This window comes from Bidens hawaiensis, unplaced genomic scaffold (assembly GCF_021521415.1).
Source record: "Bidens hawaiensis isolate Kalapana, Puna unplaced genomic scaffold, B.hawaiensis_p1.1 tig00018244_1, whole genome shotgun sequence".
In the NCBI taxonomy this organism is placed as follows: domain Eukaryota; kingdom Viridiplantae; phylum Streptophyta; class Magnoliopsida; order Asterales; family Asteraceae; genus Bidens; species Bidens hawaiensis.
The window spans coordinates 276013-336960 of NW_027492761.1; the positions used below are offsets into that span (position 1 = coordinate 276013).

At 40.4% G+C, this 60948-nt stretch overlaps 1 protein-coding gene and 2 pseudogenes across 1 annotated transcript; all 3 read left to right on the forward strand.

The window, feature by feature from the left end:
- The first annotated feature begins 18731 nt into the window (after nucleotides 1–18731).
- LOC143555660 (uncharacterized) lies at nucleotides 18732–40415 on the forward strand (annotated as a pseudogene).
- A 645-nt stretch (nucleotides 40416–41060) lies between these two features.
- LOC143555678 (uncharacterized) lies at nucleotides 41061–48635 on the forward strand (annotated as a pseudogene).
- Nucleotides 48636–50972: 2337 nt separating this feature from the next.
- On the forward strand, nucleotides 50973–57473 carry LOC143555679 (uncharacterized). The gene is made up of 5 exons (XM_077045192.1): nucleotides 50973–51335; nucleotides 51847–52420; nucleotides 52527–52789; nucleotides 54920–55130; nucleotides 57073–57473. The coding sequence occupies exons 1-5, from the start codon at nucleotides 50973–50975 to the stop codon at nucleotides 57471–57473; spliced, it is 1812 nt and encodes a 603-aa protein (XP_076901307.1).
- The last annotated feature ends 3475 nt before the right edge of the window (nucleotides 57474–60948 follow it).

The window sequence follows — 60948 nt, forward strand, 5'->3', positions numbered from 1 at the left end:
AAGATGATACTCGATGAGGAAGAAAATCTATTGCAAAGACAGCTGATTGATAAATGTCAACCTTCCTCATCAAACACTATCGGTACCCCTGCTGCGTCTACTGAAGAAGAATTTATCAATCCTTTTCACTCTCAGCATGAAACAACCATTGATGAGATCTCTTCTAATTTGGAAGATAATTTGCATGTCGGTTCTGTTCCGACCACGAGAATTCATAAAGATAACCCTTTGGATAATGTGATTGGTGATGTGTCCTCAGGTGTACAAACGAGAAGTAGCTTGAATGAACATACCTGTGTTTATACAAGCATTAAGGAGACAGGAATAATCGATGAATGCCTGTATACCTGCTTTATAAGCCAGATCGAACCGAAGAATTATCAAATGGCTTTAAAGGACAGCTCGTGGGTCGAAGCCATGCAAGAAGAGTTGGCTCAATTCGAGAAGATGAAAGTTTGGACTTTGGTTGAAAAACCAAAGAATGTGCATGCGATAGGCACAAAATGGGTGTTCAAGTGCAAGAGAGATGATAAAGGGATCATTATAAGAAACAAGGCGAGGCTTGTCGTGAAAGGTTTTAATCAACAAGAGGGGATTGATTATAACGAAGTGTTCGCTCCTGTCGCCAGGTTGGAAGCCATAAGATTGTTTTTGGCGTTTGCTGCTTATGAAAAGATGAAGGTGTTTCAGCTAGATGTGAAGAGTGCGTTTTTAAATGGGAAAGTTGATGAGGTTGTGTATGTTGAGCAACCTCCGGGTTTTCCTGACCCAGACTATCCAGATCACGTGTACAGGTTGAGCAAGGCGTTGTATGGATTACATCAGGCACCTCGTGCCTGGTATGCAACTTTATCGGATTACTTGCTCGAGAATGGTTTTGAAAGAGGGAAAATTGATAGCACGTTGTTCTTCAAAAGAGATGGAAGCGACATCCTGCTGGTACAAGTCTACGTGGACGACATTATATTTGCTGCATCAAAAGTCTCCATGTGTCAGGAGTTTGAAGCCGTCATGAAGAAAAGGTTTAAAATGAGTGCTATGGGTGAACTAACTTTCTTTCTAGGATTGCAGGTTGATCAGAGGAAGGACGGGATGTTCATTCATCAGACGAAGTATGTTCATGATGTGCTCAAGCGCTTCAAGATGGAGGACAGTTCTCCATATGATACTCCAATCTGCGTCAATCACAAATTGGGTGCTGAAGTAGACGGTGATGCAGATGTGGACCCAACTCAATATCGGGCAATAATAGGTTCTTTAATGTACTTAACTGCATCTAGGCCTGATATAATGTTTGCTGTTTGTTTTTGTGCACGTTTTCAGGCAAATCCAAAAGAATCTCATTTGAAAGGTGCAAAGAGGATACAGCGGTATCTCAAGGGCAAGCCGAAGCTGGGGTTGTGGTACCCGAGAGGAGGAGACTTGGAGCTGGTCGCTTACACAGACTCTGATTATGGAGGGTGCAATCAGAGTCGGAAGTCAACAACTGGAGGATGTCAGTTTCTTGGTGGCAGACTGGTGTCGTGGCAATGCAAGAAGCAGACTTCAGTCGCAATTTCAACCTGTGAGGCAGAATACATGGCAGCATCCAACTGCTGCTCTCAGGTTCTTTGGATACAACAACAATTGCGCGACTATGGTCTGAATTTCTTACTTACTCCTATTTGCATTGATAACACAGCTGCTATCTCAGTAACTAACAATCCCGTGAAACATAGTAAAACTAAACACATTGACATACGTCATCATTTCATACGGGATTGTGCTGAGAAGAAATTGATAATTCTTGAAAAGGTGGATACGCTTGATAATTTCGATGATTTATACACTAAAGCGTTTGACAAATCCAGATTTCAAAACCTTATTGAACTGAATGGGATGATCAATCCCGAGTAACCATGCTTTTCTTGTGTTATTGAAAAAAAAAAAAAAAAAAACGTCACTAATCGCTTAAAATTATGTCGGTTACATTAGTTTGAAGGACTTGTCTTCGGATATGTTTTGGTCCTCATTTTCTACTTGTAGATTTTGAGGATAGCCATTAACCAGATTACTGATAGTGACCGGGGCGGTTTATGATGAGTTTTTCATTCTTTCGCTTAAAATTAGTCGATCATACTTAGTTAGAAGGACACATACTAGTATGTGGTCGGTCCAGCTGATCCATTGGATCTTCGGGATAGCCGTTTACCTGAAGACTTTGTTTTGGTCGGGGCGATAAATGTTAAATTTTTTTTTAAGGGAAATGAAATTATTTTTCAAGTCTGTTACTTCGTAAGAAGTTCGTTAGCTATGTTAAACGGAAAATTGATCCAACCTTGGAAAATGATAGATATACTAATTCTGTGTGCTTAACTAGTGATGTTATTAGGCTTAAAAGGCTTTAGGACAGTCATTGTATGTCATGGTAACTTTTTATGGTGCGTAAAAGTAGATGTGATACAAACTAAATTTACTTGATTTTACGTGGAAACTCCTTAAGAGTTTTGCGTGTCTTCATATATATCTTTTCGAATGATAGGCAGAAAAGTGATTACCCAGTCATACACGAGCCTGTGTTCTGATTCCCGTGAAGATAGCGTTTCAAGATACTGCAGTGATCCAGATTCGGGACTTGCAGTTAAATTTCTACTTTGAAGTCTACGTTTGTTTAAAAAATAATAATAATAATAATAATAATAATAATAATAATTTTTTAGAGTTATTGAAACATTTTATAGATGACGAAATATCAAGACTTCACAATCATTGAGTAAGAGAGAAGAACGGGAAGCAGATCAAGAATAGTTACAACTTAATCAGACACTATGGGTCGAAGTCAATTAGGGGTGACTTGGGGAAAGCCAAATACGCCTTGAGGATAGATAGGAGACATCAATATTTCTGAGTTGTTGCCTACTTAAATTTTGAGGCTTAATCGAAACTAACTCGTATCACAGAAACGATGAAAACCATCTTAAGTATATTACCTGCTTACAACCTGTCTCTATATGTCATAATACAGCTAAACACTGATCTATGTGACAGTCACGTAGTTAGTATGATTCCTGTTCGGATCTTTTCTAAAACGTAGCAGTCCCTATCGAGACTGAAATTTGATCCCTTACACTTTAAATTTTTTAAGTTTTTGTACTTAGATAGTTTTATGATTTTTTAACTGGTTACTTAGAATTGATCACGTCATTTATTTCTTCAAGGAAAGTTTTATAACTTAATTGATAACTGTTAACATTTTAAGGGTTAAATTTTGAAACTTTAGGCGATGTTGTTGAACAGGCGAAGTTGTGGATAACTTCGCCTAGGCGAAGTTATTCGTAACTTCGCCCGTATAACAGAGCCTCTATATAAAGGATTTTAAGGGTCACACTGTTCATAACTTTATCCACAGCGAACTTATTCATCTTTTCCGGCGATCTTATATTATCCACAACGAACTTATACTAAACCTTCGTGTTATTTATTCCCGATTTTCACACCGATCAAAGGTTCGAGATGTTGTATTATCATATATTACAAGTTCTTTCATGCTAATCAAGGGTCGTTTCGACCCGGTTATTAACCTCGAACCATCGGTTTTGAAACCGATTTTCATAACTTGTGTTTCTACGTGTTGTACACATTCTGATCGTCCAGATGTCCTTAAAACTTGTGTTTAAGAGTTCTTGATCGTCCAGAAGTTATCCGTAACTTCGCCTGAAACTTAAATTCGCCTGAGGCGATGTTGTGATGAGGCGAAGTTAGCTCAGAACGAAGAAGAGAAACGACCGTGACGATGATCCCAATGCATCGAAAGATGCAGGTGGTGAGCTGCCAAGAACTTCTCAAGCTCTTGGTACTTCCACAGCTGAGGGGGAGTCTACTGACGCGGCTGGTGGTTCTGGTGATAATGTGGTGTTAGTTGAGGATGATGTGATTGATGCGCTGAAGGAGCTTGATGATGATATGTTCAGCGACGATGTGTTATTTGATGAAGATGTGCTGCCGAGTGATATGATTGAGAAGATCGGTGAGCAGATTGTGATTGAAGATGGAATAGAAGAGGGGGAGATAGTAGAAGAAGGAGTTGAACACGAGATCCCTGATGTTGAGAAAGACGACATGGGTGTTGAGATGGATGAGACTGAGTGGGAGGAGCAGCCTAGGTGGAAGGAAGGCTGTGCTCATTGGTTTATTAAGACCAAGAAGCCTGCTGTTCCAGCCATGTTCAAGAAAAGTTATAACATCAAAGGCTATGCTAAGTCGAAGAAGGGAATTATCTGTTGGATTTATGATGAACAGATAAAGTTGTTTGTGGTGAAGCATTATGATGGTATTCAATACTTCAAGAGAATGTTGAGATCTCTCAATACGTTGCCGGAATGTGAGGTGAAGGATTTGGACAGGTTGGGCCTGATAAATAGAAGTGACAACAATATGGCAAGAATGATTGAGAAGATTGTGTGGAAAGAAGGCATAAAAGAAAAGAAGTTTGAACTATTAAAGCCACAGAAGGGAAAACTCGTGGAGGATACAGAAAGGGGATTGAGAGAAGATGGCAAGCCATGGATGGTGATGAAGTACAAACCGATCCGATGCATCAAGGAGGTTCCAATGAAGAATATGCCTCAAGATGTGTTGAAGAATCTAAAATGGTGGTACGTTGATTGCCAGACTGCTGAAGCCGTGATGGAAGACGAAGATGAACAAGAAGTGCTGAGGGTGTATGACCCGATGCATCTTGTTAACTTATCGAAAGCTGATTTGCAAGTGCTGAATGAAAAGAAGATATTCTATATTCCTGCTTGGAAGGATGAAGCAAGGAAATATCAGCGAGTAGTCACGGTGTGTGTTAGAGAAGGAGTGCACGCTTGAAGATACAGGATTACGAGACAAGAGCTAAAGATCAAGATATGAAGCTACTGCCAAGGGGGAGTCTGTTGGTGCATAGATGTCAGTAGTTCATATGTCTAATGTCTGTAATCGAGTCTGTAATATTGTTTATGTAATTGTTTGTTTAAAGCGAAGTTGTTGACAAGTTCGCTTAGGCGAACTTGTTAACCAAGCGAAGTTGTTGACAAGTTCGCCTAGGCGAACTTGTTGAACGAGCGAAGTTAAGGACAACTTCGCCTGAGGCGAAGTTGTCGTGTATTTATATTGTTTACTGTTTACTGTTTACGTGTTGGTCGAGAGATTAGTTGATCGAGTCGTGTAATTCAGTGAGTCTATTGACGTGAGTCTGTAAGCATCTCGGTTTAAGTTATTAATATAACGTGTGGTTGTTCGTATCGTGTTCGTGTGTTCGTGAGCTTATATTCTACGTCCGTAACGATCTACACAGGGATTCCGCACCTGTGTATATCGGGATATCTCGTGTGATCCGTCCGGGGAACCTACAGAATTCCTCTAATTTTATCGTCTTCTGAGGAATCCGCAGATGGTCCTTTCTTGGCGAGGAAGAAGAAGGCCGTCGGCGGGAAGGGCAAGGCGAAGGTTGCCTCCACTGCCGATCCGGTGCATCGGTCTGACTCAGAGACCGAAAGTGAAGAGGTGGCGGGGAACCCTGATGGTGAGACCACTGTTCCGGAGGTTCAGACGGCTGTCACCTCCGAGCAGCCCCGGACGACGACGGTGACCGGCGTGAAGAGGCCGGCTCCATCGGGTTCGTCCCCGCCCATTCGCACCTTCAGGCTCAAAAAGACCCGTAAGTGTTCATTACTTTTTCTTATCTTTCCGCTATTATGCTTATTTATCTTGTCTTCGTGCAGGCGTGGATGCTACGGCATTCCAAAGTGGAGCGGGAGGGAGCAGCTCTGGACCCATGAAGGTAGGTTTGGTCAACCTACCCGAGGCGATGACCCAGGCGGCTACGCCTGCTTGCGGTACTGGTTCAGTTGCTCACCCCGTTGAGCCAACTGTTCCAGCTGTAACCTTATCCCCGCCGGCTGTCAGTGCCATTTTCACCGAATCCATCATTGAGCCGGCGGTGATATCTCTTGCGGGTTCTTCCGCAGCCGCGGCCACGGTTGTGAGTTCACCTCCGTTGGTTTCCGCCGCAGAAGCCTCCACCACGTCTCCTCCGGCGCCTGCGACTACGGCCGGTCCTTCAGGTACGTTTGGGGCTGGGGCGTCTAGCCAATCCTTGCCTCCTTCCCGTCTCTTTGACCTTTTGGATGGATATCCCTTAGGTTCAGGTGATGGGTTTGGTGGCTATCGGCTTGTTGTCGACCCTACAGGTGCGTAGGGTTATTTTGGCCTATATCCCTTTCATCATTTCTCTCTTAACTGTTTTTTGTTTTATTGCAGTTCGTGATTCCAACGAGGTGTACGCTCCTTGGTGGAAGATCCGCCGGGGAACGACCCTCCGGACTGCTGAGGACTGCGTAGAATGGGCGCGTCACGCCGCCCCAAGCGGTGCGCTGGGGGAGGCCATAGCCAGCTACCAGGAAGGTAGGCTGTCCAACGAGCTCCGAATCCTTCTCGCCCGGATTCAGCCGCGCATCGAGCTACTTTGTCGTGAAAACGACAAGTTGAAGACGGCGCGTAGCCTTGAAGTGGCTCAGGCGCGGGCCATCCGGGAGGAGAATGCAAAGCTTGCCGCTGTTGCCGCGGAAAAGGAGAAGGCCTTCAAGGCCCTTGAGGTTGACGTTCAGGCTCGTCTGGAGGCCCGTTCCAAGGCTGCCCAAGCTGTTAACGAACAGCTTCGGCTGGCCAAGGAAACTGCCAGGAACGCAACCGAGAGGGCCACCAAGGCTGAAGCTGCTGCTGAGCCTCTACGCATCGAAAATGAGGAATTTAAAGCCAAATTAGAGAGGCTCCAGTAGGCTCATGATGCCTTGGCCATGGAAGATGCCAAGAAACTCCAAGAGATCTTGGACCAGAGGGGGGTGCTTGACCACACTGAGCGTAAGCTAAAGGGCGTCGAAGAGGCTGCAGCCAAAGATGTGTTGCTTGCCAACCTCACAAAGAACGAAGCCGAACGCGCCCGTAATGAAGCTCAAGCTGCCCTCCAGGAGGCTCTGGTTGCCAAGGAATGGCTTCTTCGAGAAGCGTTGTCGCAGGTATGCACAGCTTCCTAACTTCCAACTTTACGCTTTTCCTTACTCTTGAGTTTGACAAACTTCTGTTTTGTAGGTTGTGCATCGGGTGTTCACGAACACATCATATGACGATGCGATGATCGCAGCCCTCAACGCTTCTCATGAGGATGGGGAAAAGGCTGGCTTCCTGCTTGGTCTAGGGTTTGTTGAACAAGGCATCCCGCCTTCCAACTTCCCTCTTTACAATGTGGATACTGAAGCTGCGTATGACCAAGCAGTGAATCAGTATGCTGCCTTCCCGCATCCGGTGGTGGAGAAGGTGAACGAGATTGCTGCTGCTGATGATGGGCTAGCTATCCTTAAAGCTTTCCTTGAACCACCACACTCTACTGATGGTGCGAGTCCAAGTGGAAGTGGTCCTGAAGCTTGATCCTTAAGATCCCTTTCCACCATTAGAGTAGATTTTTATTTTTGTATAGCTTCTTTTGTATGCGGGTATGTACCCAACAATCTTTGTAATATTTGAATTTCGATGGAATAAAGATTATTTGCTAATGCCTTGCCTTGTTTATTTCACGCATATTTTGATTTAACTTAGCAATTTCTTTAGTACTTAGATAAGTTAACTTTTCAACGTGGCAGATAATAAGTTAAAGTTCTGCGTCCTCTTTCGTGATTGTGCGGATAAGACCGTCACTTGCACTTAGTAGGATGGCTAAACTTTACCTATATCTGACCTGCGTGGAAGTTTTCCTCATCTTTTCCTTTGAAATTTTCTAAGTGTTTTGAATAAGTTAACCTTTCGACGCGCGGTTGCCAATAGGTCAATGTTCAGTTTCCTTATCATGATTGTGCGGGTAGGACCGTCACTTTCATTTATTGGGATGACCAAACCTCACCTATGGCTGACCTGCGTGAAGGTTTTCCTTAGAAATTTTTACCGTTTTATGTGTTTATGCGGGTTTCGCCGCCTTCCACACGCAACGACTTACTTCTTCCCATATTTATGCGGTGAATACCGGCATATCAGCGTGGGAAGATCATAAGTATAAAGGTAAGGCTATCAACACAATGTGAAAGGAGAATCATTTCCATTAGAAGTGGCTCTAGGCCTTTTCTTACAAATTTGGAATTGATCTACATGTAACATTTGCGTAATTGAGCTCCGTTCCATGTTCTTGGGATAGGAGTGCCATCGAGCATTTCGAGCCGGTATGCGCCTTTTCCCAAAACTTCTTTGATAATGTATGGTCCTTCCCTGACCGGTGCCAGTTTTCCTGGGCGCTCTTGGTTTGAAGCCTCGTTGTTACGCAATATGTAGTCTCCTACGTTGAAGTTGCAGAGTTTTACCCGCGTGTTGTAATACTTTTGCATTTGTCGCTTGTAGTTTTCTTCACGCGCTGCGGCTAAGTCTCTGCGTTCCTCGGTTAGCATAAGTTCTAACCGTCTTTCCGCATCATTGTCATCTGGCTGAATCAAGACCCTTGGTGAGGGCAAACCAATTTCGACTGGGACCATGGCTTCAGTGCCATAAGTGAGGCTGAACGAGGTTTCTCCCATACTGGCCTTTTTCAGCGTTCTGTTTGCCCAAAGGACGTGTGGAAATTCGTCTACCCAACCAGATCTGTGTTCCAGGAGTCTTTTCTTTATGCCGTCGACGATGCTTTTATTCGCTCTTTCCACCTCACCGTTACCTTGCGGGTGTGCCACTGAGGTAAAGGTGTAGGTGATTTGAAGTTCTTCTAGCCACTTTTGTAGCTTCTTGTCAGCAAAGTTGGTGCCGTTATCACTCACCAAAGTCTGTGGAAGTCCAAAACGACAAATAATAAATTCCCAAATAAATTTTTTAATATGTTTTGCGGTTGTTTGGGCTAAGGGTTTTGCTTCTATCCACTTGGTGAAGTAGTCGATGGCTACCACTAGGAACTGAACGTTTCCTGCTGCTGTAGGAAATGGGCCTGTCACATCGATGGCCCACTTCTGAAATGGCCATGAAGAGGTGACTGGAACAAGTTCATTCTTCGGGCGATGCGTGTTGGGTGCGTAGAGCTGGCAAGACCTACACTTTCTGATGTATGCCAGCGCATCCATATGCATCCCCGGCCAAAGGTATCCCGCGTTGTTTAGCTTAGCTACAACAGCGCGTGGACCTGCGTGTACTCCACAGATGCCTTCGTTTACTTCCCTTAGGAGGTAGTCAGCATCTTGGTTGTCCACGCATCTTAAGAGTGGGCCAAGAAAGTTACGTCTGTAAAGGATGTCATCAATGAGTTGATAGTTTAATGCTTTACAACGTATTTTTCTTGCCTGTGTTTTTGACTCTGGTAGTATACCCGCTGCAAAGTAATTTATTATTGGTGTCATCCACGTTTCTGTACCTGTTTGGATGACACAAATTTCCTTGTGCGGGACTGATGGTGCTTCAAGGAGTTCAATGCGGATGTCCTTTCCCAAATGGGTGAAGGCTAATGATGCAAGCTTGCTTAACGCATCCGCAGATTTGTTTTAGCTACGCTTGACGTGTATGACTTTACAATCATTAAAATCGCGCATAAGGGTTTTTGCTTGTGCGAGGTACAGGGCCATTGTGTCGTTCACGGCCGTGTACGTTCCGTTTATCTGATTGGCTACTAACATGGAATCTACGTTGGCTTCCAAGTTTTTCACTCCCATTTTACGCGCAATTCTCAGCCCTACCAAGAATGCTTCGTACTCGGCTTCGTTATTCGTACTTGGAAAGTCCAGTCGAATGGCGTAAGTGTATTCTTGGCCTGCTGGGTTGGTTAATTTCAACCCTGCGCCTGAACCCTCGTTGCTGGCTGCTCCATCAGTGTAGAGTCGCCAGACATCATTGATGTCTTGTGCTGGGGAGGGTTGAGCCTCCTCTTGGCACTCTTTCTCCCGTGAAGCGGGGACTTCTGCAATAAAGTCGGCCATGACCTGGCCTTTCATAGCTGGTCTTGGCTTGTACTTTATCGCATATTCCCCCAACTCAATTGCCCATTTTGCTAGACGTCCCGATAATTCGGGTTTGCCTAGAACGTTTGCGAGTTTGAAGTTGGTGAGAATGGTGATTGGGTGACCCTGGAAATATCGTCTCAGTCTGCATGAAGCTTGTACAAGTGCTAAGACTAATTTTTCCAAGGTGGAGTACCGGGTTTCTACGTTTGTTAGGTTACGGCTAACATAGTAGATTGGCATCTGGATGCCTTTCCGCTCTGCTAGCAGGACTGCTCCGGTTGCTCTATCTGTGGCGGAAAGGTATAGGATTAATTCCTCCCCCGCTTCTGGTGCTGTGAGCGTTGGGAGTTCAATCAAGCGTGACCGAATCTCCTAAAAAGCTTCTTCCGCTTCAGGTGTCCAGCGGAAGTGCGTTTTCTTTAAACAGTTCCTCAATGTTGACACGAAAGGAAACGACTTATCCGCATGGTTTGCCAAAAAGCGGTTAAGTGCAACTAGTCGTCCATTCAGTGTCTGAGCTTGCTTGATGGTAGTAGGTGATTCCATTTTGATAATGGCTTCGACCTTTTCAGGGTTCGCTCTGAAGCCATCTTTAGTGACGATGACCCCTAAGAACTTCCCTTCTTCCATCCCAAAGGAACACTTGCTCGGGTTGAGCTTCATGTTTATCTTCCTGAGCGTGTTAAAAGTTTCTTCGATGTCTTTCAACATCACTTCTGCGTCAGGGCTTTTGATGACCAAGTCATCCATGTAGACTTCCAAGTTCCTCACAATTTGGGCAATGAACTCTTTGTCCATCAGTCGTTGATATGTGGACCCGGCATTCTTAAGTCCGAATGGCATCATTTGATAACAAAATGTGCCATCGGGCGTCCGAAAAGCGGTTTTGTCATGATCATCAACGGCCATGTGGATTTGATGATACCCCTTATACGCATCCAGGAAGCATTTAAGGCGAAACGGTACTAACGAATCTACCTTAAGATCAATTTCGGGTAACGGATAACAATCTTTGGGGCATGCTTTGTTTAAGACTTTGAAATCTATGCACATGCGCCATTGTTTGTTATTCTTCGGTACCATAACGGGATTTGCAACCCATGTTTGATATCTGCTAACGCGTACGATGCCCGCGTCAAGGAGTTCCTTGACTTGGGTTCTACACGCGTTAGCTTGTTCCGCCCCCATTACTCTGCGCTTTTGTATGACTGGCGTAAAAACCGGGTCACACTTCAGCTTATGCTCTGCTTTACTTCGGGGTACACCAGTCATGTCAGCTGGTGTCCATGCGAAGATGTCAGCGTTTTTCAGTAGTAAGCGTTTGAGTAAGGTGCGCGTGGGATCAATGACTGTTGGGCCAATGGTAACGGCCTGGTCAGAGTATTTGCCATTGAAGGCCCATTCTTCCGGTTCGGTGATGGTTGGTTTAGCCATCTTTGGTTTGGGTTTAGATGAGACAGATGCGATGCATACCTGGGGAATGCCGGTGATCATCGCTACACCCTCAGCTGTTGGCCATCCCATCATGCCGTGGACTGAAGATACCACGGCGTTGAATCTTGCCATCCCGTCTCTCCCAAAGAGAATGTCGTATGTGTGGTGTGGCTTCCTCATTACGACAAAGTCCACATCTTCTGTGCGGGAGTGTTTCCCGTCCGAGAGAGTGACGGGGAAAGATAGGATACCCAGGGGGGTGTTTGTGCTGCCGTCGAACCCTTCCATCGAGGCGCAGACCGTTTCCAGGCGTTCTTTGTCTTCGTCATCTAGCTTGTCGAAGAACTGCCTGTACATCACCGTTGACGAGGCGCCGTTGTCAGCAAGAGTGCGTGAAGTGATGTAGTGCCTCAGCTGGCTTTTGATGACGATAGGGCCTTCTTTGCTGGGTCCTCCTGGCACTCGCGGGAAGCGCACCTCAGCTTCCTTCCATGCGCATGGTTCTGTCGTTCGTCTTTTTCTTCTTGTGATGTTAGTATGAACCATGTGGATGCTGATGTCAACGGGCTTTCGTCCATTGCCTTTGTACCGTTTCTCATTCCTCCCTCCATTCTTGATTGATGCTACAAGGTGTGCAAGTCTTCCATCCTTGACGAATGTTTCAACTACATCTTTCAAGGATGTACACTCCTCTGTACTGTGACCCTTTGTCCCGTGGAAGTCACAGAATTTGCTCTGATCCGCATTAGGTCGTTGCCGGATCATTGGAGCTTTTGGCCATGGGAGTTTTTCGGTAGCAAATATCTCCGTGACGCTTTTGGTGAGTGGCGTCCACCGGTGTTTTCGGCTTGAAGGGTGCGTGTTATCCCTTCCGCCACCAAGAGGGCGAGAGCTGGATGAGGTGTCAAAGTTTACCCTTGACTGCCAAATACCTAGCTTCCTCTTTTTGTTCTGCCGGGCGATCCGAACATTGTTTTCTCTGGTCCTCTGCGAGTAGAGATGTGTACTCTGGGGAAGGTCCCTACCTAGTTGCTTCTCTGTCTCGGCAAAGCGCTTGGCCGCCGTCATGATGGCATCCCATGTTGATGGCATGCCGTCCTTACCCGTCAACGTGCGGATAAGCTCTGGGTATTCGGCGCCCTGGATGAAAGCGGCGCGAACAAGATCTTCACTTATGTCGCCCAGACTCAGCTTTTTGGAGTTGAAGCGAGTGATGAAGTCTAGTAAAGATTCATCCTCCTCTCTCACGCAGTTGAGGATCGTCCACTGTTCTTCGGTATATTTCCTCTGTTGACTGAAGTGTTGGCTGAACTTGTGCTGAAAGTCCGCCCAATCATAGATGTGGTGGACCGGTAAACGATCGAACCACGCCCTGGCCGCTCCAACCAGCGTCATCTGGAACATATAACACCACGTGGGTTCCGTCCAGCTGCTGACGGTTGCCCCCGCTATGAATCTGTTCAAGTGATCATCTGGGTCGGACATACCATCATAAGTGCCGATGTTGGACATCTGTTTGGCACTTCTCGGGGCGATTGCTTCCGCAATGTCCCTTGCAAACTTGGACTTTCCCGCCTTTGCGGCAGTTGGTCTAAAGGTTTTGGAGAAGTCACGTGGGTTTCCTCTCGCGTTCCTTGGTTTGAAGGTTTCTCCAAAATTCCTTCTTGGTTGGAAGTCCGTTTCCTTACGCTTCCCTTTCGCCCTGTGGCGAGGGTTTGCGTCGGTGTCGGATTCCTCCCGATCATCGTCCGAGTACTTCCGAATTCGTCAGCCTGTTGGAGTGAACGCAAACGTTCATCCAACTCAGCTTGGAACTCTTTCTGGCGTGCTTCGGCCCACGCCTTAACTTGATCGAGTGTTTGGCGAGGGAGCCTCGCCTGTTTATCCAACTGGGCATCAGTGAATCCCAGTGAAATATTGTTTACTGCACTTGCCCCGGCTTGGGTAACCGGGGTAGTGTTCGTAAAATTTGTATAACCGCCGGTGTTCCTCCCAGTGGCTGGGGTTGTGGTTACCGGGGTTTCCTGGTCACTTACTGGCCTTGGGACCGGAGTAACGTTAACCATTTCTTCAAAAATTTTGAAAAAACTGAGAATTAGTTCTAGCTTTTATGCACGGATGGCGCCAATGAAGAAACACTAATCGACCCCGGGCAGATTACGGATAATCTGGGGGTTAAATAGATGTTTCCCACGAGGGTTAGGTCCGGCAAAGAAGGATGTTCTTCAGATGACCTGCAAAACAAACATCGTGAGCTCGTCACTGAGAGGGGGGGTTCCTCCTTGTGACCACCCTCCGGCGTGAGAATCAGACTAGATTGCTCTGAATATAAGTGTATATTGAGAGAAATAGCTAGTGAAGGTAAAATACCATATGACCCTACCGTTCCGAGGTGTTGGAGTATTTATAGCCGAAGGTAGGTTTCCAAGCAGGTACAGCCAGCTGTATAATATTCCTGTTCTACCAACTATGGGCTACGCACGTGCCATGCTGGTTGGTGGGTAGGCAGCGGCTGATAGTGACAAGGCCGGCTGTGTACTGTTCCCTTTCCACCAACTGCAGGCTATGTGCGTGCCACGACAAGGGTTGGTGAGTAGGCAGCGGCTAATAGTGACAAACAGTACTAGAGCATGCTCCTCCTCGTACTGTTGTCGGTGAGCTGTCACCCTGTGATTGGTTCATGGGCTGCTTTGGTCAGATCTTGTCTATTTTGTCCATACCTTGGCAGGTATAGTACAAAAGATCTTCCAGAAGCATACGGACTGGCTCATTTGGGCGGGAGTATTCCCGCCTTGCTCATTCCTTCAGGTGACACTGAATTATTGAGTTAGTGCCTTGTGCGTGTAGCCTTGCTATTAGTGCGGGTAGCCTTCCCTGATTGCTTGTATCCGCAGCTGCGGGGACAGGCGGGGTACTTCACCATTGGGAGGCTTTCCCTGTGGGAACAGCTGGCGTACTGCGCGTAAGGTCTTCATCTCTGAGCATGGTGGGTCCTGCGGAACCAGTTGGTCCTTGCGCAGACGTCCCTCTTCAAGGTGAGTCTTGCGGGTCCAACTGGGCTCTGCTGGGACCTACCTCTTCACATACGTTATGAACTATGTTATGTTTAAACAATTAGTCTGATATTATGCTTGAGGATTTTGTATCTTATAAAACTTTCGCAGTTTGCGGTGTTTGATATCATACAATGGTTTTCTACTTTTCTTTTCTTATCTAGTCTAAGTAAGTAACATAACATATATGCTTTAGGATGTTCAGTATGTTACAAGTTATATTTGTTTTTCTATACATCAATATGTAAAAAGTATAAAATTTAAAAGAAGGTCAAGAATAAATGAGGTGACTTATTGAGGCACAAAAAATTTATTATGAAGCTCAACATTTCAACGAGCAAAAATAGGCGAGTCAAACTGAATTGAGCCTTATTAAAAGATTTAAAGAAAAGTCGAAAAGAAGAATACATTACTTATGCCACACTGTTGAGAATTTTCTTCTGAAACGAAGGGTATTTAAAAGTTGATGTCCTAGGACGTGACAATGCTACAGTAGAACTAGTAAAAGGTATTTTGTTGTGGTAAATGAGTTTTGTTCAACGTGATGCATTCAACATGACTATCATATATGAACACAACACTTATTGTGTGTTATTTCTTAAGTACCAACGCAACATGTTTGATAAGTGGATTACCTGAAATAACACATTTAACATGATCAAATCTAACATCAATAAACACAAATGACACATTTAACATGATTAATCACAAGTAGTTTAATAGCATGAGTGACATGAAATGTTCGACACCCTTATTGTATCATTGACGTGATTAACTAAACCTGGTTAAGAAATTATAACACACAATTAACGACAAAACTTCAAATAAAAACTTACAGCCCATATTACCAATTTGATCATTTGGGTTACCTAATGTCTCAGGATACTCTGTTTGAATATTTGGGCTTTTGGATGGTCTAATAAAAACACAATTAGATTATATAAGAAACCAAGAAGAGAGGACACTCCAATTTTTAAATTTAAAATTTGGGTTAGTAATTGGTTTGAGCCTGGAGGTGGGAACTTTGTCATATAATATATTTACTGATGTGTTAAATACTTGAATCACAATACTATCACTTTTATAGGCGGGCCCATACATGGGTGCCATCATAAATGGGTCAAACATGCATGTTGCTGTTGGGTTCGTAGGCCCTTTTTTTAGGTCCAATTTATTATTTGAAGTCCAAAGGGCAGATGGGTGTAGGGAGGCTAGACTGAAGTCTGGCCCGGTTTAGATTTCTTGTTAAATAATTACAAACCTTAGACTAGTCTCTATTTAAACAACACTATGTACTTGTAATCCTTGGTCACTCAATAAAGAAAATCTAGTTGTCACCTGTGGACGTATGGTTCCGCCGTCGGTTGGGTTTTTTGCGCCGCCACCGAGAAGAGAAAACTGATTGCCGACTAGGGTTTTGCTACCCAGCCATTGACGATCTGAGTTTAGGTTCTGTTTGAAAAGCAATTGATTTTCAACCACCTCTTTGCATCTTTTTGATAAAGAAATATATATTTAAGGAGAAATCGTATTTTGTAAAGAATGAGCCAAGAATAATTATCAAATCAAAAAAAAAATGTTTAAAGAAACGGAGACCTAGTGCCAACTGCGTTTGTCAGGTTTTATCGTTTCAGTTTAGAGTTTTAGTTTCTGATTTTCGGTTCGTTATTCCGATGCGTTTAAATAGGTTGATTGTTTAATAGAGTTCAGTAGAACGGCCGTTAAGTTCATGCGCATACCATTGCTGTGTCTGTCTCTGTTTTTTTTATCCAGGTTTTTTGTTTTAGTCATGGTCATGGTAGAAGACGGAAATGTTTCGATACAGAAGTTTGACGGACAGAAGTTTGGTTGGTGGAAGATGCAGATTGAAGCGCTACTTTGCAGAAAGATTTGGATGTAGTGCTTGAGGATGAAAAACCAAAAAAGTTGTCAAATGAAGATTGGAAGAAGTTAGACAAGAAAGCTAGGGCTTGTATTACTCTTTCGTTGTCAGAAGATATGGCGTTTAACATCATGAAAGAAACCACAACGCGTGGTATGATGGAGGCACTATCCAACATGTATGAGAAGCCTTCGGCAACGAATAAGGTCTACCTAATCAGAGAGCTAGTGACAAAAAGAATGAAAGGGGGTGGGTTAGTTACAACGCCTGTTAATAATCTTAATTCAATCATGTCCCGCTTAGTGTCAGTCAACATTAAGTTTGATGATGAATTTCAAGGCCTATTGTTATTATCCTCTTTGCCCGACAGTTGGTCTCAAACAGTGACTGCGGTTTATAGTTCGCTACAAAATTACCATTGATGGGATTCAGGACCTGATTCTGGGAGAAGATTCAAGACGCAGAAGTTCAGGTGAATCATCAGGTAATATGTTAGTCACAGAGGACAGAGGTAGAGGAAAACAGTGAGAGCAGGAAGAGGAGTCAGCCTAAGTCTCGTAAAGATATAGAATGCTAGAGTTGTAAATAGAAGGGACACTTCACGAATCAGTGTCCGAATGGTAAGAAAGAAGTGAATGCTAATGGAGACGACACATATGACGGGGTCATTAGTGATGAAGCTTTGGTTTGCAGTGTTGAAAGTAACATTGATGCTTTGGTGATGGATTATGGTGCATCGTTTCATGCCACTCATTGTAGTGAAACGATGAAGAATCTAAAGTTTGGGGATTCTGGAAAGGTTCGACTAGCAAACGATGATATCTAGAGGTTACGGGTATGGGAGATGTTGATTTGATAACTTCAGCCGGTATTTCTTAGACTTTGAAATACGTGAGGGTTATTCCAAGTTTGAAGAAACGTTTGATTTCAGTTGGGCAGTTGGATGGCTAGGGGCATGATGTTAAGTTCGGGAATGGGCAGTGGAAAGTAATCAAAGGGAATCCCGTCGTTGCTCGTGGCAATATGGTCGATGTATCACCGGAAGGAGTTGATCCAGTTTCGATGAAAGACAAAGTCCAGTTCACAAAATCTCATATGCAGAAGAAGGTTCGTTTTGCAAGTAACAAACCCAGAGCCAAAGTGAAGATTCAGGATGAACAAGCTAAGAAGGTTAAATCAATCGGAGGACATCGTGATAGTGAGAGCACATGTCATTTTCAGTTACAATTCCAGGTCGATAGTGGATTAAGAAAACTAGTATTCCAACGGTAAAAGTCTCTCCAGTGAATTACTTGTTAAATATGGAGAGTGTTTGTTCTCAGGTTATCTCGGGATCCGGTAGTTCGTTACAGTGGGAACCGGTAGGGATAGAGGATGGGTCAAGGGTAGTTTTAGCCGTGACTGATGTGCTGAAGCTTCAGGGAGCTTCAACGGGCCTTCAGGTTAATTGATGAGAAGACGGTGGCAACTAGAAGAAGTTTAATGTTCATATTACAGAAGTACGATCAGGAGTGCAGAAAAGAGTACTTAAGGCCTCCGAGTCGGAGATTGTTGGGTTCGTACGCCTTTTATTTAGGCCCAATTTATTAATTGAAGTCCAAAGGGCAGACAGGTGTAGGGTGGCCAGACCGAAGCCCGACCCGGTTTAGATTTCTTGTTCAATAATTTACAAACCCTAGACTAGCCTCTATTTAAACAACGCTATGTACTTGTAATCCTTTGTCACTCAATAAAGAATATCTAGTTGTCACTCGTGGACGTAGGTCAGTTTTGACCGAACCACGTTAAATCCTCGTGTCCGTTAACTGCTTTCGTGTGTGTGTTCGGTTTCGTGTGTGCGTCTAATCCTAACAGTTGCACTCATTTAAATACATCTTCAATAAAGAATATCTAGTTGTCACCCATGGACGTAGGTCAGTTTTGACCGAACCACGTAAAATCCTCGTGTCCGTTAACTGCTTTCGCGTGTGTGTTCAGTTTCGTGTGTGCGTCTAATCTTAACAGTTGCACTCATTTAAATACATCTTTAATCATGTCATCTACGTGTCAACTTATTTATGATCCACACACGCTAAACTCAAACACTAACTTATTCAGTTTTGTATCAAGTCATATCATATTAAGAAGTCGTGTCCTAAGTTTGCTACATCTATCAACTTACTTTTCAAGTTATCATTATACATTCTGTTAATATTGTAACAACATATGTCAAGGATAAGTGCCATCTATGAGCAGAGGTAGGCGCACACTTTGACAATTTACACTTGTAAATTAATGACAAGTCTTGTTTAACAAGAAAGAAACATTTCTTTAAATTCCAAATTTAAATAAAGTTTTATTCAAAGGACACTACAAGTCTCCTTTGCCAACAAACCTACCATTTACATGGCACCCAATTGCCTCTACTTCTCCATACTAGTTTGGTTGTTCCTTCTTCTCCAAACCTCAGCTAAGGTACCTGCTTTTGTCTCACTTTTAAGGCTTTATAACCGAAAGAAAACTACTGTTTTAACAATTGCAGCCATCATTCTAATAATTTGTGCAATGTTTGTAGTCATCTGACTGGACAAATCACGGTGGAGATCTACATAACCATAGATACGCATACGGTGAAACAAAGATCAGTCCTGAAACCGTGGCTAGCCTTAGGCTAAAATGGAAGTTTGTAGCGGGAAAAGATATAACCACGACTCCAGCAATATACAAAAACACCATCTATTTCCCTAGTTGGAATGGGAACATATATGCGCTTGACGCATCAAATGGGTCGGTCATATAGCAACACAATATAGGACAGTTAACCGGGCTTAACTCAACAGGACTTGTACCAGGAGTTAACTGGACCTTGTCAAGATCAACCCCTACTGTTGCTCGTGATCTTTTGATCGTTGGAATTTACGGGCCGGCTTATATTCTTGGGCATAACATTGCCAATGGTGAGCTCGTCTGGTCTACACAACTCGATACACATTACGCGGCTCTTATCACCATGTCGGGAACATATCATAAAAGGTATGTTTGTTCGTAGATGTTCGTCCATTTGAATCGGTTTGTTTTCTTAGAAAAAAATAACAGAAAATAACAGATAATAAAATTTTCTAGTTTAGTTTATTTTAGATTTTAGAATGTGCAAAGTTGACAAATTTTGCTTGTGATGGCCCAAAAGAAAGTAAACTGTTGACCATTGATTGCAATACGCAAATAATTGTACACGCTTTGAACTTAAAACTACAAAATGTCAAATATATACAAAGGCTGGTTTTGACATTAGTTTAGTAATCAAATCCAATATATTTATACACACCAGTATCAATACCCGCGCTACACGGCGGGTCGTCAGTGGTGGATCTAGAACATAATTTTAGGGGTAGCGTAAATCTTTTTTTACCGTACATTAACGAATATTTTTGTACACGTTTTGCGCGTATGGGTAGACGGTTTTGCGTTTCATGCGTATGGGGGCCCGGTAATGCGTTTCGCACTTCCCCAGCCTAGTTACGCGCTGCACGTACCGGCGCTAGATTACCTATTTCGCGTGTACCGGCACCCAGTTACCAATTTCGCGGGTCTGGTAATGCATTTCGAGCGTACCGGCGCCCGGTAACGCGTTTCGCTCATACAACCACCTTGTTATGCGTTTCACGCATACCTCGCCTAGCTTAGCATTACCCGCGTCCCCACACCCGGTTACTTGTTTAGCTCATACAGGTGCCTGGTTATGCGCTTTGTAGCGGCACACGGTAACCCGTTTCATGCCTACCTTCATCCGATTATTTAAGTTGGGCTTTTAAGTTTTAACTAAATGTTAGGCTTTTAATCATCTTGGGCTTTTAAAACTTTAAAAGGTAAAGTTTTGGTCTTTTCAAAACTTTTGAGGGGTAACGTAATATAATTTTCAGGGGTAACGCAATACATAAAACGTAAAAATTTCCACTTCTTCTGAAAAGTTGAGGGGTAGCGGGTGCTACCCCTCCTTATAAGCTGCATCCGCCACTACGGGTCGTACTTCGTAGTGTTGTATATATTGTGTAGTCTTTAAACCAAAATCAATCAATTAAACGAACAAACAAATCTGGTAATCTGGTCTGTCATTGTAGATGAAGAAATTATAATCTGAATTGTTCTCTGTGTAATCATTATCAGATAAACTTATTTGTGGGTTACACACAACAATTTATCGGATAACACAGAGAATTTCTGCACATGGAATTGAATTTTTATTGTTCTTGATGAAGATCTAGAGAGAAACCAGTAACCGTTGTTCTCTTCTATATGCGTGTCGATGAGTGATAATTAACATTCTGCCAAGGAAAATCTCGATTAACATGTTTTATTGATTCCCACACGAGCCCAAACAAAATAATTATAAGTCCATCTAATATTAGCCTTAAGCCCAAGTAAATTACTTACTTAAACCCAAATATAAAATCCAATTATAAAGCCCAAATAACATTAGAATTAAATCGAGCCTGCATTCCGCGTCACCTAACTCGTTTAATCTCTAACGTTATTTTCTCAATCGACAAGTTAATCCAATAACGCTAAAATAACCAACACATAGTTGGTGATTAATTGTAATATTTTATTTACAGTAAAAGATGTTTTTGACATTAGTCTTCAACTGATGAACTTAATATTCAAAGAGATATCAGAAAGACCACTGTGCAGAAGAATTTACAAAGATCGCAATTAATACGAAACAAATAAAGTCATAGTACACGAGCATAGTACAATCACTTATTATGACTAATCAGTCTATAATTTACAATCTCAGCCTGCAAAATTCTTTCAAACCAAAGTCTTTAAATAATTCAGATATTACCCTAGCAGTTTAATTTGTCAATTTGATTAACCCTATAATATCACTTCAGTCGATCTAATTTGCAAGTTCAAAGCGTGTAGTCTGTTATAAAATTTGGACAACGTGCTAAACATTATTCTTAAATGGCAAATTGATAATGTTGTTACTGTGTACACTCCTTTTGGTTCAATCATGTTGATGTAAGATCAATATTAAAGAATTTATAAAATGGCTAGAAATATACTTCAATTGTGTTTCTATTCGAAGCCTTTAGTATGTCACCGGGCCAAAACACATTTATAAAAAGTTAAAATCAACTACTATGTCTTTGCTGCTTTAGTTCTATTCATTTACACACATAGAACATGCTTTGCTTCATGTAGCCTCCAAGGCTCCAACCGCAATCCTGCAAAGTTATTTTTGATAACTTTAAGCCTAAATGAAGAACAAATTAATCAATTTAATGCCTTCCATTCTGTATTATCTCTTCACCAAATCAATTCAGGCCATTTTAAACTTCTTATTTTCATAATTTTCATCACTATTACAATTATGAATATTTAAATTAATGCTCCATTCCAATCATCCTCTTTATTTATCCATTCTAATCTGACACTATTTGATTCACATCCCAAATATAAAATTACCTTTTTTCTGTCATGCACACCAACTGTTCGACCTTTTGCCTCAACCAAACTTCTTGATTTTTCACTCTTGTTCTTTCTATTTTCCTTTTGGGTGCTTAAGGGGGTATTTTGAGTTGGAGTTCTACCCATTTTGCTTTGTTTTGGAGTTATACCTTCCTCCTCTTATGCCTTAGCGGTTGTTGTGGGGTGCTAGATGGGAGTGAGCAACCCGTAGTTGCTCCCCTCCTTCGAGTGTGAGGGGTTTGGTCTCTGTTTCTTGCTCTAACTCATCTCGAGTCGGGGTCTTTAGGGGTCCGGTGTCTTTTGTGATTTATTTGTTTCTGTTCTCGTGTGTACATGGCTACCATAAAAAGAATTCGAAACGTAAATACAGGAGGGCTTGTTCCTAGCTCCACTTACGGTTTAAGGCCATGCCCCTTTAAGCATTTCCACGAGTGTAAGGATGGTAGACCTGGGTCCTCGGGGTTTTCCGCCTAATTGAGCACATGCAAAGTACCCATTTCAAAACGGATACTCGGAAGAACCTTTTAAAAGACGCTATCTCTAAGGATTTTGACCTTTTTATAGATGTTGGGGAAGCCCTTCGGGAGGGGGATAAATGGTTATGTGGGAGGTGCATGACGTTGCATGCCCTTAGCAGGGGGTGCAAGCATGCTGATGGTGTCTATTCTTTTTCTGTGGATTCTGGAGATGCTGGAGAATTCATTGTTGGGATCCAGAAACCTAATCGTGTGTCTGTGGATAGGGACCCAAGTCCATCTGTAGGAGTGGTTGGGGATGTATCCCTTTTGGAACGGGTTTTCTCCCTTCCCATTCAAACGGTTAAGAGCATCCCCCCCAAGTTGTCGTTTGGCGTTTGCTCAGACTTTGGCATGCGCTTTACGCAAGATAGTTGATTCACCAGGCTCGATTGAGAATTGGGTCAAATTACTATTGTTGCTGAGTTGTACTTTAAGGGTGGTGAAACCTTCCACTAGGCAGGAACGCAGGTCAGGGAATCGAAAGTCTTTGCAATGTAGTAGCATTCAGCAAGCACTTGCGGTGTGGAAAGATGGATCTGGTTTTGCTGACTTGGTTCTTTCTCTCTTTGATAACGTGTGGAGGGGAGCACTTTTTCTAAAAGAGAGGTCGGAGGGGAGGAGGGTTCTGAAAACAGCCTTAATATTAAACAATGTCTCAGGAAAGTCAGGGATGGTCATTTCACAGCTGCAGTCAAGGTATTATGCTCAAGTGGGGTTGCCCCTCTCGGAGATTCAACCATGAAAGCCCTCATTGATAAACACCCAGTGGTGCCGCCTCCGTCCTTGCCTTCTAGCTCTGTCGTCCTGCCTACTCTCTCTATGGATGGGGACTGTGTGCTTAGATATATCCGATCATTTCCTAAAGGGACCTCATGCGGGAGAGACGGGATGCGGGCGCAACACTTGTTGGACGCTCTTAGTGGTGAGGGATCAGTGACTTCCATGGGTCTGCTCTCAGCCATCACTGAAGTCGTCAACTTATGGCTAGGGGGTCTGTTCCCCAAGGTTCTCGCTGAGTTTATTGCTTCGGCCCCCCTTACCCCTTTATTAAAGCCGGATAATGGAATTCGGCCCATTGCTGTGGGGGCTATCTGGCGTAGGTTGGTTTCTAAAGTGGCTATGAAGATGGTTGGGAAGGAAATGACTCAGTATTTAGGGGACTTTCAGTTTGGGGTGGGGACCCCTAATGGGGCAGAGGCGGTGCTTCACAGCGCGAACCGGTTTCTTAACTCCTTTCACGCGGACGGCTCTTTAGCTATGCTTACCGTGGACTTCTCCAATGCCTTCAATATGGTCGACCGCATAGCCCTTCTCCGAGAGGTTCATCATCATTGCCCGTCTATCTATCTATGGGTCCAGTTCCTTTATGCCCAGCCGGCTAGGTTGTACGTTGATGATGACTGTATAGGGGCTACTACTGGGGTTCAGCAGGGAGACCCCCTTGGGCCCCTCCTCTTTGCCTTAGCATTACACCCTCTTGTTCTCCGGGTACAAAATGACTGTAACCTCCCATTTCATGCTTGGTACTTGGATGATGGGACTATTATTGGTGGTGCCAACGAAGTCGCTAAAGCCCTAGATATTATCAACTCGGAAGGGCCATCATTGGGGCTGCAACTTAATATTAAGAAAACCGAGGTTTTTTGGCCAGCGTGTAATGGGGTGAAAGTCAAAGATGGGCTCTTCCCTAGTGGGACTGGTAGACCAGAGAGAGGGGTAAAGCTCCTTGGAGGGGCTATTAGTCGAGTCCCTACTTTATTAAGGAGTTGGCGAGGCGGAGAGCATCTCGTGCGGTTGATCTTATGAAACTGTTACCTTGCCTTAGGGATCCCCAGAGCGAACTCCTCCTGCTTAGGTCTTGCATGGGGGTTGCTAAGTTGCTTTTTGGGTTACGAACATGCCACCCCCATATGATGGATGATGCGGTATCCTGTTTTGATAAGGGGCTACGAGAAGCCATCGAAGACATAGTTGTATGTGGAGGCCCGTTCTTTGGTGATCTTCAGTGGCGACTTGCATCTTTACCGATGCGCTTAGGGGGTTTAGGCCTTCTTTCGGCTCATGATGTTGGGGTTTACGCTTTTGTAGCGTCGAGGGCTCAGTCTTGGAAGCTACAGAATCACATCTTAAGGAATAGCAGAGTTGTCGACCTGGACCCAGACTACGTGCTGGCCCTGGAACGCCTAAATGGCGCTCTCCCAGACTTTGACATTGGCGGTTTCTCTAATATGGACACCGCCCCACCAAAGCCTCAAAAAACTTTGGCGAATGCCCTTTTTGGAAAAATCGCTCAGAGCCTGGGAGAAGTTTTTGGATTGTCCCCCCGACAGAAGGCGGTTTTTGAATGCTTACAAGGTCCTCATGCCCAAGATTTTCTGACCGTTATCCCGATTGATGGCTTGGGCCAAAGCATGTCTGCGGTCGAGTATAGGGCCATACTTAAGTACCGTTTGATGGTCCCAATGTACCCAGAAGACGAAACATGTCCGATCTGCCGTAAGGCCTGCCTGGATAAATTCGGAGAGCATGCGGTTCATTGCAAGGAGATGCCTGGGTTCAAATACCGACATGATTGGGTGCGGGACGTTCTTTGGGACATCTTAAGGCAAGCTGGGATATCAGCTAAAAAGGAAGCCCCCGTAAACTTCCTTACAGACCCCACGGAAGGGAGATCCACTCTACGACCGGCAGATTTGCTCGTCTTTGGTTGGGCCGGGGGAAAACACGCTTGTGTTGACCTCACAGGGGTATCTCCCTTAGCTGGTTTGAGGGATAATGGGTTTGTAGCTGGGCAAGCAATGTAAAGGGCTGAAAGGAAGAAGGTGGAAAAACATGCTAAAGCCTGCGAAGAGAACCAACATGTTTTTGTCCCTCTGGCTTTTGATACATTTGGCTCCTTGGCACCGGAAGCTATCCGTTTTCTAACCAGGGTCCAACAGGTTGTGCATAGCAATGTGTCGACTCCAAAGGGGCAGGGGTATGTCTTTAGCAGGTCAGGGTTTGCAATTCAGAAAGGGGTGGCGGCGCAGCTTGTTGCCCGCCTACCTGCTATATTGATGTAATATCTATGTTTCTACATATTGGAACCCAATTTTTGACAAATCTAAATAAAGAAAATTGATATGTTTAGTTAAGAATTTTAATTGTTGAAAAAAAAATAAAAAAAAAATAAAAAAAAAAGCATTTTATAACATTTGAAATGCCAATAGAGAAGTTACTTTGGTTTCAAAAAGGAATAAAATACCATCAGTTTGTGCACCAAAAAATCCACAAAGCTAGAGCTCATACCAACCCCCATTAAGTGATTTTGGTTTCCTAGTTCCAGTCCCCTCTTATCTTTTTGAAATACCCAACAGAGTAAATATCTGTACAAAGACAAATAAATAAAATAAATCTGTACAGAGACAAATAAATTAAGATACCCAACAATATGGGCAAGTTTACGTACAAATTAAATCAACGTGCTAACTGTGAGAATCAAATAGTTTAATTATATTTATAAGTAATGTAATTATCTAAGTAATTACACTACTGATGTAGTAACTACACTACACTATGATTACACCATGTTGCATATATAATTGCACTACTTGATTTCCAAAATTAGCCATTAATTTAATTTGTATTTGATCCAAACCCCAAAAAAATATATATGCATCAAACATACAAATAAACAAAAAATGTCAAAATAAAAATAAAAAAATATCTAAAAACAACCAACCTCATAAAAGATATGCCACATATTGAAAGACCTGCATCCAAACATATACAAAAGTGAACAAACTCAAATACTCCACAAAAAATAAAACCAAAATATAGTTTTTGAATAGTTCATGCAATAATGGTATAAACTAATTTTTGATCTTCCCTAACTTCAAGCCTATTACTCAATTCTAAATGAAAGAATGAAAACAGTTAGTATCTGAGAGAATAAGTGATTGAAGGCTTGCCAATCTCATTATCATAATACCCTCTATATAGGGCCAGTTTACAATCTTCTAATACAATACAAATATTTGCTCAATAATAATCACATATTTTCTTAATATTGATAATATATGCTATTACTCCCCCGCAGTTGAAGCGGGAGGACGTATGCTGAGACAGGCTCGAAAATCATCAAATAACAGCTTCGGAAGACCTTTGGTAAATATGTCGGCAATCTGAAAGCGGGAAGGAACATGAAGAACTCGAATCTTGCCTCATTGAACCTGCTCTCTGACAAAGTGTATGTCCAATTCAATGTGTTTTGTACGTTGATGTTGCACGGGATTTCCCGATAGATAGATTGCACTCACATTATCACAATAAACCAGAGTAGCGTGCGATAGTGGTTTATTAAATTCCAATAGTAGATTTCGTAACCAACATATTTCGGCAACGACATTAGCCACACCTCTGTATTCGGCTTAAGCACTAGAACGGAGACGGTGGTTTGGCGCTTAGACAACCACGAGATAAGGTTATCACCAAGATACACACAATAGCCGGATGTAGATCGGCGAGTGTCGGGGCATCCCGCCCAATCGGCATCTGTGTAAGCACGTAAATATATAGAATTGGAGGAACCGAGGGTTAAACCATAGGTTGTCGTACCTCTAAGATAACGTAAAATACGTTGTAAAGATTTCTAATGTACTACTTTAGGTGAGTGGATATGAACACAAATCTGTTGCATCGCATAGGAAATGTCCGGGCGCGTGAACGTGAGGTATTGTAGCGCTCCTGTTAAGCTACGATACAAAGTCGGTTCGTCAAAGCCAGGGCTATTGGTGTTGCTAAGCTTGGGTTTTGATTCAACAGGGGTGGGTACAGGGTTGCAGGATAGCATGCCGGCCCGGTTAATAATATATGTGGTGTAAGCCTGCTGAGATAGAAAAAGTTGATTGCCATTTCTAGTGACCGAAATACCCAAAAAATAACTTAGTGGACCCAAATCTTTCATTGCAAACTCCCCCGCAAGTTTAGCCATAAAGTCACCTGATGCTTATTAGATGAAGCTGTAAGCAGAATATCATCTACATAAATAAATAGATATGTTGTGTCCAAACCATGATTATAAACAAACAAGGAGTTGTCACACCGACTTTGTGTAAATCCCAAAGTGGTGACGAAGTCGGTGAAACATTGATACCACGCCCTAGGTGCCTGCTTTAGACCATAGAGTGATTTCTTAAGTCGGCACACATGGTCTGGATAATCTTGGTGGCGAAACCCGACCGGTTGGTACATAAAAACGGTTTCATTAAGAGACCCATGAAGAAATGCGTTGGTGACATCAAGTTGGTGAATTTTCCACGACTGAGCCAACGCAATAGATAATACAATTCTAATAGTTGCCTGCTTAACAATCGGACTGAAAGTTTCTCCACAGTCCACGCCCATTTGTTGGTTACGCCCATCACACACCAATCTTGCCTTGTATCGTTTTAAGGTTCAGTCTGATTTAAACTTATGACGGAAAATCCACAAGCTTTGTATAATGTTCATATCAGGTTGGCGTGGCACTAACTCCCATGTCTTATTTATAATAAAGGCATTAAATTCGACGGACATGGCGTTATGCCATTCCGGTGTGGATAGGGCAATCGTAGGGTTACGAGGTACGGGAACAATAGAGGAACAATTGAGATTGAATGGTTGTTTTGGTTTTATAATACCATCCATAGAGCGAGTATGTATGGTACGGGTTGTGGGGGGTGATGGTGCGAGCCTATGATCCGAAAAAGAGGTGGATTGTGTGGATATTAGGGTTGTGGCAGAAAGTGGCGGGTTGGCTGCAGGTATGGGCTGGGCTACTGGTTGGGAATTTGGGTTGGGTGTTTGGGCTGCAACTTTGAGGGGTTGAAGAGGGGGTTTGGGCCTACATGAATAAGTTTGAAGAATTGGATTGAATTAAGAATTTGTGTGGGTGTGGGCTGGAGTTACGGGTCAGTTGGAGCCGTAGGTGAGGCTGGTGGAGTAGAAGGGACAGTTTTTTGACCAAGGGTTTGAGTATGAGGCAAATAAAGTGGATGGAGTGTGTTGGTGAGGAAATCATAAGTTTGGAACTTAGGATTTTTAATGTTGACAAAGGGGAATTGTGTTTCGTCAAAATGTACATTACGATAAATAATAATTTTGTGAGTGGATAAGTCTAACCACTTATACCCGCGATGTTGTGTAGGATAGCCAAGGAATACACATGGGGTAGAGCGAGGTTGGAGCTTATGGATTTGTGTGCGAGGGAAGAGAGGATAACAGAGACACCCGAACACACGAAGATGGTCGTAAGCCGGGTTACAGTTATAAAGTAGTTGGGTTGGTGATTTAAGTTGGCGGGTTTTGCAAGGTAGGATATTAAGTAGGTAAGTGGCAATTTCTAAGGCATGGTGCCAATAATTGTTGGGTAGGTGAGATTTGGTAAGAAGGGTGCGAATGATGTTGTTTATGGACCGGATAGTACGTTCGGCTTTGCCGTTTTGAGAAGAAGTGTGTGGACAAGAAAAACGAAAAAAGCATACCGTTATGTTGGCAAAATTGTTGGAAGGCGGTATGGGCATATTCTTTGCCATTATCGCACTGAAATTGTTTAATCTGACTATTAAATTGTGTGTTGATTAATTTGGAAAATTGACTAAAAGTCGAATAGACGTTAGACTTATTGCCTATGGGATATGTCCACAAAAAATTTGTATAATCATCAATAAACAATAGATAATACCGATGACCTCCGGTGCTAAGTATCGGTGATGTCCATAGATCACTATGGATGATATCAAATGGTCTATACGTAGGAGTATAAAACTTAATAAAAGGCAAACGACTGAATTTTCCAAACACACAAGATTGACAAAGTCTCTTATTCAATTTTCCAACATCAATAAAACGAGAGTTTTTAAGCGAATGCAATAAATTTGGTCCCGGAAGACCTAATCGTTGATGCCATAAATCTTGAGAAATAGCAGCAAACGTTGATGAAGAGCGAATCTTGGATAGTATTTGAGGTGTAAGAGGGTAGAGATCCCCAGATCTATTGCTACGTAGGATACGAGCCTTGGTCTTGAGATCCTTCACAAGAAAACCAAACGGGTCAAATTTAATTGAGATTTGGTTATCCGTTGTAAGACGGCGAATCGACAAAAGATTTTTGATTATGTGAGGGGCTAACAAGACATTATTAAGTTTTAAAGGTGGGTAAGGTGTGGGTAGGGTTTGATTGCCATATCCACTAACAGGAATGGTATGACTATTTTTGACGATGATATTATAGGAATTGCCCGTATTAAAAAATGACAAGAAGTTACCTAGATGATCAGTCATATGATTTGTTGCCCCTGTGTCCATATACCATGGTGTCTCTGGTGGATAGAGTGACATCGTATGAAGTGCTTGGTCGATGACTATCGGAGTGTACCCTGCAGCAGCATATGATTGTGCGGGTCTGGGCCCGAGGAGACCTTGATTAGAGTTAGGTGGTCGGTTGGTGGTTGGGTATGGGCATGGGGTTGTGAGGGCCATTATGACCACATGGGCCACTGAGGTGGGTTCATATAAGTCCATGGTGAGTACCCAACAGGTTGCTGAGTTGGTGTATGAGACCCGCGACTACGTCCAAACATGGCATGACCACGGCTGCGTCCCCGAGTTCGACCACGGCCACGTCCCGATTCTGAAATAGGCTGTTCCGAGCGGTATGTATGTCTGGGTTCAGAAGGGGCAGTTTGTTCGGCTTTGGCAGCAGACGAATGGAGGGCTGTGGCGGCTGTTTTGGCGGCGTTCATGGAGTGAGCCGCCTTTCTAGACTCTTCCCTGCATAACTTGGAACGGACCTGGTTGAAGTCTGGTAATGGCGTGATGTCTTCAATGAGGGTAGCCGAGGTCTCATATTGTTCCGTTAACCCTGTTAACAATTGGAGAATGAGTTGCTGGTTTGATAGAGGTGCATCGACATTGGTTAGTTGATCAGACAAAACTTTGACCTCACGGCAGTAGGCTTCCATATTAGGGAAATTTTCCAAACGTGCATTGGAGAGCTTCTGTTGTAGTTGAACCGCACGAGAAGCTTTGTTATCTTGAAACAAGTTTTCGAGGGCAATCCAAGCAACATAGGCTGTAGTCTTTCGTTTAATGATTGTTTGCAGCAAGTCGGTGGATATGGTACCATTTATCCACTATAGAACAATCGCGTCTAGTCGATTCCATAAGTCTTCGAAGCCTGTGTCAACGGCGAGTGCTTTGTCACCAGCGGTAGTGGGTGCCCGTTTGGGCTGGAGGTGGTCTTGTACTTGAAAGGAAGTACAATGGATTAAGAAAAGTTCTGACCATGTGACGTATTGAGCCGTTTCGTTATCAAGGGTGACGGGGATGAAGTTCCGTATGTTGGAAACAGTGATGGCTGGGTGGATTTTGGAATCCATTGTAGGCTATGAAGATGAAGATTATAGAAGGTTAGGATCGGTGATGAAGAGAAGCAGAAGAAAAAAAAAATTGATGGCAGCTAGGGTTTTAGAATTGGCTCGATACCATGAGTGAATAAGTGATTGAAGGCTTGCCAATCTCATTATCATAATACCCTCTATATAGGGCCAGTTTACAATTTTCTAATAGAATACAAATATTTGCTCAATAATAATTACATATTTTCTTAATATAGATAATATATGCTATTAGTATCCATTGTCCCTTAACTTGCGGTATTGATTTAGATACATAACTTTCATCGTCTATGTTTCTAAAACTAAACACAAACATCATAGGTTCAGCTACACTACAAAAGAATAGAGTTGAATACCACATGCATGAAATGAAGAAAAATAATAAAAATTTGATAGCAACCAAAAGGGGTATGCCATTAAACTCGGTTTCCCATCATCAAATTAACAAATTGAATAAATCATGGCATTTCAACAAAACAAAGTGAATAACAACAATAATATTCAACAAATACCTTTTGGTATTACCATTTCATCATACAACTGCATCGAACAACATGATTTTCATCGAGCACTTGGTGGGCACCAAAAATGCAAAATAAAAAAAAAACAAATAAGATAAGCAGGGTGATGTTTGTTAGGATTAAACGCACACATGAACTGAATACAAACGCGAAAGCAATAAACGAACACGAGAATTTAACGTAGTTCGGTCTAAATTGACCTACGTCCACGGGTGGCAACTAGGTATTCTTTATTGAGTGACAAATAATTACAAGTACATATCGTTGTTTAAATAGAGAATGAACTAGGGTTTCTAAATTATTAAACAAGAAACCTCAACTGGGCTGGGCTTGGGCCCAGCCGCCCGCACCCGTCTCCTTTTTTAACTTCGAATAATAAACCGAGCCTAAATAAAAAGGCCTACGAACCCAACAATCTCCCACTCGGAGTCCTTGAGTACTCTCGTCTGCACTCCTGATTGTACTTCTGTAGTATGAACATTAAACATCTTCTAGTTGCCACCGCTTTCTCATCAATTAACTTGAAGGCTTGTTGAAGCTCCCTGGAGTTCCAACACGTCAGTCACGGCTAAAACTACCCCTGACCCGTCCTCTGTCCCTACCGGCTCCCACTGTCGGATCCTGAGATAACCTGAGAACAAACACTCTCCATATTCAACAAGTAATTCACTAGAGAGACTTTTACAGCTGGAATACTGGTTTTCTTAATCCACTGTCGACCTGGAAATGTAACTGAAACACGACCTGTGCTCCCACTATCACGATGTCCTTCGACTGACTTATCCTAGCTCGTTCATCCTGAATCTTCACTTTGGCTCTAAGTTTGTTACTTGCAAAACGAACCTTCTTCTGCCAACGAGATTCTGTGAACTAGATTTTGTTTTTCACCAAAACTAGATCCACTCCTTTCGGTGACATATCGACCATATACAACGAACCCATTTTCTTGCCATGAGCAACCACGAGATTCCCTTTGACTACTTTCCACTGCCCATTCCTGAACTTAACATCGTGTCCCTGGTCATCCAACTACCCAACTGAAATCAAACGTTTCTTCAAACCTAGAATAACCCTCACGTCTTTCAAAACCCAAGAACTACCGACTGAAGTTATCAAATCAACATCTCCCATACCCGTAACCTCTAGAATATCATCATTAGCTAGTCGAACATTTCCAAAATCCCCAAATTTAAGATTCTTTATCGTTTCACTACAGTGAGTGGCATGAAACGAAGCACCAGAATCCATCACCCAAGCATCTACGTTACTCTCAACATTACAAACCAAAGCCTCATCACTACAGACCCCGTCATCTGTGTCGTCTTCTGTAACATTCACCTCTTTCTTACCATTCGGACACTGATTCCTGAAGTGTCCCTTCTCTTTACAACCCCAGCATTCTATATCTTTACGAGTCTTAGACTGACTCCTCTTCCTGCTCCCACTGCCTCGCTGTTTTCCCCTACCTCTACCTTCTGCGACTAACATATTGCCTGATGATTCACCTGAACTTCTGCATCTTGAATCTTCTCCCAAAATCAGGTCCCGAATCCCATCCAAGGTAATTTTTGTAGACGAACTACAAACCGCAGTCACTGTTTGCGACCAACTGTCGGGCAAAGAGGATAATAACAACAGGCCTTGAACTTCATCATCAAACTTAATGTCAACTGACACTAAGCGGGACAGGATCGAATTAAGATTATTGATATGCGTTGTAACTGACCCACCCTCTTTCATTCTTGTTTTCACTAGCTCTCGGATAAGATAGACCTTATTTGCTGCCGAAGGCTTCTCATACATGTTGGATAGTGCCTCCATCATACCACGCGTTGTGGTTTCTTTCATGATGTTAAACGCCGCATCTTTCGACAACGACTGAGTAATACAAGCCCTAGCTTTCTTTTCTAACTTCTTGCAATCTTCAATAACAACTTTTCTGGTTTTTCATCCTCAAGCACTACATCTAAATCTTTCTGACAAAGTAGCGTCTCAATCTGCATCTTCCACCAACCAAATTTCTGTCCATCAAACTTTTGTATCGAAACCTTTTCGTCTTCTGCCATGACAATGACTAAAACGAAAAAACCTGTTTAAAAACAGAGACAGACACAGCAATGGCACGCGCCTGAACGTAACGATTGTTCTACTGAACTCTGTTAAACAATCAACCTTTTTTAATCGCAACAGAATAACGAACTAAAAAAATCAGAAACTGAAACTTTAAACCAAAACGATAAAACCTGACATACGCGGTTGGCACTGGTTATCCGTTTCTTTAAATGATTTCTTCTGATTTGAAGACTGTTCTTCAAAAAAAAAAGAATCTTGATTCAACTGGTCTTGGCTCATACTTTTCAAAATAAGATCTTAACCCAAATTTATTTCATGACTCAATTGCCAAATACTTTTGGCCAACACAATAATGAACAAACTAGCTAACTAGCTACTGCCTTTTGTATTATTGGCCAAAACAAATAAATTCACATATGCTGCCCAAATTATTTGCTCAAACACCAAATAAATATGGGCTCCTATTTCACGGCCCAAAATGTGGATTAAAATTTGATTAGGTCAAACCAAAAGAAACTTTGGTCACAGACCTCCACGTTCTTGGGAAGAAAGAAAAAGGAATAATACAAAAGGGTGTTCTTCTTGCTCGGTACACACGGTGGTGACGACAAACTTAATTGTTTTAAAAAAAACAGAACCTAAACCAAAGGCGTCTATGGCCGCGACGATCGTTATAACGGTGCAACTACTGCCGACCTAGCGGCGGATAAGCGGTGGTGCGACAGCAAAACCGTAATCAGCGGCTTCTAGCGGCGATGGTAAGCGGCTGATTCCCGTGTTCTTCGTGTGATCCCGAACATAAGCTCTAGATACCACTTGTTAGGATTAAATGCACATACGAACTGAACACAGACGCGAAAGCAATAAACGAACACGATGATTTAACATGGTTTGGTCTAAACTGACCTACGTCCACGGGTGGCAACTAGGTATTCTTTATTGAGTGACAAATAATTACAAGTACATATTGTTGTTTAAATAGAGAATGAACTAGGGTTTGTAAATTATTAAACAAGAAACCTCAACTGGGTTGGGCTTGGGCCCGGCCGCCCGCACCCGTCTCCTTTTTTAACTTCGAATAATAAACCGAGCCTAAATAAAAAGGCCTACGAACCCAACAATGTTGGAGTCGGAATTGGGTTAAGAAAATAAACAAAAATATCTTTAGAAAGACATAAAATAAAGGAGATTCAACGATAACAGATCAAAAATAGAATGTGAAGCAACGACAAAAAACCGATAGGTTGAAGATGGAGACAATCTGTTGAATTGAAAACTTTGACTCATCGCCGGACTCTAATTTTGTTACCCAATTTTGAAAACAATGAACTGTTAAGATTAAACTCACACACGAACTGAACACAAACAAGAAAGCAAAAAACGAACACGAGGATTTAACGTGCTTCGGTCTAAAGTGACCTACGTCCACGGGTGGCAACTAGGTATTCTTTATTGAGTGACAAATAACTACAAGTACATAGCGTTGTTTATATAGAGACTGAACTATGGTTTGTAAATTATTGAACAAGAAATCTTAACTGGGCTGGGCTTGGGCCCGACCGCCCACACCGTCTCCTCTTTGACTTCAAACAATAAACCTGGCCAACAAGGCCTACGAACCCAACAATCTCCCACTCGGAGTCCTTGAGTACTCTCGTCTGCACTCCTGATTGTACTTCTGTAGTATGAACATTAAACATCTTCTAGTTGCCACCGCTTTCTCATCAATTAACCTGAAGGCTTGTTGAAGCTCCCCGGAGTTCCAACACATCAGTCACGGCTAAAACTGCCCCTGACCCGTTCTCTGTCCCTTCCGGCTCCCACTGTAACGAACTACCGGATCCTGAGATAACTTGAGAACAAATACTCTCCATATTCAGCAAGTAATTCACTGGAGATACTTTTGCAGCTGGAATACTGGTTTTCTTAATCCACTGTCGACCTGGAAATGTAACTGAAACACGACCTGTGCTCCCACTGTCATGATGTCCTCCTACTGATTTAACCTTCCTAGCTCGTTCATCTTGAATCTTCACTTTGGTTCTAAGTTTGTTACTTGCAAAACGAACCTTCATCTGCTCACGAGATTCTGTGAACCGGATTTTGTCTTTCACCAAAACTGGATCCACTCCTTTAGGTGACATGATAGACCATATACAACGAACCCATTTTCTTGCCACGAGCAACCACGAGATTCCCTTTGACTACCTTCCATTGCCCATTCCCAAACTCAACATTGTGTCCCTGGTCATCTAACTGCCCAACTGAAATCAAACGTTTCTTCAAACATGGAATAACCCTCACATCTTTCAAAGTCCAAGAACTATCGGCTGAAGTTATCAAATCAACATCTCCCATACCCGTAACCTCTAAAATATCATCATTAGCTAGTCGAACCTTTCCAAAATCCCTAAACTTTAGATTCTTCATCGTTTCACTATAGTGAGCGGCAAGAAACGTTGCACCATAATCCATCACCCAAGCATCAACCTTACTCTCAACATTGCAAACCAAAGCCTCATCACTACTGACTCCATCATCTGTGTCATCTTCTATAACGTTCACCTCTTTCTTACTATTCGGACACTGATTCCTGAAGTGTCCTTTCTCTTTACAACCCCAGCATTCAATATCTTTACGAGTCTTAGACTGACTCATCTTCATTTTCTCACTGCCTCGTTGTTTTCCCCTACCTCTACCTTCTGTGACTAATATATTGCCTGATGATTCACCTGAACTTCTGCGTCTTGAATCTTCTCCCAGAATCAGGTCCTGAATCCCATCAAAGTTAATTTTTGTAGACGAACTATAAACCGCAGCCACTGTTTGCGACCAAATGTCGGGCAAAGAGGATAATAACAAAAGGCCTTGAACTTCATCATCAAACTTAATGTCAACTGACACTAAGCGGGACAGGATCGAATTAAAATTATTGATATGCGTTGTAACTGACCCACCCTCTTTCATTCTTGTTTTCACTAGCTCTCGGATAAGATAGACCTTATTTGCTGCCGAAGGCTTCTCATACATGTTGGATAGTGCCTCCGTCATACCACGGGCTGTGGTTTCTTTCATGATGTTAAACGCCACATCTTCCGACAACGACAATGTAATATAAACCCTAGCCTTCTTGTCCAACTTCTTCCAATCTTCTTCTGACATCTTTTCTGGTTTTTCATCCTCAAGCACTACATCCAAGTCTTTCTAACAAAGTAGTGCCTCAATCTACATCTTCCACCAACCAAATTTCTGTCCATCAAACTTCTGTATCGAAACCTTTCTGTCTTCTGCCATGGCAACGACTAAAACGAAAAACTGGATAAAAACAGAGATAGACACAGCAGTGGCACGGGCCTGAACTTAACGATTGTTCTGCTGAACTCTGTTAAATAATCAACCTATTTAAACGCAGCGGAATAACGAATTGAAAATCAGAAACTGAACTTTTAAACTGAAACGACAAAACATGACAAACGCGGTTGGCACTAGGTTTACGTTTCTTTAACCCTTCTTATGATTAACAACGGCTCTTCAACATAAAATAGGATCTTGATGTAGCCCACTAAATTTAACAAAAACTTGAACTTGCACCTAACCCAAAGATTCTGGCCCACACAAACTAAGCTAATGCCCTTTGTATTCAGAATTACGATCCACTTCTTTTTGGTTTTCTAGGCCCAAGCAAATAATTTGATCTTGGACTAGGGTTGGTTCACGACCCAAAAGAAAACAAAATGTGTCTTCTTTTTAATTGTAAGACACAAGAAGACGAAACAAAAGAACCTCCTGCTTCCTTTCTTGTGAACACAAAGAAATAAGAACTAACAATTCTTCTTGTTTCTTCTGGTCATACGCTATCAGTGAAACAAGCAATACGACAGTTATAGCTTTCAAAAATAGAACCTGAAACTCCGATTGTCAGCGACACGATACGGTAAAACTCTAGCCGGCAATTACCCTTCAGCGGCGGCGCAAAGAAACGGACGGTAGCTTGCAGGCGGCGGCGAAACCCTAGAAGCAGTTAGCGGTAACCCGGCGGAACCTAGCTACGATTCTGGTGCAGCGGCGATGAGCGGAACTGGTTCAAACTTCAGCGTGTTCTTCGTGTGATCCGAACCTAAGCTCTGATACCACTTGTTATGATTAAACTGAACACAAACACGAAAGCAATAAACGAACACGAGGATTTAACGTGGTTCGGTCTAAACTGACCTACGTCCGCGGATGGCAACTAGGTATTCTTTATTGAGTGAAAAATAACTACAAGTACATAGCGTTGTTTATATGGAGACTGAACTAGGTTTTGTAAATTATTGAACAAGAAATCTCAACTGGGCTGGGCTTGGGCCCGACCGCCCGCACCCGTCTCCTCTTTGACTTCAAATAATAAACCTGGCCAACAAGGCCTACGAACCCAACATGAACAACTATAAGTGTGGTGGCAACTATGTATTCTTTATTGAGTGAAAAATAACTACAAGTACATAGCGTTGTTTATATAGAGACTGAACTAGGGTTTGTAAATTATTGAACAAGAAATCTCAACTGGGCTGGGCTTGGGCCCGACCGCCCGCACCCGTCTCCTCTTTGACTTCAAATAATAAACCTGGCCAACAAGGCCTACGAACCCAACATGAACAACTATAAGTGTGGTGGCGTGGAACAATAGACTCTTGTTTGCTCTGACTCAATGAAATGGTTCTTTATGCGTTCAGTCGATGACTACGATAGCAACAACAATTTATTGAACAAAATAATAAGGCATACCTTACCACAACTGTAGCTCATTTAGGTAATTGATAGTATCAATTCCAACCACAACTGTTTTTATATTGATGTGTTTCAACCATTTTATTTTATCGAAGCTCGTTTCTCCTATTAAAACGAATCACAGCACCGGAACGAAAATTGCAAATTCATGGCCGCTTAATTCAACAACTGAAAATTTCAAATTACCAATTCGTAACACATATGGAATTGAAAATTGAACGAATTTGTGGCGTAAATACGTCAAAAAGATTAAGAAGTGCGTACCAATTAGGGCTGGAACTTCGCGTTCTTTGTCTGTGGTTTACGGCCGGATTCTTCAAATAAGATTGCAGATTTGAGAGATCGGAAATAATAAGGGCTAAGGTTTGTGAAAGATATGAAGCATGTTAAGAAAGGAGAAACCATGGTGATTATGAGCTCGAGCCCGTGTCTTTTGATTGATTGCAAAGTCTATAAACTATTTTCTCTCTATCTCTACACATGAAGGAGAAGGAGGAAGCAAGGGCGGAGATGTGAGAGATGGAAAACAAGGCTACAAAGTAAGAAGCTACAGTAAATGCAACGGCCATATTGAAATTGACGATGGTAAAGCACAAGTGTAAGAACCTGATATGCTTATGTTATGAATAGTAAAACTATGTGAGTTAACGGAAACTTGCAATTTAATGTGTATATATATGTGTGTGTTTGTTGTGTAATATAGCCATAACCAAACCATAAAATCAGTTATCAAGAAAACCATGAAACTATAAACTGATCTAATATTTCACTTGGATCAAACTTTGATTATTCGGATTTTCAAGCTCGGCTTGCTATTAGAATAAATCACATATAAGATGATGATTGTATCTATGTAGGAACATCTTCAGCCGAAGAAAGCTCAAGCTTTGAAGCATGCTGCACATTTAGAGGAAGTTTTTTCAAGTTAAATGCTTCAAACGGTAAAATCTTGTGGCAAACCTACATTCTACCGGACAACAACGGTAGCAAACACGAATACTCCGGTGCGGGCATATGGGGTTGCAGTCCGTCAATTGACATTCACCGGAATGAGGTCTACATCGCCACTGGAAACTTGTATTCCGCCCCGCTAAATGTCACACAATGCCAAGAAGCACAAAACAACCAAACAAAACCAACCGAAGAAGACAACTGCATCGAGCCTGATAACCATTCCAATTCTATTCTAGCACTCGATTTGGATTCGGGACTCATCAACTGGTACAGACAGTTAGGTGGTTATGACGTCTGGTTTTTTGCTTGTAATAATCTTTCTACGCACGGGTGTCCGCCTGGCCCTAATCCAGATGCAGATTTCGCTCAAGCGCCAATGATTTTAACCGTTAATGACCGTGGTAAAAAGCGTGACATTGTGGCTACGATACAAAAGAGCGGCATTGCTTGGGCTTTGGATCGCAACAATGGCAGCATTGTTTGGTCTACGGTAACATTTTTATTCACAAATTACAAAAATATAAAAATCCATGACGTTACAAAAAATTAGGTCAAAAACTTTCAGTTACAATACTAGTAGCAAAAAGTGTGGGTTATCCATTAGTGACGGTCTTTCTAGTCGCTAAAATACGTCACAAACTCAATCTCATAAGTTATATATGATTGCAAACAGATTAGCCAAAAGTTTGTGACACAAATTTCTGGTGCAATGCCTTTTGTGAAGGCCACCTATTATAGAATGGTCACATATTAAGTAACATTTAAAAAACAAAACAAAAAATATATATATGAACAAAACAGTTTGATGATTTTTTATTTTATTTTATGAACTATTGTGTGTGTCTATTGGTATGCATATAGATGTTGAGTATGTGCAATGATTATTGTTGGAAGCTGGACCTGGAGGTGCAGGCGGAGGAGGTACATGGGGTTCGGCGACGGATGGAAAGACGGTCTACACAAATATTGCCAATAGCTTAGGAAGCAATTTTACATTGAAGCCGTCAAATATCACAACAACTAGCGGCGGATGGGTGTCAATGGATGCCGCCACTGGGAATGTCTTTTGGTCAACGGGAAATCCTAGTAACGCGACCGCAAGTGGCCCCGTGAGTTTAGCCAACGGTGTTTTGTTTGCTGGGTCAACCAACGGAGCTGGGCCTATCTATGCTATGAGTGCAGCAACCGGTAAAAGTTTATGGTCATATGATACCGGAGCCACGGTGTACGGTGGCATGTCTATAAGCAATGGCTGTGTGTATGCTGGCAACGGCTACAAATCTAATTTTGGAGTCTTTTTTCCTACTTATACTGCTGGAGATACATTATTCGCCTTTTGCATTCCTCAATAACCTACAACAACATCATCATTCAGTGTTTCAACTATATATTTATATTTGTATCTAAATGATGAAGGAATAATTCAAAATCTTGTGTGAAATCGAATATATAATCTGATTTCAACTCTGGCAGTACAGTGTGTTTAGCAAGGCCGGGCTTAGTGATTTTTGTCATTTGTATTGTATCATATAGTGGAACTTGGAATTGAGCATAATATTAACCTAATTAGCATATTTAATTAACCTAATTAGTTGAATATATATGTGTGTTATAAACACGGTAAACAGGTTGAACTCATTTAGCCACATTTTTAATCATGTCAGTGATGTGTTAGTCGCTTATAATCCACACCTGTTTATCCTAATCATTAAGTTGTTTAATATATTATATAATTGAGTCGTGTTATAAATTGCTAGCTTGTCAACTTAGTTTTTTCCCCCTCTTAATTATCATTATTCTCTTAATTTCGTAACACTATTAACTGTTAAGGATCAATCATAAATACCATCTGTGAGCTGAGGTAGGTACACACTTGACACTAATCTTAAATATTTTAAAATAATAGAACTTGTTTAATAAGCAAGAAGCATCATTTAAATTCCAAATCTGAATTAAGTTTTATTCAAAAGGCATTGCAAGTCTCCTTTGGGGAGCAAACCTGCCATTTACATGGCACCCAATTGCCTCTACTTCTCAATCTTGGTTTGTCTGTTCCTCATTATCCAAACCTCAGCTAAGGTATATATGTGTTTTGATCTCATTCTAAAGACTATATATAAACAACAAAAACAATTGTTTTTACTATTGTAACCATCATTTGTTTAATGTTTGTAGCGTACGGACTGGAAGAATAACTGTGGAGATCTACACAACCGTAGATACGCGTATCACGAAACAAAGATCAGTCCTAAAACAGTAGCTAACCTTAGGCTGAAATGGAAGTTTGTAGCCGGGAAAGATATAACCGTGACTCCAGCAATATACAAAAACACCATCTATTTCCCAAGTTGGAATGGGAACATATAGGCGCTTGATGCATCGAACGGGTCGGTCATATGGCAACAGAATATTGGACAGTTAACTGGGCTTAACTCAACAGGACTTGTGCAAGGAGTTAACTGGACCTTGTCAAGATCAACCCCTACTGTTGCTCGTGATCTTTTGATCATTGGGATTTACGGGCCGGCTTATATTCTAGGGCTTAACATTAGCAACGGTGAGCTCGTCTGGTCTACACAACTTGATCCGCATTATGCAGCTCTTATCACCATGTCGGGAACTTATCATAAAAGGTATATGTATCTTTCTTGTTGGTTCGTTTAGATCGATTTATTTTTCTAAATATAATAAGAAATATTAAACTTTTATATATAGTTTAATTTTCTTAGAATGTGCAACGTTGACAAAGTTTGCTAGCAAAGAGATGTTGACTACTGACTGCAATTTACACGAGTTGAATTTTAAACTACATATAAAGTCAATCACGATAACAAACTGGGTTTTATAATTTATATAATCAATTATTTTATTCTATTTTTCCTATCCAAAATTATTGATTGCTAGTCTTTGGTTACTGGGGTTCATATTGGTTATAGTATTTCGGTTTATTCGTTATGGAACGACTGATTGGTTAATTCGGTTAACCATTAACCATACCCTTTGGATACCATTGGCCAAATACTCAAATTATATATATAACAATTTTCAGATTTCAGTTCCCTTACGTAGTTTCTGTTCACTTCATTTTATGCTTTCTTAGTACATAGTTGTACTCTATGCTATAATTATTGTTACAAGCAGTTATACTTGATTTAGTCACGTGCTATCAACATGGTTATTATTCCCTCGCTCTTATCATGCATACATCAAACACGTCTAGATACATCATAACTTTCAAGAAACAAACTGAATGCAATATTCTTTAATATTTATTTTTGCTAATCAAAATATCATTATATCAAATCATTTTATTTACATATTGTTGGATTAAATAAATTAGGTAATTAAAAGTATAAAAAATTAGTTTCCATAACAATAAAAGATATACTTTGAAACTTGTTTTAATTTTCACTTTATAAAATTTGACTAAATCACATAGAGCACCACCAGAGTATCATAAATTTTTGTATTACGTTTCATGCGCAAGTTGACCCCCCCCCCCCCCTCCTAATGTGTATGCAAAGTTTAACGTTTTTACGTTTGCTTTTAGTGCAGTTTAATAGTCCCGCCGCAACGCACGGTTATAAATACTAGTTCTAGCTAAATTCAACTAATAAATCCAATATACAATTGCATGAAATAAATAATAGTAATTCATTTAGTTTATTAAAAAAAATAAGCCAACAACTAATATGCTACCAAGAAAATTGGACTTTCATCAACAGATGGTTCCGTCACAATTTCGTCAGTGAAAATAAACACTAACGGAAATCTCGGTTAAGAGCCATCAGTATATTGCTTACGGGTAATACTCTTTTTGATAGATTACGAACCGAAATTTCAAATAGATTACCGGACGTTGTATTTTTTTTTCCCAACAAATCACAGATGGAATTTTCCCCATCCTACAACTACCTTCCGACATATGGACTATCGGTAATCCGTCGGTAACTTTAGGAATTTGAAATACTTCGTAATTAAAATTAAAAAAAATTAAATTAGAGTTTAAATCGAGAAATATTAAGTTATTAACCAAGTACACATCAGCTTACTTTCCGCGTGTCTCTCCATGTCATCCAGTTGTTCAACAAGTGTCATCCACGTCAGCGTTGCGTGACATATGGAATCCGCTATTTGAGATGGAGGATTTTTTGGGGTTGTGACACGTGTCCGGTTGGCAAAAAAGAGTTTCCGGATGGTGGTAAAAGGAGTTTGTGTAATCTGCTATCTCTAATAGCGGATTCCACATGTCACACCCCGTGACCCCGCTGACGTAGACGACACTTGTTGAACAACTGGATGACGTGGAGAGACACGTGAAAAGTAAGCTGATGTGTACTGGTAATCCGTTATCTTAGATGGCAAATTACCTAAAACCACTTAAATTCTAGTAAACCACTTTTTTTTCTTTAAATCACCTAATCCAACAAAAAATTTGATGGTTTATATAGAAAATATTACCAACGGAAGTCCGTGGGTACTTCGACATGGACACAATATAATCTAAACATCCTGAAAAGTCAAGTACTTAGGAGTGGGTCATGATTTTTAGAAAATGTAAAATTACCAAGCAAGCCATTGTGAATCAAACCTCTGGAAAAGCAGGGTGAAGACATTAATTGACAGCTTATCACCGAAGAATCACCGATGGTTTTTCGACCGTTATCGCTCACCGGCAACATATCAATTTGATTTAAATTTAGAAGTGTTCCATCGGTGATTCGTGGAGATTTTCCAACAGTACTTTTCAAAGACTTGCCATTTGTCAATGAAAGCCCGGTTTTCTTTTTGTGTTATTTATAACCGTATATAACAAAACTGTGACATATAACATATAAACATTTATAAAAAAATATATAAATATTGTTTAAGTTAATTTGATTTTTTTGATTTTATAAACAATTTGTTTTGGTTATTAAAGGTTCGTTAATTCGTTTATAGAAATGATGGTTTGAAGAATTCGGTTAACCATGACTTTGGATGTCAATGTTTGGATTAAAGCTAATTTCAACTATTAAATCCAATAAATCTTGAATCAACTAAAGTATAAGTAATCCTTTTAAAATATGGTTTTAATGTATATTCTGGTTATATTGGACAAGTATGACATAGAATGATCATTGTATACAGAGCATTCTACGTAGGAACATCTTCAGCCGAAGAAAGTTCAAGCTTGGAAGCATGTTGTACATTTAGAGGGAGTTTCTTCAAGTTAAATGCTTCAAATGGTAAAATCTTGTGGCAAACCTACATGTTACCGGACAATAACGGTAGCAAACATGAATACTCCGGTGCGGGCATATGGGGCAGCAGCCCGTCCATCGACATTCACCGAAATGCTGTCTACATCGCCACTGGAAACTTGTATTCTGCCCCGTTAAATGTCACACAATGCCAAGAAGCACAAAACAACCAAACAACACCAACCGAAGAAGATAAGTGCATAGAGCCGGATAACCATTCCAATTCAGTTCTAGCACTTGATTTGGATTCGGGACATATCAACTGGTATAGACAGTTAGGCGGTTATGACGTCTGGTTTTTTGCTTGTAATAATCTTTCTACGCCAGGGTGTCCACCCGGTCCTAATCCAGATGCAGATTTTGGGGAAGCACCAATGATTTTAACCGTTAAGGATCATGGTAAAAAGCATGACATTATGGCCATGGTGCAAAAGAGCGGTATTGCTTGGGCTTTGGATCGGGACAATGGTAGCATTGTTTGGTCTACGGTAACATTTCTTTCACAACATTTCAATTAGATAGCTTAATTACAAAATATAAAGTTAATGATGCTATGAGCATTAGCGACGGGATAAAACCCCTTCAAATCTGTCACTAGCTTTGCAACGGTTGTAAAATTAGCGACCGATAAAATTCCGTCACAAAAGTTTACAACTGATTGTATTCATTCTTACTTTGCGATAGAGAAATTCAATTGCAAAGATTTTGTCACAAACCTGTAAAAGGTGTTAGCAGCCAATTTGGCGACGACTCTTTCAGTCCCTAACCAATTTGCCACAAACTTACTTTTATAAAAAAAAATGTCGCTAAGATTAGATAAAAAAAGTTTGGGACATAACTTTCTCGTAGCAAATCCATCACAAATGAGTGCGGCGGAGTCAACAATCGTCTAACCAACTAAGTAGTTTGGCGACAACACTATGTTGTGCTAATTTATGGAAATAAATGTGCAAACTGAAAAAACAATAAAACTGGAACAATGTGTATTGACAAGTATATTTATTTCCACCAATGGGCCTATGGTCTATGTGTATCAAGGTGTGTAACATGAATGGTGGCCGTCTTCGTGAAGTTGAGGGTTCGAGTTTGTTTAATGGACAATTATGCAAATCTAGCTAGGAGTAACTAATATATCTATTCCCTTACCGTATGTATGTATGTATGCATGTGTGCTGAGTCTGTACAATGGTTATTGTAGGAAGCAGGACCTGGTGGTCCAGGTGGAGGAGGTACATGGGGTTCAGCGACGGATGGAAAGGCGGTTTACACAAACATAGCCAATAGTTTGCGAAGTAATTTTACACTGAAGCCGTCAAATATCACAACAACTAGTGGTGGATGGGTGTCGATGGATGCCGCAACTGGGAATATCTTGTGGTCTGTGGAAAATCCTGGTAATGTGAGTGCAAGTGGCCCCGTGAGCTTAGCCAACGGTGTTGTGTTTGCTGGCTCAACCAACGGGACTGGGCCCATTTATGCAATGAGTGCAGCAACGGGAAAAGTTTTATGGTCGTATGACACCGGAGCGACCGTGTACAGTGGCATGTCTATAAGCAATGGCTGTCTGTACGTTGGCAATGGTTACAAAACCAATTTTGGAGTTTTTATTCCTAATTATACTCCCGTGGATACACTATTCGCCTTTTGCATTCCCCAGTAACCCACAACATCATCATCATTCAACGTTTCAACTATTATATATGTATCTAAATAATGAACGAATAATTCAAAATCTTGTGTGAACTTGAATATCTAATCCAAATTCTACTATGGCAGTACAACTGATGTTGTTGTTGTACGAATGACAATTCTCAAAGAAGATGTGAAATTTGACTTATGGAAATCTTGTGTGAACTTGAATATATGTTGACGCTTTTATGTTTATGGATTTTTTTAACCGTCAACTTTTTGATAAACAACCAAACGATTTACAATGAAGTGGCAGGTAAGCGGGCAACAAGCTGCGCCGCAACTCCCTTTTGATAGCAAACCCAATCCTACTAAAAACAAAGTTTTGGTTCTTATGGGCCGATAAATTGCTATGCACGACTTTCTGAACTTTGTTCAGAAGGTCCACGGCATCTGGAACTAAGAATCCAAAGGTGTCAAAGGCAAAGGGGATAAACACGTGTTGATTCTCCAAACAGGCTTTCTCGTGTTTCACAACCTTGCCCGATGCCGCCTTGAATGCTGCCTGACATGCTACAAACCCATTATCCCTAAGCCCAATAAGAGGGGACACTCCTGTGAGATCAACAAAAACGTATAAGTAATCCTTTTAAAATATGGTTTTAATGTATATTCTAGTTATATTGGATAAGTATGATTAGAGTGATGTGATCATTGTATGCAGAGCATTCTATGTGGGAACATCTTCAGCCGAAGAAAGCTCAAGCATTGAAGCATGCTGTACCTTTAGAGGGAGTTTTTTCAAGGTTAATGCTTCAAATGGCAAAATCTTGTGGCAAACCTACATGTTGCCGGATAACAACGGTAGCACCCAAGAATACGCGGGTGCTGCCTTATGGGGTAGCAGTCCATCCATTGACATTAACCGCAATGCAATCTACATGGCAACTGGAAACTTATATTCCGCCCCATTAAATGTCACACAGTGCCAAGAAGCACAAAACAACCAAACAACACCAACCGAAGAAGATAAGTTCATCGAGCCCGATAACCATTCCAATTCAGTTCTAGCACTTGATTTGGATTCGGGACACATCAACTGGTATAGACAGTTAGGCGGTTATGACGTCTGGTTTTTTGCTTGTAATAATCTTTCTATGCCGGGGTGTCCCCCTGGCCCTAATCCGGATGCAGATTTTGGGGAAGCACCGATGATTTTAACCATTAATGACCATGGAAAAAGGCACGACATCGTGGCATTGGTACAAAAGAGCGGTATTGCTTGGGCTTTGGATCGGGACAACGGTAGCATTGTTTGGTCTACGGTAACATTTTTATTCACAAATTACAAATAATAGCGACGCTATGAGTATTATCGACCGAATGGAATCCAATACAAAATAGCGAATGATCAAAAATCCATCACGAAGGTTTGCGATTGATTGAATTTCATCGCCATTTGCGACTGAGCAAAATTCTTCCCAGTAAACCGTCACAAAATCAGTCGCAAAATCAAGGGCGATTCATTCAATTGCTAAATAAGTCCAAACTCATTTCCCTATCAAAGGCCACAAAGCATATTATTAGGACAAAGGTTATGACTTGTGACGTAACTTTTCTGTAGCAATTCTGTCGCAAAAGACTTTGCGACCGATTTGACATTTGCCTAGCCAAATTTGTAGTTTTGGGGCAAAACTATTCTAAAGTAATGAAAGTATTAGCTGACGTATTAAAAAATGTGAAAATTATTGTTTAATTGTGCGTGGTAGCAACCTAGTCACAAAAGCGCGGTCGCAACCGGTCCTAAATAACCAGTCGCAGACATTTTGGCTGTTATTTTGGTTGCTAAAAGTGGTCAAACTTCGGTCACAAAACAGGATTCGACAAACTCATTTAGGTCGCAAAGCAGCTGCATCAGCTATTTGCGACCAATGTACAACCAAAATGAGGATCGCAAATGCGCAATTCTAATATCTGGGAGGGGACGAGTCATTAATGCGTAAACTGAAAAATAAACTTTATTAAGCAATGTGAATGCTTTATATACGTTTTTACACTAAGAGGTACCTCTTGTCTGGTGATAGTGTGTATGTAAAATATTACTTTTTATGAGGTTAAATGTTGCAGTCCTTTACTAGACAATTGTATAGATTTAGTAGTAAAATTAAAAGGTATGTATGTATGTATGCGTGCTGAGTCCGGGCAATATTGGTTATTGTAGGAAGCAGGACCCGGGGGCGCAGGTGGAGGAGGTACATGGGGTTCGGCAACGGACGAAAAGGCGGTTTATACAAACATCGCCAATAGTCTTCGTAGTAATTTTACTTTAAAACCATCAAATATCACGACGACTAGCGGTGGATGGGTGTTGATAGATGCCGCAACCGGGAATGTCTTGTGGTCAACAGAAAATCCTAGTAACGCGACTGCAAGTGGCCCAGTGAGTTTAGCCAACGGTGTTGTGTTTGCTGGGTCAACTAATGGGACTGGGCCTATTTATGCTATGAGTGCTGCAACTGGAGAAATTTTTAGTCGTATGACACAGGAGCCACAGTGTATGGTGGCATGTCTATTAGCAATGGTTGTGTGTATGTCAGAAACGGTTACAAATTCAGTCTTGGAGCTTTTGATCCGACTTTTACTCCTGGAGGTACACTATTCGCGTTTTGCATTATTCTACCGTAATGGACAACAATATAATCGTGCAACTTGATACAATGTAAATAATAAACAAAATAATCCAAAATTCTTGTGTGTGTACAATAATGAATAAATAAACCACGCTTGTTACATTAGAGTTGAGATTTAGCTGTTGTAACATACTAATCAATGTCAATAAATGCTTTTAAGTTTGGCTTTGAATAAGTCGAGTCGAGCCAGGTTGGATTGGGACTCGAAGTTCAAATAGGCAAGCTAAAATGCTGATCTCTAGCTAAGCTCATAAAAATGCTTGAGCCAGCTTATCATGGCCTTTAAAATGAGTCAACGAACCAACTTATCATGGCTCAGGTTCGACTTGTTTAGAAAACGAGCCGATTTTAAGCGACCCTTGAGTCGGTAGCTTTTTGAACAATCCTATTCATATGTACAACTGATTTTTTCGAACTTAATACTTCCTAACTGATCAATTCACCATTTTGACTTTATTTAAATTGCCGTCCGGGCCAGTTTCAATTGCTTTAAACACCTATGAATAATATGCATTCAATTTCATCTCATCGACGCTCAAATTACAAGTCATTCGCTCGTAACAGTCTTCTTCCGATTCATAATCCATAAAAACATAGAAAATCGATCATGGTCATAAGACACAGAATCACAGCGACGACGAATATAAATCATGGTCTCTTAATATTTTGCCGTTCATTCTCTCTCAATGGTCGGATCCTCTGTTAACAAACACGAGTAATTAATAATCAATCAAAAATTTTCAATAAACAATCAATTTCATGTACCATACTTACTTTGCATAAAGATCTGAATCGAAACAAAAGATCAGCTTCTGTCTGTAGAGATTTCTGAGTCTCTATTTTTTGATTGATCTCTTTGGCCTTCATCTCCAACATTAAACCCCTTTGTTCTAGCATCTTCTCAGTCTTCTCCTTGTCTAACCTTAACCTCTCTTCCTTTCCCCATGCTAACATTGTTGGGCGAGCTAAATATCGTGAGGGATTTCTCACCGGAGATCAGGAGATATATGGTTACCGATTTGTTTGATATTTCCTATCAATGCTTGTTTTACAAAGGAATACAAAAATGTGTGGTGTTATTCCTAGATGCATAAAAACCGTACATTTCTTGAAATTTTGTAAAAAAGAATTTGTTGGTTTTAAATTTCAATCATTATAAGTTTTTTCTATTGATAGCGATTAGTTATGAAATTAATGTGTATATAAGGTTTTAAAATCATCATTCTTTTGTGGGATTGCCTAGAGAACACGTTGTAAGGGTTTCTATTCTTCTCCTTTGTTCTTATAGCAAGGGCGCTTTGTCACAAACATTTGTGAGTTTGTGAGTCACGTCTCTCGTTAATACGAACTTGATCTAGTAACTAACGAACTTTTACTTGGACCACTCAGAGAAGAATGAACGAGGCATAGGACTGAAAGGGTATAATTTGGTTACGTATGGAGATTAGAGTTACACACCTATAGTAATAGACAGAAAGATGTTGACAAACTGGATCGTGCCCTAGCTGCAGGGCTGGCTCTAGGGTAGTATGAGTTGGACAACCGGATGAAGGCCATAATTTTCAAGGGCCAAAATTTTTTTATATATATATTTTAAAATTTCTTTATAGAATACATATGGATCTTAATCATCTTATTTATATTGGGTTCAAAACTTTTTTAATTTATTCATAATCTATTTAAGCTATTGAGCCCAAATTAAATTTAAAAACTACAAAAAAAAATTCAAATAACTAGTTAGGGCTTATGGGCCTTTTCATTTCGGCTCGGTAGAGGTATTGCCCTGCCTAGCCGCGACTCGCAAGACCCAAATTCCATCATTTAATATAGAATGAGATGATTTTGATTATATTTTCCTTATTTATCATTTCGTATTTGTTTATAAGTCTTTGCCTATTTATGCTTTTCATGTGAGATTACAAATAAAAACAATAACAATTCTATCAAATTCTTTATGGTATTAAAGCGAGTATCTCACTGCTAGAGCCTATCTAACCCTAAACTCACAGCGGCAGCCGTCGCCAGAGCTCCGGCCGCCGCACAATCGGCCCCTATTATTTCCGTCACTTCAAGATCTGAAACCTCTTCGAGCACAAGTCGCACAACCACCGGTTTGTTGTCGCCATAAAACTCCTATCAGAAACAAAGCAGTCGCCGTCGTCATCACACAATCACCACAAGGTCACCGTCGTTCCTTTTCGAACACCCGTAGATCTGATTTGGTCACAAACCTGAAAAACTTCCCGTGGCATTCGAAACGAAAACTGACAAACATAAAATTGACGGCATTAAAGGGAACTAAGGTTCCATTCTCTTGAAGACACTTTTGTCTCAGGCAATACTAAACACCGGTAGGAAATATGTATCATAACGAAGTCGAGAATAGCCCTATTCCTTGTTTAAATGACAAGAAATACCAACAATCTCTTAAAATTTTTGTTGCTAAAGGCGTTTTGGTTAAAACCGAAGTCCCACCTATCGCCAACATGCAAGGTAAATTCGACACTAGTAGCAAGTGGATTGTGGATTCGGGTGCTACTGATTATATAACTCACAGACTTGATTGGTTTGATAATGATCTGAAAAACACATGTGAGTTACTTGTCACTATACCCAACAATTCATCTATTCCAGTGGAAGATAGAGGGTCATGCATCCTACCCAACGGAATACGAATTAAGAATGTTTTACATGTTCCAACGTTTACTTGCAATCTCTTATCTGTTAGTCGTTTAGCGAATAACTTGTAGTGTGCTGTAATGTTTTTCCCTGAATTTTGTGTTATGCATGCCTTGAACTCGAGGAGGCTGAATGGGATAGGTAAATGCAAGAAAGGACTCTATCAGATGAGCATGGTGGGAAGTACAAGAAAAGCAATGGCAACAGTTAGTGATCTATGGCATAAGCGTCTTGGACATGCTTCACATGGAAAACTTTGTCTTTTGGATGTTGTTAAAAATGACTCTTTGGGAACGAATGGTACGTTTTGTGATTCTTGCACTAAGGCCAAATTATCAGATTACCTTTTCCAATAAGTTCAATAAAAACCCAAATTTTTTCAAGCTTTTACATTGTGATATTTGGGGAAGGTATAGAACTCCTTCATTAACAGGTGTCAACTATTTTTTAACCATAGTTGATGATTTTAGTCGGTCTGTGTGGGTGTTCCTTTTAAAGCACAAGTCTGAAGCAAGTGATTGTTTAATTGGCTTTCACAAAATGATTAATACACAGTTTAATAATATTGTTAAGAGAATTAGAAGTAATAATGGACGTGAATTTACCTCAAACAGAATGCTCAACTTTTACACCAAGCATGGTATTCTTCTAGAGACCACCTGCCCACACACCCCACAACAAAATGGAGTGGTGGAACGGAAACACCGCCATCTACTCGAAACGGCAAGGGTTTTAAAATTTGAAGCTAAATTGCCCACACATTTTTGGGGAGAATGCATCATGACGGAAGCCTACATTATAAACCTACTTCCTTCAGAAATCATAGAAAACAAGACCCCTTACGAGATCATTTATGGACAAAAACCTGATTACGAAAGTTTAAAGGTTTTTGGATGCCTTGCATATTATCATAACACTGAGACGAGGGGTGACAAGTTTGAAGAACGGGGGAGACAGGGAATATTTTTGGGTTATCCACGAGGTACCAAAGGTTACAAGATTTTTTATGTAAAGAATGGCAAGATAATTGTGTCTAGAGATGTGAGGTTCGTTGAAACACATTTCCTTATGACTCAGACACTAACCAAAAGGAAGACGAATAACCGAAAATTTTTGAGTTTCCACCATGGTATTATGATGATCAAAGTCCACACGAAAACATGAGCAATATACATGAAGAGAACGAGAAAGAACCCATAGCCAAAATAATGATATGAACAAAAATATGCATGAAGGTGATGTTTTCATGCAAAATGATACAAATAGTGACAATTTATCACAAAATGAGAGGTCAAACCAAGTGGTAGAACCCACTGCAACTGAAAACATTGGTCAGACCAATGTGACAGAACCAACGACCCACACAGAAACAGAACATGCAAAGCCCACTAGGGAAAAACGAACTAGAACTCATCCTGCTCGACTCAATGATTATGTTGTGAATCTTCCATCGTCTATCAATCAAGCTACACCTGAGTCCAATCAAGAATGCTCGACGGTATACCCTATTGCCAATTTTATTTCTTATAATAAATTTTCTAATTCACATAAAGCTTTTTTGATGACCATTAGTTTAAATGATGAGCCAAAAACATTTAAGCAAGCAGTTTAGAATGAAAATTAGAGAGAGGCGATGAAGAAAGAAATACAGGCCCTTGAAACTAATGGCACGTGGACCCTTGAGGATCTACCTGAGGGAAAACATGTCATAGATTCAAAGTGGGTGCAAATTAAAATACAAGCTAAACGGGGAGATAGAAATATACAAAGCAAGGTTGGTGGCAAAGGGTTTCACTCAAATGGAAGGAATTGACTTCCATGAAACCATTGCCCCGGTGGCAAAACTTGTCATCGTTCGTACACTTTTGGCCATGGCAGTAAAGAAGAACTAGATAATTCATTAGTTGGATGTCAATAATGTATTTTTGCATGGTGCCTTGAACGAAGAAATTTACAAGAAAATCCCGCAAGGTTTTGACAAAGGGAAGGAAATAAAAGGTTACTTCTGCTTTGCACAAGTTTGGCTTTGAACAATCAAAACCCGATCACTCACTTTTCATATTTAAAACAACAAGTTCCTTTATGGTGGCTCTTATTTATGTAGATGATGTTATAATAGTGGGTAATGATGGTTGGGTAAAATTTAGTTTATTTTATATATTAATTAGTTAATTTTAGTTAAATAATCGAATGAACATTGGTACTTCAAGCGTTGTTATGTGTTTTCAGGACATTGGAAGTTAAGGAGCTTAAACGAGCTAATTCAGAGCCATCCAGATGAAAATTAAGCAAGCCTCGAGAAGATGGAAGCATGGGGAAACATATGTGGATGGTTAAGAAGGATTCGGGAAAGGATTGGATGAGAAACATGAAGCCGAAGTGAAAACTGAACAACATGGGTAACCAAGAAAGTGTGTTTTAGTAAAACGGGCATATCTTGGCCTAGAAATGAGTTACGGAATCCATAATATATGAATTTCATGTTTCTCGACGAGAGGAATTCGAATATGACGTCAGTTGCATCTTCGCGTATCGCGAAGATGCAGGACATGCAACTTCGCGATACGCGAAGATGCTCAATGTCGGCAAAAATTAGGGTTTTCACTATATAAACGATTTTTCGACCCTATTTCGGATATTACGACTTCAAGAGGCAGAAGAGGTGTTCTAGGACGATTTTCAGCCGTCCGAAGCTTCCGGTTTGTCCTAAGATTATATGTTCATCAAGATAAGTACTTTAACGATTATGTCGATGGCCGGCTAATCGTGTGTGTTCGTTCTAGGCTAAGGTTTTGTGTGAAGTACTGTTTTGATCAGATTCTAATGCTTAATGGTTATAGCTTGATTGAATTTATATGATTTCTCTTACTTAATTTGTTATTTGGTTGATTAAAGGTTGTGTTTGTGATTATTGATTTGTGTAACGTTTGTTTGGTTGTTCATAAACATTTAGGGTTAGGCTCTTGTGTCCTTGAACTATAATCATCAAACCTTATCATTGAGTTAATTATCCTAAACATAGAATTGGTAATTGTGGTGTCCGGGTTCATTTGTGTCAACAATTCGGTTGGAGTATCGCTTGTCATCATAAATCAAACCATAGGACTAGCAATTATTATAACACCAAAGACGAGAGAATCTGTGATTAACGTATGGAACACATAACCCGAACCTAGAATGAATACTTTTAATTAAGATTGTTTACAAATCGTTTTAAGTAATCATTAGTTTTAATTAAATCTTTTTCTAAAAACCGCTTGACATCGTATGTCCGCTTAGATTAAATAATTAGTTATAAATTAAATAAACTTGCACTTTCCTTGAGTCCCTGTGAAGACGACCTTACTTACCCGTACTAGTTATAGGTATTTAAGTCCTTAATTAATTGTTTTTGAGTAGACCACGACAGCCTACATCAGGTAATAACTCAAAGAAAATTGAAGAAACAAAGAGTTTTCTTGATAGCAAATTCAGCATCAAAGACTTAGGTGTTCTGAAATATTTTCTATGAATCGAAGTAGCACGGACAAAAGATGGTCTTGTCCTTAGCCAACGAAAGTATGTGATGGACATTTTGGAAAAGAGTGGTATGTTGGGTTGTAAACCAAGTGTTTTTCTTATGAAACAGAACACCAAACTTAGTAGGGACGATGAAGAAGTGTGTGTTGATGCTGGCAAGTATAGACGATTAGTGGGTCGGCTTCTCTATTTACGAGCCACTAGACCCGACGTTACTTATTCTGTCAACGTTCTTACTCAGTTTGTTGCTGATCCTCGACATAATCATATGGAAGCAGCTATAAGAGTTCTCGGATACTTGAAGTTCACTCCTGGACAAGGTATTTTACTTCCAAGTTGTAAGGACCCGTTCCCGGTAACCCTACTTTGGTGTTAGATTTACTCATAAGCACAATTCTAAAATCAGAGTAAATTAAAAACTTCGCGGAATAATTTAAAACTTCAAACATCACATTACAAAACATTCATTCTTGTCTTAACATACAAATTGTCTTTTCATAAATAATTAATTAAAACAGTCATAACACTTCATCATGGATGTCAGTCTCTTCAGTCCATGCCCTGTGTCCTTCCTTAAGCCAGCTGCCTCAACCTATTTGCCTGCGTGCATACTAAAAGTCAGCTACGCTGAGTGAGTTCTAGTTAATCAATTTACATACAATACATTCATACCCTTACTCATACGCGTCCGAAGATACGTATTCATACCTTAGTTTTCTATTACTCCTTTCATATATATCTTATATACATGCATACATACTTACATACTTTCTTTCATAAAACCCTATGGTATACCATAAACTATTCTACATTAAACATCACAGATATTGGAACGGTCTGGTCCCTATCATCACAGATATTATAAGGGTCTGGTCCCTAACATCACAGATATTATAAGGGTCTGGTCCCTAACATCACAGATATTATGAGGGTCTGGTCCATACTGCCTCGAATAACAATACATATATCATACGTGCATATTTTACCTGTCTCAGGTATATAATATATATATATATACATGCTCATTCATACTATCATTATATAGTAATAACATCCAATACATAGTCATACACGTATCATACACTTATCAATTAAGTAAATGTATTAACTATCACATAGGAGTATGCACACAGCCCCGAAAACATTTCAAAGAGAAATGGGGCAAGAACTCACCTGGAGTCGATTTCTCTCGCCGTTAATGGTAATTCCCTTCTTTAGTTGTGCACGGCTAACTGTACAATACATTACGCGTGTCAATTATCTATTACCACTACTTCCTACATCTAAATTTATGAAACCCTTAACTAACGGGGGTCTATGGGCGGCAGCCCCTAGCAGGGTCCAAGGGGTAGAAAATGAAGAATTTCGCCTCGCATGCATGGAATTTCGCTTCGCATGCTTTTTCGCTTCGCATGGAACTGTTTCGCTTCGCATGGGAGCGTTTCGCTTCGCATGGCTAAGCGAAACAAAATGCCTGTTTCGCTTCTCAAGGCTGAGCGAAGCGAAATGCCTTCCTTTCTTCGTTTTTACCACTTTAAAGCCATTTTACTTTGTGGCTCTTCCTCAGGACCTAATTTTTTTTACTCTTTCCCAACTTTTGACACATTCTGACCCCATGCACCTGATCCTGAACCCATCTGTCAAAGTCCAAACACCACCTTTTTATCACAAAGTGCACCCAAGAGGTTATAACTTACCAAGTTTATATTTTTCTTACATTTTACAACCCGATCTATCATTATATCTGTTTGCATGACGATTCTAACCATAAAACATAACCATTTAAACCGAAACCTATCTTTTTTTGCTTCGGGTTCGAGTTCAGATCTGGACAATACGTAGATCCGGACGTGATTCTTGTTTCTTGACGATGTTAAACACGAGATTCCACCCTTCCTTGGCTTGGATTTTAAATCCGAGTGCTAGAGAGAGAGTATGTGTGTGTTTCTTGAGTGTGTGTGTGTTTGTGTGTTTGGATGAGAAAAGAAAAGAAAGGAAGAAGTAGTTGGGTATATATAGAGGGGGGGTTTTATGGGTTCCACCACCCATTCCCAATTCCTACTCCCAATATTATCCAAATACTTATCACACGACTAACTTAACGACACACAATTAATAACAAACTTTCTATTACGTATTATTTAACAAAAGTTGGATGTTACACAAGTAGTGGTGGGGTAAATCTCATTGGGTATACTGATTCAGACTGGCTTGGTTGTCAAGATACAAGATGATCACGAACTGGTTATGTTTTGCTTCTAGGAGGGGCTCCTATTTCTTGGAAATCAAAAGGGAAGTTTGTTATATCCAGATCTTCTGCTGAAGCTGAATATGGGGCCATGGCATCGACAGTTAATGGAGTTTTATGGGTTCGATGGCTCTTGAAACATCTGGATGTTCCCCAAATCGACCCGACGCAATTATTTTGTGATAATATAGTTGTTAAACACATAGCAAATAATCCAGTTTTTCATGAATGCACGAAGCATATCGAAATGGATTGCTACTTCGTCAGAGAACGCGTAGAGTCGAAGGATATTGAGCAGTTACACTTGGATAGTAAAGAACATATTGTTGGCCTGTTCACGAAAGCTCTTGGTGCTCGACAGTTGCGGTTTCTACTCGACAAGTTGGGCATTTGTGACCTCCATGCTCCAACTTGAGGGAGAGCATAGAATAAGATGATTTTGATTATATTTTCCTCATTTATCATTTTGTATTTGTTTTAAGTCTTTGCCTATTTATGCTTTTCATGTGAGATTACAAATAAAAACAATAACAATTCTATCAAATTCTTCATTTATAGTCATGATTTCTCCTCAATTTTAGCATTCTTTATCTTTCTTTTTACGCGTATAAATGTGCTAGTCTTTGATTGTAGTAATATATATATATATATATATATATATATATATATATATATATATATATATATATATATATATATATATGGGTGGGATCAAGAAAAAACTCATCTTAAAGAGGAAACTAGAAAACTTCTCTTAACACCATTGATTTTAATAGATCAAGGGCTAAAAAAAAGGAAGGGGAAAAATAGAAAGTGATAGGATGTTTTTAATGAGGGAGGGTAATATTGGAATTGACAAAACGTCTAAACAATCCCTCGATCGATTGTTTGCTCTCTGCCCTAAACACCTGCTGGAATATTTCAAATCGCTCGTCTGCAAAATTGTGTCTAGGGTTTGAATTGGCTCAATCTGATTCAAAATCAAGCATAAATCAGTAGAAAACTATCAGGTAACAGATCATATTAGTCAATTTTATGCATTATCAACATCGATTAGTCATACCACAACAATATCATGTTTTGTGGGATCTGTTTGGCGTTTTTTCTGCGTCTAGGGTTTCAATTGGTTCGGTTAGACGCAAAATCAAGCATAAATAAAAAGATCATATCAATTAACCGGTTGTATTAGTCAATCGTACGCATTATCAGGATCGATTAGTCATATTACACCAATATCATGCTCGACAGTACCTGTTTTTTGTTTTTTTTATATGTCTAAGGTTTCAATTGGTTCAATTTGATGCAAAATCAAGCGTAAATCAGAAGAACAATATTAGGTCACTGATTTAGTTATATTAGTCAATTTTACGCATTATCAACATCGATTAGTTGTATTACACCAACATCATGTTCTATTGTATTACATATATGCAACACTTGTTTATTGAGTGCATACATAGTTTGTTGTATTGAGTGCAACAGTTATCTATTACATATACGCAACACTAATCTACTACCTACGTATATAGTTTGTTGTGTTGCATATATGAAACACTTATCTATTACATGAATATGAAGTTTGTTGTATTACATATATGTAGCACTTGTATATTATGTACATCTGCAATATGTTGTATTACATATACGTAACACTTACCCATTACACACATATGCAGTATGTTGCGTTGCATATATACAACACTTATAATTGATGCATCACTCGTCTATTAACTGCATATACAATCGAATATATTACATATATGCAGGACTTATCTATTATACGCATATGTAGTTTATTGTATACATGCACACAGTGCTTGTCTATTAAATGCGCATCTGGTCTATTGTATTACATATACGCAGCACTTGTCTGTTACATGCAGATACAGTTTGTTGTATTGCATACATACAGTTATGTTGTAATACATGTACATGTAGCGTTGATTCATTACATATATGTAATATTGCAGATTTTTAGTTTTATCGCATATATATGGCGTTGAATGTAGTAATGTTAATGTAACTGTATTTGTTTAGTTATGAGGCCTATGTGTAAATGAACTCATTTTAGTTATACATATATGCTTGTTCAATTTTGGTGCTTAATTGATCAATATATGCTTAAGTTATTGTTTGATTCGGTATGCCCTCCAACTGTTTGATGAAATGTCTAAACGAGCTCATTGTGGTAATAACATGCTCACTCGATTATTGTTGCATAATTTTTGTGAAAGAATTTAAGCTACTTATTCTTCATGGTAAAACATGTTGAATAAATCTGACAGTTGATATAGTTGTGCAATCAGTGTTTGGTACTTGAATCATAACCCATTATCATCTTAATTTTTCTTCATAAATGCTGCATCTATGTTTTGAAAAATATCTATATATTATTTCATATTTTGGCATTGCATGTGTGATATAGACATGAAACAACAATAGGTGAAACAAGAAGCGAAAGTGAAACAGGAGAAGTTATTGGACAATGAGGACGAGGTTGATTTGGAAAACTGTGCAAAAAAACAACTTGGATGGTATGCTTTAAATATTTTATTATATATAGTTGCATATTGTGATTACATACGTTCGTATCAATGATAATACATATATTTCACATATGCGAATTGCCACAAAAGGTCACGATAGTGAAACAAATGACACTAGCGGACGAAGATACAAGCTTGATGAGCATGAGGAGAAAAATGATGACGAAGAGCACACCACTTTAGAATATATACATGTCATGTATAAGTTATGCAATATTGATGTATTGCATATATGCAGCACTACACGCTACGTATATGCAACACAAATGCACACATATATACAATATATATGTATTACATATACGCTTCACGTATATGCAATGTTGATGTATCACATTTACATGGTACATAAATGACGTATTTTAATGCATATTTTAGTTATATTGAATATACGTACTGCTGAACGGTTGCCTTTTTAGTAGTTTTATCTTGTTACTATGTATGATGGAATTTCAATATCGATTGTTAGAACATGTGATGGAATTTGAATATGAATATTATAGTATATTTACATGGTGGTGTTGATTGATGCATGAAGTTTGAAGCCAGCTGTTGTGGTTAAAACTCGTAATTATATGTGCATGAATGCATGTAATACGTATATGCAATGCAAACATACATTACATATATGCAATACAAACATATAATGTTGACTATATGCTATATATTAAGAGTGCACATATAAAGTGTTTAAAATACAGGTAAACCAACAAATACACATACGTAAACAAACAACAATACATACACGCAATACAAACATACATTACATGTATGTAATACACATGTGTAATGTTGGCCGAATGTTATATAGTAGGGAGTGATCGTATGCAATGTATAAAATGCAAGTAAAACAACCAATAAATATATATAATACAAACATGAAATGTTGAATGGGTGATGTGATCTAACTAATACTAACATGTATCTACAAGTCATGACTCCATGTATTCGTTTAATTGTGCATAAACGGATAAAAAAACAGCTTTATTATCACATGCCCCATGCATATCGACAACGTGATTCTATTTTTTCAAAAGCCGTGGTTAGTGCGGGTATATACTCATTTGGTACATCAGGCTCTTAGTATGTTGTGTTGTTTGGTTCTAGATAAACGATTCTCATTGTGTTCCTGCATTTGGTAAAAATATACGTAGGTAGTTAGACGGTATATGATAAAAGTGAGAATCATCACAAAAAAAATATATGTAACATGACAAAGTAGTAAAGCCATGTGTATATAAACGTGTGTGTAGTATTCATAAACACACGTGTGTTGATTTCGTATACATTACTAACACGTAACAATATATGGAATGCAATGTCTTAACATCAAGCATAATCACA

Coding starts and splice junctions, on each gene's coding strand:
- LOC143555679 (XM_077045192.1), top strand. CDS start 50,973: ATGTATCATAACGAAGTCGAGAATAGCCCTATTCCTTGTTTAAATGAC. Junction 52,790..54,919: donor CCAATCAAGAATGCTCGACG/GTATACCCTATT, acceptor CTTATGAAACAG/AACACCAAACTTAGTAGGGA. Junction 55,131..57,072: donor GAAGTTCACTCCTGGACAAG/GTATTTTACTTC, acceptor TTTTGCTTCTAG/GAGGGGCTCCTATTTCTTGG.